Consider the following 72,089-nt stretch of genomic DNA (forward strand, 5'->3'; position numbering starts at 1 on the left):
GGATGTAACCCAAGTTATTGTATTGATTTCCCCTGAAATCATAAAACTGAAAACGCTCAGTTTTATGACCTTAGGCAAGTCAATTTGTTTCTTTTAGCCTCCGTTTTTTTTAAATCTGTAAAACTACGAACTTGATTTTTTCTAGCATTTTATAATTTGCAGCCATCTGTTGAACACTCTATTCTAGAATCTTTCTAGAAACAACATGGTTTCTAAATTTCACTTTTTCCTCTCCCTCCCTGTACCTTTCCTTTGAAATCAGAGGCTTTGATCTCTCCTCGGTCTTTCTCCTTGATTTCTTAAATGTCACTGGACTATGATTCTCTGATTACATTTGAAATGTTTTTTACTTTTCTTTACTTTTTTAAACTTTTTTTGGGTGTGGGGGGACACATGAGATATAATTCTTCTCGTTTACATTAATAATTAGTCTCTAATATCTGTCTTAAACTTAAAAGTGCCCTCTTAATGGTAACTGCTTTATCTTTTCCCATTTGAAAATTATTCTTTTTGGTGAATAAGGTGAATGCAAAACAGCACTAACCTAATTTAGTAACCAACCTTATTCACTGGATTATCCTTCAAAAGATTTTTGGCTACTTCAATCTCCTCATCATTTCCCTTAAACTCTTCCCACCCACCCCCAAACAAAAGAAGCCTTTAAAAGATAAAGATTCATCACTATTGAAGATATTCTAAAGAACTTGCCAAAGGCTCTGAAGGAAATGTCGAAAGTGTTCGCCATATGTGTTAAGCAATGGCAGCATCCTCAGGATAAATATATACTTGCCCAAAGTACCTACCTAGAACCCTTCTGGGTTGAAAGTTTTGTTATAATTGTTTAAAAACCAGCTGTAGTGCTTTCCATTGACCTCCCAGAGCATCTGGAACTACAGTCACTGACCGTTCTTTTATTTGTTCTGGAAAACAGCACTCAACTGTTATAATATTGATATCTAGGATCAGTTTAGTTTCCACTTTGTTTTTGATTAAATCAGTTCTGACCTCAACAGTTTGGATCTGAAGGTGGCGCTGAATAGATTGGGCCTAATTAGCTCTCTCGGTAACCTGTCCCTACCTGGCCTGCATGATTCTGGGTATCTTTGACAATCTCATTTGGTCTCAAAAGCTTTTGGTCTAAAAATCAGCTTTGAAATGTAAATATACAAAATCACAAGTTTTAGAAGTACTTGGACAACTATGTTATAAAGGTATAAATACAGTGGTTTGCCCCATCTGGTTGGGAGTCTGGTCCTAGGTCCTTCTGATGCTAAGTCCTGCTAAGGCCCTATAGGCACAATAAACTTGTGACAAAAACCTGCAGTGTACTTTTCCCTCTGCCAAGTTAGAATGTATTTACAGTCATGCACTGCATGACAACGTTTCAGTCAATGACAGACCACATATACGACAGTGGTCCCATAAGATTAGTACCATGTAGCCTAGGTGTGTGGTAGGCTATACCATCTAGGTTTGAGTAAGTACAATCTAGATTTGTGTAAGTACACTCTAGGATGTTTGCACAACGACAAATCACCTAATGATGCATTTCTCAGAACGTATCCCCGTCATTAAGTGATACATGACTGTATTTAGAGCTCTTTTAGGGTACTGTCCTCATGCAAGAAGGAGTAAACGAGGGGCCATTTTTAAAGCAACCCTGAAATGGAGTTCAGAGAAGGTATGCTCACTGACATCAGGAGAGATATTTAGCTCTAGGAGTGCTGGATATTAAGAATGATACATGACTTTCTTTTGCAAGATTTTGTTACATAACAAGCATGCAGCTGTGCATGACAACTTTGTTTCTGGAAAAAAAATATGTCCGTGTGTCAATGGACATTTTAGACACTTAACCACATTTTAAATCTTTTCTATAAAAAGGTAATTTATGATAAACCATATAATAGAACCAAATGCTATTTTTCCAATTTATATTACATCTGTATCTGGATGTATTTTTGTATGTTCACAGCTTTTTCCATGTAATTTGTGCATAAGACATATTATATCTTAGTTTATGAGAATAAAAGCCCCAAATTATAGCCAATTTCTAGACAAATGTCTTTTTTTCTATCAAACTATTTCATGATTTTCGTAGCTCTTCTCCTTTAAACTTCTGATGCCCTTTGCCTATGACTTCAGGAGCAGTATATGGGGCCTCTCTTACAATTATTGAGGCAACTCACTGTAGGCGGGTTGTGGGTGGCTGAGGGGAAATAGAGGATCTTTAAGTGGTGAACCTTAAGAGCCTCAAAGCCTTCGTTCACCACACTGAGGTTGGATTTTCTGACCACGTGGACTTCGGAATATCTGGTTCTGCTAAGGCTGATGTGGCAGCCTGGACTATCATGCTGTAAATCAGCTTGAGTTTTTCAAAGAGCTGCACATGTTTTACAGATAACTGGGACTCAATAAGAGCTTGCTGCTACTGCTGGTGAAATAAGCTTATTAATGAAAATTTAGAACCTGGGACATCCGATAATCGGGAGAGTACCATGTCAGTGAGGATGCTTTGGGCTCACAGAAAATGAACTGTAAGTCTCTTAAATAAGGAGGGATTTATTACCTCACATAATAAAAAGCCTAGAGATCGGGCAGTTTCAGGGTTGGATAATTCGGTGGCTCAACCATGGTATCAAGACCCCAGGTATCATATCCTCACTTCTTGTCTTTGAGATGAAGAAAACGACAGTTTCTCAATTTTTCTTTTATCCAAGAGGAAAACTTTTCCTAGAAGGTCCTAAGCAGACTTCCCCTCATGAATCATTGGCCAGAATTATGTTGGGTGCTCATTCCTAAACCGATTACTGATTTGGGAAATAGAATTACTATGGTTGGATTAGATTAAGACTCCCCCCCAGACATTTAAAGGGGGGTCTTCACTGAGCATATGCATACGGAGGGTGATCAAGATCAGGGTTCAATTAACAAAAAAGAACGGGGGTAAATGGTTGTAGGGCGGGCAACCAACACTGTCTATTACGAGTACTTTATGTTTGAACAGCACACCTCCTATCTCATTTAATGAAATGATTCTATGGCACTGGAAGAGAAAAGTAGTTTTATACCATACATCACAGGAAACAAGATAGAAGTACTCTGCATGAAAAATAGAAGTCATATTTCTGCTTCTCTGTAACAGCAAAAAGAAAACCTTAAGTTTTTCATCAAGATAGAAAATAAAACGAGGGAACACTGAAGACAGTATTCATTGACTCTCAGCTGCCATTTTCACCCTCTTTGCTCTTTCTTCCTCGCTAATGAAACTTGATTTCTTCTGGCAGCGTTGTACTGCCTGCTGGGGCTGAATCATGATTGTCCAAGCTTATCATAGTAGTCTCATTGCCAGATACACACATTTCCAGCTTTCTTTACTGTTGGTGGTAGTCATATGATACAGTTCTGGCCAGTTAGTAGAAATCCTCTGGGAGCAAGGCTTCTGGGAAAGCTTTTGTTTTCTCGAAAAAAGGGACAAATGTTAGAAGAGAACTCACTAGGACTTCCTCTTCCCTCTTCTTTCTGCCATGAATGTAAATATGATGTCAGGTGCTATAGCAGCCCTCTTGACAACACGGGATAGCAATCTTGGGGGAAAAACATTTATATTAGCAAATGGTAGAACAGAAAGATAAAAAGATCCTGAATCACAAGACCAAGCCTGAAACTACCTACTTTCAAATTTCTGGTTCTGTGAGATAACTTAATTGGCCTCGTGTTTAAATGACTGGAGTTGGGTATTCTTTTACTTGCAACTTACTACATACTAAGTGGTACAAAAGCAATGAACAATATCTCGTGTAGATGCCAGCTATCCTGTCACCTCTCTTCCCCCAATTTTTTAGTTATACTTTGACTCTGGGTTCAGAGAATCTGAATAACTTTCCCACAGCTATACAGCCCTTCAACTCCATCTTGCTCAGATTACTCCACTCTTATGCACCCTCAAAACGTTAGGATCTGCTCGATTTTCTACTTCTTTTCTTTACCTATTCATATTTTCTTTCTCAACTAGATTTGAAATTACTTCAGGACAGAGGCTGGGCCTCCTACTCTTCTAGTGTCCATTCCTGTACTCACTGTAGAAGGTTCTCAATGATGGGAAAGTGAATAATACTGTGTCATCTCTTCTTTATCTCAGCCAGCAGGAAGGGAAGTAAGCAAATGACTGATCTGAAGAAGGTACAAGCTTACCACCTTCTTGGTCTCTAAGTTGGAAAACAGAAGCTATGGAATATCCTACGGAGATTTCTTCGTGTTACCCCACTAATCAGAAGTGGACATTATTTGAATTTTGGTTACATGTCAATATTTCCATTCTTTATGAACAACTTAGATGCAGGATTGGGTGGCGTCCTGTAGTGTTTAGCTTGAAACAAAGCATTTTAGGGAAGCACCCTCGTGTATTTGAGTTATAGCAGGCAAATGTGGAATAAAGGAACTTCGCGGCTTAAGGAAGATCTCCAATGGACATTGTGCTTTTGGGGGCGGTTGGATTGCTACAACTAAAAAATTCCCTTGCATGAGTTTGTCAGTTTCGGGGGATTTTAGTTATGATTCAGCGAAGTGGAACTTCAGTTGAAATGAGAATCAGTTGAAATGAGAATCTCATGGCCTTTGCGCATCTTTGCTCATAGCCAGGATGGCACCTTGGGTGTCTTAATGTCCATCACTGGCTTTGCATATGTCCCTGCTTATGGCACATGCTCTTGCTGGGTCACCTCCTCATCCAAAGCCTCTGCTGCTATTTCTTTTTCTCCGAGCACAAGTGCCTTTTGTGGCCACAAGATGTAACTCCAATACAGTGCTTTATACTGACAATTGTGGGTTTTCCTAAGGTAACTGTGGGTGGCCCCTCCATTTATTTTCTTGCTTCCTTTTTGTTTCTGTAAATTCTGCCCTCCACTTTCCCCTGAAGCACATGCTGTTCGTGTAATCTGAATGGCCATTTAGAGGAAAGATCAGAAGTTTGTTGTTTCATTACCAACATAAATCAAAACTTTGTGTTCGCACTGCAATCCGAGTGAGTCCAGGAATAGCTTTGGGATTGCTAAGTGTCTGGAGAGCACTGACTACACAGACATGTTTTGAAGCCGGCTATAATAGTTTCTACAGCTGTTAACAGTTCGTAGAAGAATGGCAGCATTATATATCAGCGCTTAAAATGTGCATGACTTGCATTGCACAGAAGTCAGATTGGGATAGAATCAGATTTTTTTTCTGAAACTTGGCCAGAAAAGTCTTCAATAACTAGAGAAATTCTTTTCACTGCTGAAATCAACATGAAGGACATTGTGTTATTATAATTGCTTATAGCTCACCATGAAAGTTGTCTTTGTATGAGTGGATGTACGGGCTGTACTGTTTTGTTTTTATTTATTCTGCATTCTTTATTCTAATGTCCTTTCCTTTTTCCTGACCAGAAAGATTGTTATTGAGCCCTTCACAAAGCTGAAATAATGCAGTGTGTTAAAAAAAATGTGAACAATTCAAAGAAGTTATAAAAATTTATAAGTTGGCTGAATGCTTGGGAAATTTCTGCATATTTTAATATAAATAGGTAATGCAAATATTTGTTCTTTGCATTGAGAGGTGAGTCTCTGTTTTCCAAAAGGCCCTGCTATTTAAATTAGATTCACTTGATTGTGTTGAAACAAGGAAGTTTCCATTTTGAATGATGGCAAAGATTAAATGCCATGGTTGTTATCAAATACAAAAAGCTGAATAAATTAGATGTGTTACTGCATCATGGGGTTAAAAAATTTCCAGAAATTGGTAGGAATTGCTTCATGATTAGAATTCCCATGATGGTAACTTGGTTAATAATTTTTTTGAGGTTTCCAGTTTGAGATTGACATTTTGCATACGCGAAGAACTATCTGGACCACCTCTGTACCCTGTCAGTTTTACCGTCTCTTCAAAGAATTAATTGACAGACTTAATTCAAGGTAGGAGTGGGAGAGCTATCTAGGGGGAATATATGTAAATAAAGGAAAAGAAATTGAGTAAAAATAGGAAGAAAATCAAATTGGGGGAGGAGCTTCTTCTATTGAGCTATAGCATTAAGATACACACATTTTGAATGACCACAGGTCAAAGGTCTTTGCAGAAGGCTGAAGATCTAAGGTCTTAGATCTTTCTGAAGTAGTATGCCAAGGCTCAGCCAATAGGAAGCCGGAACTATCCAGGTGGCACTACACAGGGGAAAACCCACCTAGTGGAGTCGTTTTCCAGAGGCGAAGTGGAGATATTCCAGGAATTAAATCTCAGGCCTGGGATCCCCAGCATTCTGGACACTGTGGCAGTGGGCTGCTCCTTTACAAGGCATGGAGGCTATTGAGTCAGCTTGATGATCTGAGAAAACTTCAGCATAGACCTTGAGGTTCCCTTTGAAAGTGCTAATGAATTCTCAGACCTCACTTTTGTCAATTCCTCATTTACCAGCTAATGCTTCAGCAATTAGCTATCAGGGTGAGAGGGAGAGAGAGAGACAACAGGAAAGGACTTCCAGGGTGAAGGGGGTGTCCCCTACAAACTTTACACACCACCTCACAATTTTACTCAGACAGCTGTTGGCCACCATCCTCTTACTTATTCACACTCGTGGTGCAGGATCACAAGCTTCATCTCTGAGGCCAGTCTGCACCTTGCTGTTGGTCTACATCTCTTTTGAAAGGCGTAGACCAACAGCTTGTGAAAACTAAGGACACATCTGCAGGAATTTACCTTTCCTTGGGAAAAGTGACTTGCCTAGGAATTACATTGATGTTTTCCAGGGAGAACAGCCATGAAAAGATGAATTTTCACTTTCCTAAAGTAAGAGACCCTACTTGATTGAGAAATAAGGTCAACAGCTGACATTTTTGTTAGGTGCTTATGATGTGCTAAGCACTGTATTGTCTTGTTTAAAAACAGAGATACCAGTGGGTAGCATGACCAGCAGAGAGAAATGTAAAAATAGTTTGATGGAAGGTGGTACAGAGGCCAGGGGTGAACTAGAAAAGAAATAGAAAAACCAGGCTTAAATCCGGGTTTCTCCAGACACTGAGGATCCTTGGTAAATACTTTCACCTCATTAAAGCCTGGTTTTGTTATAAAATAAGAATAAATACCAGCCTGGAATATACAATTTAGATTTCTCAGTCAGGAAAATGGCCCTAGAGTGGTGGTTTTGTTTTGGTTTTTGTCTTCTCTGAGTCATGGAACTCTTAGAAACTGAGAAGTACTAAGGGCTCTCTCTTAAACACACATATATATGAATGCAAAATGTTGCACATGATTTCTGGGGTTGCCAGTTCCCTTGGAGCTTGTCTTTTTAGGTGGGTGGAATGTGGCATCAACAAAGTCTGGTAATAGGCAATACTTTTAGGTCCAGGCAGAAAGGATGGCTGGCAGGAAGTTCAGGGAGAGCCGAGCAGGGGTTTCCCAGCTCTAGGAAGGAGAGCAAGCAACAAATCATGTTTCATCGAGGTGGGAGCTGGTGCTGGGAATGACTAGCTATAGGTGTCAGAGCCTAGGCATGGGGACTGAGATTTAGAGGAATAATGCTGATTTGGAGACTCTTAGACCACTGGGAAAGGAACCAAGAGAAGGCATCTGGAATCATATAAGAAGACAGTAACTGGAACTGGGCTAGAAGGTATAGACAGGCTGGGTCACAAAGAAAGCCCAGTAACTAAAACTAGAGTTAGTGCTGACTTGGATGGGCTCAGGATTACTCAGCAAGATTTTCCTGTCTCTGAGACAGCTGGCTTCAGACCCTGGCAGGGGCTAAGCCCTTAGCTAGGGCAATGTGGGCCTGTCTCTGTGGATCTGGTGGGAAGGAGGGAGCTGGGAAAAGAATTTGACTAGTTATTACAACTCTGGTGCTATCCCTCTTCAAAGCTTTAGTAACTTGGTTAAGGGTGTGCGTGAATTACCATTTTTAAATCTTCTTAACACATTAACTTTGACCCCAGAGAATGTTTTTTCTTTTTGCACTTTTCTCATTTATGGATTTGTCTATTTATTTACAGTTACCTTTAACCTGCCACTTCTGTGCCATCAGCCAGTTCTGTGCCAGTCTTTGACTGGGAAACCCACTGAATCTTCGTGCCTTGGCCTTCCTCAGCAAAATAAAAAGTTGGCAGCATTTGTTAGTCCATCAAATATTTTTGGAATTTTACTTGTCTGTAAAATCTAAATACTGGAAACCATTGGATTACAGTGTCCTTGATTGGGTAGAGTAGGTACTCAAGAAATATTTATAGTTATAATGAATGAATGATTCAATGAGATGTGAATTGTATCACATAAAACTAAGGGCTGAAATATCCACCACTTGCTTACTTCACTTTGATATCTCTTGAAAGATTAATGCTGAGACAGTCCAAGGTCAACATACGCATGGTAAATTAGTAGATTGGGCCACTCTTGACTATTCAACAGAGTAGAAAGTCTGTCTACTTAAGTGGTGGCACTTTCTTTGGTGGCATTTAATATATTAAAATAGTGCTATTGTCTTTGGCAAAGTAGTGATTGTTGTCAGCTATTAGTCAGTTGCTGGAATTTTGAAAGAGAACACACATAAAGGAAGAGACCATTTAGCTGATGGGGTAAATAGGGACAGGAGAGACTCCCAGTTCTTCCCTACTCTGGTGGGTGCTGTATCATAGAGTGACTCCGTCACCTAAATCATGAACATTTAACAGCAATTAATTTAACTGCTTTAGGAGCTTAAGTAAGTACTAGCTGAAGTTTAAGATGTGAAATTTGAAAAGTCATGAGTACAATGAAGATTAGAGGAAATAGGTAATGGAATATGAAGGAGAGTCATAGTTCTAGCATGAAAGTCAGGCCAAATAGTGCAAGAGAGATTTTGTGCTTGAATTGATGAGAGTTTTCTTCCCCAGATTAGATTAAAATTATAAGGGGAGGCTTTTTTCCCCTTTGATGACTTATTTAGCAGGAGATTAGTTATTCAAATGTACCCTTTGGTCCAGTAGAAAGAAATATAATGTAACTTGAAGTCTAAATTAATGTGATTTAAAATATAATTACGTGTGTACAGGAGTGTCCATGGTGAGTTGGCAGAATGTGGTTCTGAAGAAGGAATAGGAATCCAAGGATTGAAGAAATTCTTTTCAAATAGGAGAGAATCAGTAAGTACATATATTTCCTCATTAAAAAATGGATCTCCACATTTCTGAGATAAACGATAATTTAAAAGTGACTGAAAAAAATATAGCACTCCTCATAGAGATTCATAATGCTTTTAAGTGGCTGAGTTGTGTGTGTGCGTGTGTCACAGAGCACAGAGTAGTCAGAAAAGAAGAAATCACGAGAGACAGAGGATGGAGATCATTTGGCTAGGAGCAATCATACCTAACTCATCTCTGCTTCCCCATTAGCCCCTTGACTCCTCACCACCTTTTGATGCCAACATTTTCTGCCCAGGTGAGAAGGCAGTTACTTCCGAAATGGGTGAAACACTTTAATCTTGCTTTCTTCTTAGCAGCAGTTAATGGTGGGGATCAGGACAGAGGGAAAGAATGAGGTGGAGTTTCAGTGTGGGCCTTGGGAAATGGCAAAGTTAACGTGAGGTGGAATGTAGTATAAATAAAGGCAAGGTAGATAGAAAGATCTCTGGAAGTTCCGAAGAAGAGATTATCTTCATGGGCAACCCAGAAACTCTTCAGGGAGGAGGTGACATTGAAACTTGGCGTGGAAGGATGGGTAGGATTTGGATAGGCATAGGTGGAAGAACATTCCAGGGAGAGGAAAATAGCCCAAACAAAGGTGGCATGGCAAAAAAATACAAGCCTATTCCAGGAATGGCATGTGATTCAGTGTAGCTAGAGATAAAATGGGTACAATAGGTATAGACTGGGTTATAAGAGGCCATGAATACCAGCTTAAGATTTTTGTTTGGTATACAAGTAAACTCCTCACACAACTCACCAAATATGAATGTCCATCTCCTAAAACTTCTGCTTGATGAGGATTGATTTTTCACCAACAAACACCTTCTAAAAGTAGGGGCACAACTGTACTTTGCAAAGCCATCTCTTATTGTCTTAAAGGCAGGGGCTTGGCCAGCTTAACCAAAGCCTAGACTGTCTGTGAGGTTCAGGAGATCACAGAGCACTTTGAGATTCTACAATGAGTGTGGTGGCTCCTTTTTGCTTTTTAAAAATTTAACCATCTAGGGGCCGGCCCGGTGGCGCAAGCGGTTAAGTGCGCGCGCTCCGCTGCGGCGTCCCGGGGTTCGCTGGTTCGGATCCCGGGCGCGCACCGACGCACTGCTTGGTAAGCCATGCTGTGGCGGCGTCCCATATAAAGTGGAGGAAGATGGGCACAGATGTTAGCCCAGGGCCGTCTTCCTCAGCAAAAAAGGAGGAGGATTGGCAGATGTTAGCTCAGGGCTGATCTCCTCACAAAAAAAAAAAAAAAAAAAAAATTTAACCATCTAGATTGGATCAAGAAAATGTGGTATATATACAATGGAATACTAGTCAGCCATAAAAAAGACAAAATTGTCCCATTTGCAACAACATGGATGGGCCTGGAGGGTATTATGTTAAGTGAAGTAAGCAAGAAGGAGAAAGACAAAAACTGTATGATCTCACTCATATGTGGAATATAAACCAACACATGGACAGAGAAAACTGTATTGTGGTTACCAGGGGCAATGGGGGTGGGGGGTGGGCACAAGGGGTGAAAGGAGTCATATATATGGTGATAGACAAATGAAAATGTACAACCCAAAATTTCACAATGTTAAAAACTATTAAAACATCAATAAAAAAAAATTAACCGTCTTTATCATGTGATCACTAATAGGGCAAATGTGGCACATTGTATTTTCCATAAATGACCAAATCAGGTTCTCCCATCCCACACAATCTTGTTACACAATGACCTTGACTTTCCTCTTGTCAAGAGGTGGGATCTATGTTCTCCTTACCCTGGCTTGTGATCATGGTAGAAGTGACACCACATGACTTCTCAGGCTCAGTCATAAAAGGCCATGCAGCTTCCCCCTAGTTCTCTTGGGACATTGACCTTTGGAGCCCTAAAACCCTCTGTAGGAAGTCAGGGGTCTCTATGCTGTGAGGAAGCCCAGGCCATTTGTAGGCTTTCTGGGTGACAGCCAGCGTCAACTACTAGAAATGTGAGTGAAAAATGCCTCCAGGTGATTCTTGGCCTCAGAAGTTGAATCACCCCAAGCCTTCTGGTCCTTCCTGCTGTGGTCCCAGGTGTCACAGAGCAGTGCTAATTGCCCCCACTGTGTCCCTTCTAAATTCCTGGCACACACAATCAGGGAGCATAATAAAATGGTTATTTGATGCAGCTAGGTTTGGGGTAATATGTTATGCTGCAGTAGTACCTAGAACAGTAAGCAGTGATGGCCTTTTCTAGCTCATCTCTCTCTGTTCAGCAAGATCAGTGTTGCGGAGAGGAGAGGGAGGGAATTATCATTGTTTAGAAGGCCCTGTTAGGTGATTTACGTATATTATCTTATTTGATCTTCCTAACAACATTATGAGATTAACATTATCAATTTATGGTACAGAGAACTAAGGCTCAGAGAGGTTAGATGACTTCCTGAAGGTCACGCAGCTAGCAAACAAACCCAATTTTTTTGGCTTTGTAGTTCAAAGAATTTCCCCTACTATGCGAGGCCTCTCTAGGTTGGGTGAGAGCCCCTGTAGTATCACATGAACAGTGAATTCTGCTACCTCGCTCCCCTCTCCATCAGATGGCACACTTGCTGAGCACTTGGGCCAGAAGCTGTGAGGGAGATGAAAAGAGAGGCACAGCGCCTGCCTTTGCAGCAATGATAAGCATTCTGGTGGCTAGGCAGCTGTAAGTCTCGAGGAAAGGTAAAAGAAACACAGGGCAGTATCTGTGGACTTGCCCAGAGGGGAGGGGTCACTTTGGACTCTTGGGCAAGTAGATGACTTCCTGGTCATCTCCTTCCTAACTGATGAAAGTAAGGGGGACCATATCTCCCAGTTCTCCCAGATAGTCTTGGTTTATGTGTGTTGTCCCAGGAAAATTATTACTAGCACCTCCTTTTAGTCTCACAAGTGTCCCATCTTGGACAATAAATTACATGGTTGCTCTTGGGTGGTACTTCCAAATTGAACTTTTTCAAGGGAATAAGGTAAAGCACTATTGAGTAACCATGTGAAATGGTATGAAGACAGTGACTAATGGCCCCAAACAAGTAGTAGAGTGTGTTAATTCAATGAAAGACTTGTCCATTCACTATGAGAAAAAAAGTCAAATAGTGATTTTGTTCAACATAAATGAATGTTTACTGGGCATCATTTGTGTGCCACAATTAAAAATATGAATTGGTAAAAACAAACAATTAAACCTCCCCAACAAACCAAACAAGCCACAATAGCATGGGTCATCTAAATTGACCTAATTGGTTTGTGTATGGCCAAAATGGCAAGCAGAATCTATATCTCTCTTGAGGGAAATGAAGGTAAATGCATCTAGCACAAGGGCCAGGCTGCATTTCTCAGAGTGTGGTCCACAAACAATGGGCATCAGACTTGCTTGCAGGAGAAGATTAAGAATGCTGATTCTGGGTCTCTACTCCAGACCCCAAAATCATTCTCAGAGGATGGGCCTAGGACGTGGCATATTTAGCAAGTTCTCCAGATGATTCTGCTGCATTCTAAAGTTTGAGGACATCTGGGATTGGATGCTTAGACTCAAAGAAACACTAAGGCCCTAGAGAAAGTTCATTATTTGGGGATTGTTGTTAGCTGGTTTGTTGATTTAAGATCACAAGTACGTTTAGAACTTGGTCCAGTGGACTGACCCCAGGGGCAGTGTTAACTTCAGGCAGCACTGTGGAAAGAAGATGAAGTGGGTCTTCTTTCCAAACCGCTTCCCCACCTTATAAGCCCACCCATGAGGATGAGGAAAGTGTTGCATCATTTTATTACAAGAAAAGGAGATATGTTTAAACATCAATCTTTTTCTCGTTATTACCTCTGTCATTGGGATTAATCTCATAGTGAATTTGCTAAGCACTCTCTAATAATATTTAGGAACTGCAGAAAAAGAGGAGCTGTGTTGATCAGAGTTGGGGCCATTCCTGCCAACTCTAACAAAGTTCGGCAAAGGGGAGAGCCGTACAAATGGTATCCTGCAAAATTCAAGGTGGTATAGATTGAATATCTCACTTTCCCTGGATATTTGTGCCTGTGCAAACAGAGTGAAAAAGCCCAGATATTAGAGCTGAAATAGATTTTTGACTTCATCAAACTCAACCTTCTTATTGTGAAGATGGATAAACTGCGGCTGAGAGACAAGAAATGGCTGGAATAAATCCTGGCTCTGCTGCTTCCTATCTGTGTATTCTTGGACAAGTCACTTACTTGTCACTTGTCATCTCTGAAATGTGGGATTGTAACAATGCCTACTTTTTTGTAGTTTTTGGGAGAAGTAAGTGAAACGAGAGCATGCACATGAAGTGCTGACACAGCACTTGGCACCAGTGTCATCGCTTCCTGTCAAGGTGCTGTTTACTATTATTATCAGCCAAAGTCACAGAGCTACTTAAAGACAGAGCCAGGCCCAGACCCAAACCTCCCAACTCCCTGCATTTTCTATGGTATCCGTGGAGTTCCAGACACCAGTCACATGAGATACCTGTGTGTCTCCACAGCACCAAATGCTATTTTAAGACCTTCTCTCACAAGGGACACGGGACAACGAGCTCTGGCTGGCTGCCTCCAGCCGCACAGTCTGTTCTCAGGGGCGTGTGGCCTCTGTGCTCTCGCTGGCCCTCTGTCTGGCCCCATAGGGCCCTGCGAAGCTGGCCCCCTCTGCTCCTAAACCACGTGGTCGTGTGAATGGGAGACTGAGGCTGAAGATGCCCAAGGCACTTTGTAGGGGAATGTTCCTCAGCAGTGAGGTAACCAGGAGGCGTGGAAGTGTAGGGGTGAAGTATGTGGATTCCGAAGGCACACTGCTTGGTTCTACCAATTACTGGCAGTGGGACTTGGATAAGTTACATACCCCTAAAAAAATCCTCGGTTTCCTCATCTGTAAAATCTGCAACAAGAACGCCTAGTTCACAGGGTTGTTGTGAGGGTCAGTGAGGAAATTCACACAAAGCGAAGAGCCTGGCCCACAGTCCATAGCTGGTGGCTTATTGTTAGCTTTTTTTTTTTTTTTTTTTAAATAACAGCCAGTGTTTCAGAAGCTCACGGTATACAAGGTGTCTGCTCAGGGCCTGGCAGACCTTATTTCATGTAATCCACACAACAGGGAAGGGACTTTTTTTTTTTTTAATTATTTATTTATTTATTTGTTTTTTTCCCCCAAAGCCCCAGTAGATAGTTGTATGTCATAGCTGCACATCCTTCTAGTTGCTGTATGTGGGACACGGCCTCAGCATGGCCGGAGAGGCGGTGCGTTGGTGCGCGCCCGGGATCCGCACCGGGCCGCCAGCAGCGGAGCTCGTGCACCTAACCACTAAGCCTACGGGGCCGACCCTTATTGTTAGCTTTTAATGATGCTTTATAAATTTACAGGGGAATTAGCATATAGAGAACTTCTCAATCGAAGGGACAAAAACCAGAACAGAGAATGGTAATTTGTAATGAGTAATGCAATAGTATTTTGAATATCATAGAAAAGTAAGGCTGAAATTGAGAATAAGTTGAAAATATTGTATGGCCACTGTTGGGGTAAGTCAAGCAACCGGCAACAGTTTTGCAAAGGAAAGATTGGAAGTGCCTTCCACACTTGCCTGCTTTACGAGGTCTTCCTCTTCCCCCACAGAGTTTGTTATGGCTGTTTAAGAAATTGGTGTAAAAATAAATATACCAGAAGCTTCTATCTATGTTTATAGGTCTACAATGTAGGAACTTTGAAAGAAGTTTTAATTAGCAATAAATTACATAAATGGAAGGTATTAGCATACTATTCAGTTAAATAATAGTAGCCTGCTGGCCATGGTATAGTAGGCAAGTGAAAGTATTTTGCTAGGTTTCAAAATGAAGAAAAAAACTACTAACTCTCTTTAAAAGAATTGCTGCTTTAAGTTAACTAATGTGGGTGATGACTGACACAAACCTCTGGCTTCATAATACTCTACCATGGTGGATATTTATTACATTAGTCAGGATAGGCCAGGTAATGCTGATGTAACCAACAACTCCAAAACTCTCAGCGGCTAAACAGCAAGATTTATTTCTTCGTTATGAGAGGTGCCCATTTCAGTTTGTCTGGGGCTCTGCTCCACGCTGGCCTCCCTTGACCCTGGCAGATGGAGTAGCCACCACAGCGCAAGTTGCCACTTATGGCCCAGGGAGACAGAGTAGTGGCTTGAGCCCAGACACTTAATGCTTCTGCCTGGAAGTGGCACACATCATTTCAGCTCAAATGTCATGGCAGAAGCATGGACTGAAGCACTCAACTATAAGGAGACAAAAAAAATACAGTCCTACTATGTATTTGGCTGGAGAACAGAAATGTTGGGTGAATAGTACTAACACTACCTCATTTACATACATGTCTTACCAGCCATAAACTTCTCAAAGGTAGAGAAAGTGACTCATCCTTTTTTGCCTTTCTCCCAATACCAACTTGCAGTAGAAGGGCGATAAATGTTAGGTGACTGGCTGCCTATAGAGCTTAGCATATGACTGGAACAAAATGGGAAAGAGGGGCGGGAAACTTGATCTTCTTTTCCCCCTCCCATTTGGCACATCTCTCCTTCCCTTGTGTCAGGATTCTGACTCTGGAATTGATTATCTGGGTGATCCTGGACCATCATTTAGCCACCCTGAACCTCAGTTCCTACAGCTGGAAAATGGGAATATTATTAGTCCCTTGTAAAGATTGAGTAAGATAGCAGGTGTGAAAACTACTGGCCGTTAAAGGATTGTGGCTCTGGCTGTTACCCAGTGCCCTCTTTGGGGGCCCTTGGGTATCCATCACTGTCTGCTGAGCTGCCCCATTGAGGCCTGCTTTCCTCAGGCAAGGCCTTATCATGCACTCAATCTCCTCTGATCTTTTTCCCACTTCTCTCCTTCCATTTCCATATCAAGATTTACCTGCCCTATATCTTGTTTCTTCAGAACTCAGCCTTCTACTAAATAGGATAAAAAAACCTCTATTAATTCATTAATAGATATTAATGGGTTAAAAAAATCCCCTCACCCCCAGCAATTGCTTGACCTAAGGGATAATTCATCCAAGGTAATCTACCAGTAGTCACAGATTCACAATATGTTCAAAATAATAGGTGCCTTAGAGATCATCTAGTCTGATGGTTTTCAAACTCTTTTTTTCCAACTGAAAGATAATTCAGAACCCTACTTATAAAACATAAAGGAGTCTGCACTGATTGTGAGGAAGTGGGCAATTCCTCCCTGCTCAGCTTTCCCCAACCCAAAAGCCCTAGAGCACATGCACAGACTTCCACTGATTCTAGACCAATGCTCTGGTCTTTACAGAAGAGAAACCGAGGCCCAGAGAGAGGAGAGGATCGAGGATCCCACAGATAGGAAGGACTGGGGTTAGAGACCCCATCACTTGAGTGCTGGTTCAGACCGTCTACTCTGACATACCTACCTGGGAGGAGAAGGTGGCCAGAGAAAAAGGTGTTATTTCTGATGACTCATGGAATTTGCTCATCTAAAGGTAATGCAACTGTGTGGTTTTTTTTTTTTTTTCCCTTCTAAAGCCCTGGGTGACTCTACCCAGAGATAATAAGATACAAAAACTTTTACCTCTAAGCTACTGGTTTGAATGTAGTACAGGCTGTTAGTTACTCGAGGTCGTTACTGTGTGATGGTTTATCAAAGGCCTATGTGAAACGTGTGGGATTTTTATGAAGTTGTTTTTATTATAGTAGAATGTTTGAAGGCCCCTTATGTACAAAGCGCTTTGAAAACTCTAATGGGGCCCCATGATCACCCACATAATTATGAAGGTCAAATTGTGCTGAACAAACTTAAGAGCTATTTTTGACCAAATTAGTGGATGAACAGAACAGAATATTAAAACACACACACAGACATACACAACATTTTTTTGGTCACCTCTTTCAGCTCTTCTGGGTACAACAAAATCTCTCTCGGAGCTGGAGAAAATTACTTCTCTGAGGCATTTTCCCACTTTGTGTAAACCCAAGGAAGTTTTCTTTCCCTGGGTGTAAGACACAGAATAGACAGACTCTATGCTAGGTTTCAGAGTAAAGAGTTGGTTGTAGTGAGTATTCAGATATATTTGCTGAGGAAACTTCTTCAGTTTGTTTTTGTTCCTGTCCCCCATTGCCCCACAGTCAACATATGTCCCCTCCAGAGCAGGCCGGCCTCACCGGACATCCTTCTATGGAGATGCCTGCTGCTTTCACTTGCCATCCTCAATTTTCCATCTTACACTAGGAAACTGCAAGGTTAGAAAAACAATGGACCGTTTCCTTCCTCTTTCTTTAAACTAAGAGGGTGAAAGGAGGGCTTCGTATTCATTACTCACCAGCCAGACTTGAGGATAAAGGTCATTATAGTTCAAACGTAACAAAAGTAAAAATCCACAGATCTCAGTGGGTTCCCAGCCCAGCTGGGGTCAAAATGGCACTCGTCCTCTCATTAGGGTCCTTGTCTTAACCTGAGCCTTGCCTCAAGCTTTGTAAGTATTTCTGGCTGACATTTGGAATCTGAGCTTGCTAAAAAGAGCTCAAGATTATGGGTGTGGGGAGGGGGAAGAGTTGACACAAAGCAGGCTCAAGTTGGGGAAAGTCTTTCCTTCTAGGGCCTTGGCCCCTAGGCGACCTAGAATTGTCATTGTTGTTATTGGTTGACACAGGAACATTTTTTAGAACCCCAGATTTAAGAATGCTCCCCACTAAGCAGTTAAGATGGTTTTTCTTGACATTTTTAATTTCCTCTCTGTAATATCCTTTTGCTGTGGACTGTTTTCTCGTGGCTAGACAGTATGTGGCCAGGAAACCCTCATCTGATGGGTGATGTAGATGCCCCAGTATAGCTGTGGTTCCTCATCATGCTGAAAGGGAGAAGGAAACCACCTTTCTAGCATCTCGCACCAGGGCTCCCAGTACGTGCTATTTATGCTAAAGAGCAGCTGTCATGCTTTTTACAAGCCAGACCTCTCTGTCACACTTGACATCCACAGGGGAGAGACAGAAGTCACAAAGCAGCAGCAGTGTGACCGTGGGGCTACAAGGGAGGTACAGTGAGAAATTGCATCAGTAACACAGGAGAGTGACAGCAAACACTCCCAGCCAACAGGCAGGGCCACAGTAGGAGTTTCAGGGGGCCTGAGACATTTTTGCCGTTGTGGGCCCCTTCCTCCATAAAAATAAGACCAATAAATAAATAATTACATTTCATGACTATGTTGGTATAAAGACAAATGTATTAATGTTATATATCACAACATTTCCTTTGGCCTGAAAGTTCATTTTCTTTCTTCTTATTTTAAAGGAAGTTACAAGATTTTAACTTTTAAAGTTAAAAGTTAAAAGTTTTGTGGGGTGTAGGCACTGTGCCCGCTATACCTAATGGATAAATTGGCCATGCCAACAGGAGGCAAATTCTTCCTTGGCACAATTTGGAGAAACTGAATATTTATGAATTAGGGCAATTTCATTACTTAATTGAGAATGCAAATTATAAATGGGTTTGGTTCATAAAATGAAAGAGATTAGTTAAATGTGTATACAAATCCACAAATCAAGATCTCACCATTGGCAATAGGCTTGTATACAAGGCCTTTGACGTTCCAAAGTAAATTTTGAAACTTTGGTTTGGGGGCAAAAGCCAGAGGTGTTATTTTAAATATTGAGGTGATGTGGCCTTGGGTCAGATCCTGGTTCCACTACCCACAAACTTGGGCAAGCCACTTCACTCCTTGAGCAAGTTACTTTATTCTTCTGTGCCTTGGCTTCCATCTCTATAAATGGGAGATAATGATAGTTACCTCATTAGGTTACTGGGAAGATGAAACGAAGTCATGTTTGTAAAGCACTTAGTATGTCTGGGATATTGTAAATTTCCAGTAAGTGTTAGTTATTATAATTACAATTGTTATCATTACCACAAAGAGTTCTTATCCTGTTCATCAGATGGAAAAACTCAGGCTTCTCCATTATGTTGCTGGACTATCATTTTGCTAAACTCTGACAGGTAATAAGTAGTTAAAAAGAAGGATTTATTCGAGATTAGAATTAATCAACCAATAACATGTGAAGAAAAGAGTGGGAAGTGACATGGAAGATTCAAAGATAATTAAAATACAGATCTGGCCTCAAAAAGAGTACTTCGTAGTTAGGGAGACAAGACATATCCAGAAAGGGTCAGAGACAGTCAAAAGGGCAGTGGGCAATCTCGCTGAGTAGTTGAGAAGACAAAGGCCACCGGGGCGGTGAGAAAGTTATTCCAGATAATTAAAACCTTGTTCAGCAGATGAGGATTCCTCCTGGACATTTTCAGGAGGAGAAATTGCTTCAGACTTTTTATTCAACAGCACCCACCACATTCTATCTAGAATTGCCAAATTTCAGTTTGGAAAAATGTCATATTTCAACCGAATCGGGAGCAAAAGTGGTTTGGTGCTGCCCCCACCACACTGGCAGAATAGAATTAGATGAGCATAGAACTCTTATGCATTTGACTGGAAATACGATAGACAAAGCAGCAAAAACAAAAACACAAAGGGTATTTGGCTATTCTAACAGTACCAGCAATTATATTAATATTACTTTATATAGTGCTTTTAATTTTTAAAGATTTTTACATTTTTATTTCTCATTATTAAAATTATGTACTCTACAAGAATTGCAACTAGTATTTTCATTTAAGGATGAGGAAACCGAACTTAATTGATTTGTCTAATATCACACAGCTAACTTTGGGGCCTTCAAGAGTGGAAGTTAAATCTATAAATGCTCTGTCTTTGTTGAATTACCGCAAAATCTTCATGTTGATCATGACAATAATTAGAGTATTTATTAAGCCCTTACTATTTCTTTGGCACATATACTGTCTCTCACAGCTATCTGGTAAGGTGAGGCTTCTCAATTCCATTTAAGGTAGAGGAAACTCAGGCTCGTTCAGGTCAAGTAACTTATTCCAGGTCCTATTTCTAATAAGTTGAGATCTTGCTCTGGGTTAGTCTGACTTCAAGGGTCAGGCTCTTTTCTCCATGCTGCTTCATCATTAGTTATTGGGATTTGAGTGGATATGATTTCACTTTAATCTTTAATGAATATTGGCCCATGTGATAAACAAGTAAAAATTATTCCAAAATAGCGTCCAGTTATTTCAGAAAGATGCCTTTGAAAATAATCCTTAGTGTTGTTTACACAAACGAGCTGAAGTGCAGAATTTTTCAGAAGTTAGGCTGAAGTGTAGGAAAAACAGTATTAATGCCATGCTTATACTTCGATCACAATAAGATTATGTATGTATTCTGGAGGACTTAGGCTGAAGGTCTGTGCTAGACAGTGTCAGCCTTTGTTATCACCTTGCTGAGTGAGGTGAGATGAGCCTTCAGGCTGAGCCCAAGGAGGGGAGCCATCTCTGCTCATAAGTTGCCTACCCAGAACATTTTCACATTTCTCCATGGGGTCATCTGAAACACCAAGCTCTCTGCCATACATCTTATGCAGCTCTCAATATGGATAGTGTTGAATATGACACTCTCCACCCTTCAGAGCAGGAGCAAATCGTAAATGGTGGGAGACCAGTGGTCTTTTATGCCTGGACCTCAACCTTGTCCCCATTTAAAGGATTCATTATTCACAATGGCTTGCCTATACATTAAAATAGCCCCAACTTCCTGCGTCAGTGATTTTTCATATTGCCTTTGTGATCCTAAATTTCTTTGAAGATCATGGGTTTGATAAATAAATGATAATAATAATTTTGAGAAATAAAATTTTTTATGAATGTCCCAAGTCAAGTTCAAAGTTTTAAAAGAACTCTGCAATAAGTCTCTTTAAGTATATGGAAGCATTATGTTAAGAATGCAGCTGGCTATTTACTACTGTTTTGTATTAACTAATTGGAAAACACCTAAATCGTAACTGGTCACCCCCGCAGTTCAGGGTTGATTAAACAGCCCATGACACTTTTTCCTTCATAGGCTGTCTTAGGAGTAATTATAATGTCTTGCCTGTTGGATTGAATTAATTACTCCTCATTCATTCTAGGTTTCCTCTCTGCAAATGTCCTAAAAATATCCTACCATCTTGCACCATTTTTTTCTTATATTTCACAATGGACACATATAATTACGAAAGTTTAAGCAATTGTTTGGTTTAGTTTGGTTCTTTCAAATCTTCATGCTACAACATGAGAGAGGAAATGACAGTTTTTATCTTTTATTCAGGTAGCCTATATTTACATGAGACCACAAAAAGTTCCTGACAGGATGTTATTGATTGCATTTACCCAATTGGGGCTTGAGATGAGTCTTCCTGCCACATCACAGGGCACGCTCTTCTTTTCATTCCTGTCTGAGAATAAAATCCCAGATCTTTTGGACTCTCCCGTGAAACGGTGAACTTTTAGAAGAGAGATTTCAGGCCCCTTGACAGATTTCCCATTAATTTTTCTTCTAATTCCGCTCCGTCTCTGTGCCAATCAGTAAAATACCCCATCTTGTTGGATGCCTTGAACAATAGCTCGAAGGAACTAAGTGAAGATAAAATATTCATTGTAGTGACTAGGGTTTACTGAGTACCAGGCCCTCTTATAAGTGATTTTTGTGCATTAGTTCATTTAATCCTCACAACAACTTTATGAGGGAGGGACTATTTTTATCCTCATTTTTTAAGTGAGGAAACTGAGACACACTGTTTGTGATTTATCTAGGGCAAAGGCCTTCCCCCTTCCTTCCTTCCTTCTTTTACCTCTCCTCTCTGCCCTCCCCACCCCCAGTTCTTTCCTCTTCCTACATCTTTCTTTCCCTTCTCTTCTTTCCTTCCTTCCCTCCCCATTATTCTCACCCCCTCTCCCCTTTCCACCTCTCTCTTTCCTTCCATCCATTCATCCAAGTCAAAAATGTTAATTGAGCACTTAGTGTGTGCTGAACAGTATTATGGGCACTGGAGGTGGCAGTGAACACAGCAGACAAAGTCCATGCCCTCATGTAGCTTAACCACTATCCTATACTGCTCCAAATTACTCATCTCCCCAAAGGAGCTTTCCCAAATTAATTCCACCAAACTTCTAACCCACCTAGAAAATCTCAACCCACCTTCCATTTCTATCCACTTACTTGAATAAAAAATTCAAAGGGTCATATTTTAGCTAATGTGACTGCTTCAAAACCTGAGCCGATAGGCAACGTCTATCTTCATTATGTACCTTAGGCACCTCGGGGCACAGTCCTGCCTCCTGTGAGTCATCACAAAATTCAGTATAACTGCTAGACTGTCTATGTTTTAATAAGACAGAGACACCTGGGATGTGATTGGACCCACTTCAAAAAGAGATTTTATTTTATTTTACCTGATGAAAGCATTAAAAAAAGTTTAGTTTTCAATAAATGTGAGCTGAACTTCATTTAGTTCATCAACACATGAAGCTGATGTGAGATTTCCAGAATGACATTTGCAATTTGCGAGTGGAGCATTTAACTCCAAAAGCCATGGATCCTGCTAGCTTTGGACATCAGTTTGAGCTTTATTAAAACATTCACCCCTAGGGAAAGTTTCTAGATATTTTAATTGCAATCAGTTAAGCCTACTCTTCCCTCTCCAACTTCCCCACTTCTCCTCATGTTACACTTCTCCTCATGTCAGGTGGTATAGGGGAAGCCTTAGTTTTTATATTTTTAAAATCTGACTTAGAGAAAGTACAATTGGGGACACTCTTAGTATGGATTTAGTGGGACATATTTATGTGGTTTTCGGTCACTTCCATGTTGTGGCTAGTTATTCTGGTATACACATGTCTTCCAGGAAAATTTCTATTGCCTATTGTGCCAACTCATCTGACATCATGACACAGAGATTCAGGCAAGAGGTTCTGTCCTGAATATTAAAATGTCTGATGGTCCCCAGCACTGCAAGCATGTGGATTGAAGAGGAGAAACAAGGTTTGAAACATACAGAATTGAAAGCCAGTCTGTACATAATTTTTCTAAACCTTGCAAAAAAGAAACTGTTTTTCTTTGCATCTGGGCAGCCAATGGGATAAAAAAAAGAACATGGCGGATTGTGAGAGTAATCACAGAGACCAGGCCTGAAAGTCGTATGCATCATTTTTGCCCAGATTCCATTTGCCATAACTCAGTCATACTGCTTCACCTAAGAGGCTGAGAAATTTCTAATATGTCTCCTCTTCTAAAAGAAGAGAAACACGCATATAGGTGAGTAGTAGTGTTCTCTGCCATAGGCTTCAATAGATATGTAAAAAAAGACAATTTTTTGTAGATGGGAATAGTCTCACAGGGGAATTGTCACAACTCCCAAGTCTATCTGCATTTAATTGGGGATGCCATTGTGCTTTGGTGAAAAGAGCATGGAATTTGCAATCAGAATACTTGGATTTGCATTTGTCCCAGCTCATCACTTATTAGCTCTGTGACCTTGCATGAGACACAATCTTCCTGAGCATCAGTTTCATTAACTGAAACACAGATGATATTATTGGCCACACCTACTGCATAGGTTGTTTTCAGGGTCAAACGAGATCACAGGAAGAGTTTGTTGTACTCTGTGTGGTGCTTTACAAATATAAGCGCCCCCTCCTTCCCTCCTTCTCCTCCCCTTTGGTCCAGTTTCCACTCTTACTGCCGAAATGACATGTTGCATCTACCTGGATGTCGCTAGGAGACTAAACATTGTTTTCAATCTTCCCTCAGAGACTTGATATTTATTTTATATATAAAGTATATGTATATTAGTTCCTGGATTTGGAGGGGGGAAAAACCCCAGATGGAAAGTGTTCCTTTTAAACCAGTGTTAAAAAGAAGGAAGCAAATTGTCAGCATCCCTAGGTGTTGACTTATGCCATCAGCCCTTAAAATTCAGGGTGAAGAATCTTAACTGTCTTTAAAAGTCACCTCCTTCCTTCTTCAGAGGGAAGGCTTTTAGAACAGGTTGACACATATGTGAGGAGTGTGACTTCTTGAAATATTTTCTTTGGGAAAAAAGAAAAGTAGAGGATAAATGTATTATCTTGAATTTCCCTTGAGCTAAGGTCATTGAACAAGTAGTATATTAAATGGAGTAAAATTTTCTTAATGAAGATATTTTATATTTTAAATATATTCATCACATCTTATTTATTAACTCTTGATATGTACATCTTAATTATAACAAACCAAAAAGGATTGATTGGTTTTTATCAGTGTAAATTATTTTATTGGCCTCTGGGACTCTGTCTTGGATATTGAAAGAACCTCTCCCAAAATGTGTGCAAAGGATACAGTTTGGAGATAATGAGGGGTTTTTGTGTGTGTGTGTGCTTTCTTTTTCATAATTTTCTTACATCTTTGCAAGCCTCTATCCATTGTATCAGCAGAATTTATTACTTTAGGAGAAGACTAAAATAGCTGATTCCAAGAAGTCAATTGAGTTTATGAACTTATTTTTTAAAGTCCTCAGGGAGACAATATTCTTGAAAGCTGAGATGTTTCCTGCAAGAACCTGAGCTCTAAAAGCTTGAGTCTGGATGTTTCAATGCATAGAGTTTATGCCACACCACAGAGTGGGAAGGAATGGCTCATGGGTGTTTTCCTGCCCAAGGGAGACCAAGTTTGAGCAGCAGGCACCCAGGAAGAGAAATAGAGGTTAGAGGCTGGTGAAGAGCTGCAGCAAGTGCTTAGTGCCCTGCTCCCACTCCTACTGAGACTTTGGGAAACCTAAGGATAGGAGAGTATGGATTCGAGGCCTGGCCCTTTGCTTCGTGATAAAGCTTAAGAGAAAAAAAGCAATTCTTGCAGGTAAGTCTCCCTTTCCACCATGGCTCTACAGTAGCAAAGTATAAAAGGCGGTAGGAAGGTCCAGGCAGAGAAAGTCTAAAGCAGCACTCTAAAATGCCTCCAGCCCCAGGAGATGCCAGAGAGTCAAAAATTTCCCATCCGCCTGAGATGAGTGTATAAGAGTAGCCTTTTGCATTAACCGTTTTTTAACATGTAAAATTCATAACTGCTACAAATGTGAATCATTGCATTCTAATTTTCCTTTCTCATGTCTAGAGGTCAAATGACCCAAAAGTCTCTAGAGTATGATGGGTCCTTGGAGGACCCATCAGCCTGAGAACAGTGCAGGATGCAGGCGTTTCAGCCACGGATGCCATAGTGGTAGGTCCCAAGGATCAAAGAACAAGCTCCATTGGAAGCCAGCATGGATGGATGCTGACAGGCAGGCTTGACATCAGCTGGTACTCACCAGCAAGGCCCTATCATTTGTGTCAGTGGTGTCTGTTCTGATTGGTTGGTGACTGTACCCATATACCCTATTGCTTGTTAACTATTTTGAGTATTACAGCTACTGATGACCTTGGCCTGATGCTGGAAAGTTTCAAAAGCCCCCTCCCCCAACTTGAATCACCCCGTGAAGATAAGGAAAAAAGAAAGGGAAGGGAGCATCCTGAAATGACTGATGACTCCCTCCCAAGGAGACTAGAATAAACCAGGGACTAAGTTTACCTTGATTGTCAAGCTTAGTTTTTCTCTTTCAATTTAGGAACTAGTTTAAGTTCATTTACAGTGAATAAAAGAGAGCTCCATTTTTTTTAACATGTAAAATTCATAACTGCTACAAATGTGAATCACTGCATTCTAGCTTTCGCTTCTCATATCTAGATGTCAAATGTGCCCCAAAGCCTCTAAAGCAATCAGTTATTAGCTTGGGGAGATCTAAGGTAAATATGTTCTTCTGCAATTTTAGGGAGTGGGAGGAAGGGCTCAATGGTGCTGTGTTACCAACTGGATTTGGGCTTACAAGCTGGCAGAGTGGAACTTTACCTTCTACTTTGTAGGGACTGACAAAATCTGTTGAGCAAACCCCACAAGAGATAAGAGGCTGAATAATATGTTTCTTTCACATGGGTTAAAATCAGGAGGTCTCAATTTCAAATAGGAAAAACAGCAAATGGAAGAAGAGTAAAAACCAAAACAAAAATACTAGAAAGGAAACAGACTGATGTTGGTAGCTTACCGCAGAGTTCATCAAAGGGGCTTAAATATTCTTCTAGAAAAGAGATTTATCAAATGTCTGGGAATGAATTTTTACAAGTTTTAAGAAATAAATATTTTGCATCTATGTATGAAAGCAGAAGATAAATTCAGAAGGATTTAAGGTGTGGTCTTTTTTGAAAAGTTACTTGTCCCTTAAAAAATGTTTTATATGCCTGCATAGATTGGTTGGGGTCATCGGTTGGGACCCCAGAGACATAGACGATCAATCCAGAGAGATGTTCCTCAAGCTATGGAGGAGTGCCTCATACAGAAGCAGTGTGAACATTGTGAGACATTGGAATGGGTGATTGGGCAGAGTAATGAAGTCTCTTCTCAGGAGGTTATGAAAACCAGGAAACATTTTCATTGGTCCATTTGGGTTTTAGACTACTTCAAAGTAAGAAGAAGAAAAGAAGAAGGTGAAGCAGCTGGGTTTGATGTAGTGAGCATCTTGGCTCAGTGCTGTACTAGGCTGTATTAAAATATGAATTACCTAGATTTAAAATTTAAAACAATTATAGAATTTTCACTTTAAATGGAGCATAGCAAAAATAGATAAGAATGGAGAACATGAGAATATGATTGATGTGGGGCAAGGGAAATGGACTCCTTGATCTCTTAAGATTCATTTTGATTTTAAAAGTCAATGTATTTTTCAAAAATTCCATTGGAAGACATTCCATTGGATTGCTACAAAGTATCATCAAGTAAATCTAATAATGATATGCATCACAATCTGGGAAGTGGTCAGAGCATTTGCTACAGTAAAAAAGGGTTTGTGAAAGTTATTGTTCATTCAGTATCTCTAGGTATCAGGGTAATTTCTTAAAACTCACATAGGATCAGGGCCACCTCTAGGCTGTACAGGGCCCTGGGAAAATATTTTTTGCAGGGCTTCTGTCTATGTAAACAATTTGATTAAAAAACAAAATTAATGGACCCATGTAAGGTACAGTCATTTATCAATGAAGATTTAGAATAACAGGTAAAGAAGTGATACTTACATATTTATTTATTGTCTAGTCAATGCATGAGAAGATTCTTCATGATGTCTAGGCACCATTTTTTGCTGTTTTGGTTCAGGAACCACCTCTCTGTTTTCTTTTTTGTCAAATGCAGCATTCCTGGCTAACTTCATATATCCCACCATGGGAAAAAGGTGAGAAATATATTATTATTCACAATGCCATAGCTCTTTGGAGCCCATTTGTATTGAAACAATATGGGTAGATCTTCTTATCTCTTCAGGTCTCTAATAACCGTTTACTTAGTGCTGGTCATATCATTACTCATGGCACTTCATCCTCGATTGTGCTGCCTGTGAACATTGACCTCCAATGACTCTTAAGGATCGTTACTGTGCTTCTTTGCTGATGACCACAAATGCAAGTTTTACCTAGAGTATGCAGAAAAATGGGAACAATAATTTTTTCTCATGTCAAATTTACTGTTTGCAATTTTATAATATAAATGTAGACTAACACATTTTTCAACCACATCTTCTCTTGAATACTTCAGGCTGTAATTAGTGCATTCCTAGTGATCTCTTTCAATGTTGATGATAGGAGAGGGTCCTGTGGGTCCAGCAAAAAGAGTGGTCCCATTCCCACAAAAAGACCAACCTGAGAAAATGTGATGTCACCACATCACCTCTGCATCACCATGCAGAGATGAGGGGACATCTATTGCAAAGGTCTGTGGCCCTTTGCATTGTGGAGCAACAGTCTCAAAAAACCCTGGAGGAGATGAGTGAGGTTACTCCTGAGGACTATCTGACATGTGGGAAGGTGCATGTGAGAGTGGGGTGACTACCCTTGGGCCAGCAATGAGGGTGGGGGTCACAAAAGATGGAGGATGCCTGCTGCCATCCCACCATTCTTAGGTTCTGCAGACAGGAAGCAGCACTGCAGTGGGAACACTGACAGGCCCATAAATGCCACGTTCAAGCTCAAAAGTAGACAGTGAACCCACAGCCCTGAATAATCCTATGTCCAATATGAGTGAGTCACCCAAAATCAGTAGGTCAGCACCACTCTGGTGACCCAATCTTATGTGAAGCAACATCATGATGGCTAGTAGGGATGACCTGTTTGGCAGGCCAACCTCCTGGAACAGGGTCTGACCACAGGCCCCAGACAACCAAGAGGTGTGAAGTCAGGGGTTCCTTGGGTCATCTGGTCTTCCCCACCTTGGGGAAGGGGTTTGGAGAGTGCCCTGATTAGGAGAAATAGGGGCCAGGGCCCATGCAAGTCCTGGTCTGGGATAGGAGTGTCTGACCTGGATGGCATTACTAGCCCTGGTAGATCCTGGGCACCCGAAGAAGACTTAGAAAAACTTTCATAAGACCTCCAAAGCACAGGTGCCCTGAGATGTGGTTGGGGGTGGGCTGCTTGCCTGGGTCTAAGAGTCGTACTGTGCAGGGTGTTGTATTGTAGATTTGGAAGCATTGGAGGGATCATATGTAGATGACCATACTGTTGACTTAGAGCTGGAGATACTTCAGCCCTTCACTTTGCAATGGTATGTCAGAGTGAAGTGGTGCAATTTCCCAAAAGACAACAGCTATGTATAATTTGTTAGGGAAGTGTGCGTGTGTGTGTGAATTCCCCTAATGCACATGTGTACGCATATACACATTTACATATAAATGCATTTAAAATAATATGAGCACATCATTTATTTTATATATTTTTATAAACGTGTATATAAATAAATATACTTATATCTTTCACACATGTATCTCTTCCATTTGGTAGAAGAATTTGGCTTCATTCATTCATTTTACTCATTTTTTATTCCATTCATGTAACCTATTTATTGCGAAGCAACCATTTTCAAGTCTTTGATCCAATAAATCATTTTAATATGTGAAATGATGACACTAATCTTTATTTGTTCACTTCTTAAGGGAGCTGGATAGTTTATTTACAGTTAATACTGGGTTCTCTTTACAACCATATTTTCTTTATGGCTGAGACTTTTGTGTAATTTGGAAGATTTCTTATTAATTTGACCCTGCTTGTCTAGTCTGACTTTTTCCTTTCAGTATATAGTACTTCTTATTATATTTTCAAGAGAATACTTTATAAAGAAAAATTATTCAGAAAATAAAGGAAACGAAAGCCCCAATGGATATTGTGTAAGAATAGAATTGTATCATTACCAATGAAATATTTTTTCCTATAAACAAAATGAGGAACCAGACTAGGAAGCATTAAGTATGCTTAAATATGCTTAGGTCTTGGAAATTTTAGCTATAAGAAGAACACGCATCACTGTGTGTGTTTACAGGTTATAACTTGCTCATTCTCTACATTCACTAGAATTTTGAGAAGTGGTACCAAGTATATGTTTTGAGCTTTGTGACCTTTGAACTCAGTGGCAATGCAAAAGGCACCCGGGAGTGTCTTGTAGGTATGGTGGCCATATCTCAAGTATAAAGAGGGAGAGAATATAGGGTCAGAGTGGGCTTCATGGTGAGGCAGTGGTGAATGTGGGCCTTGAGGGCTGGACAATGATTTGGAAACTGGAGTAGTGGATGTGGTGGGGTGCTGCCCAGATGCCCCTTTAGGAGCAGAGGCACATTGCCCAGCTTCAGGGAGGGTTGGCTGCTGCTGAATCTCAGTTGAGCCCTTTTCTGAGAACTGCTTTTTGCCAAAGGTTACGCCCCCTCCCTGGGTGAAGCCCACCTTCAGTGACTGGTCAATGTGGGGTAGAGCACACAGCCTCTGGACACAATGTATGACCTACCTGAAGGGCCATCCCAACTCCAGAGCTTCACGTGGGATTGGCTGAGACCTCAGTTGTGGACACATTGTGGTTCAACTTCTCCCTTTGCCCAATCCTGCTTCCCTCGCTCCCTCATAGGTCTTCCTGAGAGTACTCCCCAATGTGCCTCCTGCACACGAATCTCGGCATTTCAGTGTCTGTTTCCAGGACACCTGATTTAGGACAGTGTCAGGCTTTCCAGGCAGAGAGTGACTATGGGAAATAGTGACATGTCCAGTTTGGCTGGGATGTTGTGATGAATGTAGGGGCAAGGTGAGGCAGAAGTTTGGACAGGATTCACTACGGTAGACAAAGGGGCAAGGCTGGGGGATGGGGAGGATGGACAGTTTTGAGCATGGGGCAGCCTTATGGCCAGTTTAGGTCAAATTATCAAAATTTTTTTTTGATGTGTCTCAGGGACTATATTATGATAAGAAATAAGAACTGAGAGAAATTGGTTTATAATATGCTATCATTTTTAGATGCAAATCCCATCATCAGTGGGCCATGCCTTTTGGATTTTTTTCTCAAGAGGTAGGGATAGATCTGAGCAGATTGTCCACATAAGCAATCTCCACATGCATTTGCAAAATAGCTGGTAAGAGTTGAAGCTATCACCTCTTTCCTTTACAGAACTTGTTCATATTTGTGAAAAACCTACAGTGTACTGGAGATTATGTATGTTATCTCTGAGTGTCACAACTCGGCAGGGTAGTATTAATGTCCCAATTTTAGGGAGGGGAAACTGAGTCTTGGATAGGATAAGAGACTTGCCTAGTGAGTAAAGGGTAGAGATCAGATTCAATCCCAGATTTCTTTAACTTAGAAGATCCTGCCATCCAAGTCAGATGAGCTAGTCCCATGGAGCCCATGATCTGGGCCTCGTGCTCTTTTGCTCTGACTCACCAGGCCTAAGTGGTGACTGAGACATGTGCTTATTAACCCTTACAAGTCATCCTCAACTAACTGAAGCAGCTGTTCAATAGCTTAGCAGTTGACCTGAATGACTGTTTCTTGTTCAATAATAATAACAATCATAAAAAGCACTTCTGTTTTTGTAATATGAAAGCCCTTTTCATGTGTCATGTTGTTTGAGCTTCACAACAGAGCTGTGTGGTAAGTAAAACAGAGCATTATCCCCATTCTACAGATGAACTGAGGCTCAAAGAAGTTCGTGTGCTCACATTCACTTGGCTCGAAAAGGGCAAGACCAGACCTTGAATTCTGGTTCTCTTTTGTTCTTTACGTGGCTTCTCCTAAGCCGCTTGCTTAAGTATCTGAGAGGGAATGAAGCTCTAAGAAGAAAGCGCCTCTTACTTTCTTTGACCTTGGTTGAACCAAAACGCACTGTAAATACACTGAGATTTTTTGCGAAAGATTCATCAGCCAAGAAATAAAAATGGCACGTTCAAAGTGATTAAAAATGAGGTTCGACTCTACTGTAACTTGCTGGGTAAACCAGTATTCTGGCCCCGTTGTACTTGACTATAATTATCTCTAATTATCATTTCATTCTGGTGGATGATTTCTACTTCTATCAAAACCTGATCTTTTCCCCCTCATGTCACCTGGAGGGCCCTTTTTCTAAACTCCCTAGGATTGTCATTTAAAGTTGATCGCCGTGTCTCACCAGCAAAAAATTCCTGGGTTGTTGAAACAAGTACCTTCTTCTCTATACTTGGGTTTTCTGTATCATTGTTTACCTGGCACTTTGTACTTTCGTAAATTTTAAGGATTTTCTTTAATTTTTTTTTCTATCTTTCTGATATCATCTCATCAAAACAATAATGATTTCTAAGCACTGTAGATTGTGTTAGGTTCCTGGCTTTGCAATATACCTGGCATTTGTTAGCACCATAATTCGGCAGGAGAAAAGAATTGAGATAGGGACTATCTGTAACTTGGAAAAATGGGATATACTGAGAGTAACTGAGATGGCGGTGGGGAGAAGCGCCGGAAGAGAGAGGAGGGGCTGGGAAGGGACAGAAATGGCCTTCGTGAGAAAATGCTCTCTTTGGGCTCTTTCGGGCATTGGGGCTTCTCTGTTGAGAGAAACTTCCCCCTTTTTTTACAAACTCCCTGAAAGTGAATTGTGTGTGAAGGAAAAATGACCTCACACATTACTTTGCTTTCCATGAAGTAAAAAAATCGTGGTGGAAAATTTACAAGGAAAACAATTTGATTTCTCTCTTTCTCTTGCTGTATGATTTTCAATATTACTCAACGCTTGGATTGTCCCTGCGAAGTGTCTGTCTGTATTTACCACATATGTATTTCCCAACCACTTTATTTAGCAGCTTGCTAAATATAATGCCCCTCACCCTGGGTCTTTTTTTAAACAGATGAAGGATGAGACAGGAAGTAGTGACGTAATTTCCCTGGATTCACACTGCAATTTAACAGCAGAGGCCAGGACTGGATAAGAACTCAGATCAGCTCTTTTCATAACTCTGCGCTAGGGCACGAACAGTAGGAGATGGACCACTCTTCCAGGGTGAAGAGTTTCTCAGAAGTTAACAATTTTGCCATATAGAAGAGGGGTGGGCAAACCACAGTGGAGAGTCAAATCTGGCCTCCTGCCTGTCTTTTTATGGCCCTCGAGCTAAGAATGGCTATTTGCATTTTATAAGATTTTTTTAAAAAGTCATAAGAAGAATAATATTTCATGACATGTGAAAATTATATTAAATTCTATCTTTGTGTCCATAAATGCAGTGGCATTGGAACACAGCCACGCTCGTTTGTTTACATATTGTCTTTGGCTGCTTTCACGCTACAATGGAAGAGTTGAGTGGTTGCAACAGAAACTTGAAAAGCCTAAAATAGTTTATAATTTGTAAATTAGGTGGCCTGTAAAGCCTAAAATATTTACTGTAGGGCCCTTTACAGAAAAAGCTTGCTGATGCCTAATATAGAAGATTCTAAGGGATGAGGCATGGAGTAAGTATTAATTTTTTGGCTCATGCCTAGAGGCCAGTGTCTGTCAGCGATGGGAGGCAACAAAAGGTGGGGCAGTGGATGAAGCTAAAGGAAGATTCTAATTTTTCTCAGATGGTGTCCTGTATGAATCCCTAGGCACATAAAAGGACTCCTCCCTCTCCTTTTTTTTTTTGTTTTTTAATCGGTTCTGAGTTTTTCAGTTATGGGAAAGGAAATGACACTTAGAGAAGTTTAGTGATTTTCTGAAAGCCACACAGCTGGTCAGTGGTCTGCCTTTGACTTAAGCACAGATCTTGTCTTTCAAATCCAGAGTGCTTTCAAGCACACCATGCTTCTGCAAGCTGGGGTAGCCAGAGAGAAGCCATGTTTACTGGCAGGAGCCCTCTGTACCGAAAAAAAGGGAGGGCTTATTCTGGGCCTGTGCCACCAGGGCCTCCCCTAGTACTCCCTGACTGCACCGCTCTTGTGTTCTTAGCATACTCTGCCTGGCAGTGTCTACGGCCCATGTGGTTACATCTTCTTTCATTGACTGGAGTATGAGTCCTTTGGATAGCATTTTCAGATTTAACAATTAAGAGACAGGATGCCCACTTAAGTTTGAATTTCAGATAAACAAATAATTTTTTAGTGTACGTATATCCCATACACATTTGACTCTATTTGCATGAGAGATGTTTAAAAAGTTATATTAAAATTATTTGTTGCTTATCTGAAATTCAAGTTTAAGTGAGCATCCTATATTTTATCTGATTACCCTTCTTTTGAGAGCAGGGATCAGGGACTTTATTTACTCTTTATTTATCTACCTCTTTCCTCCCACTTCCCCGTCACTCCCACACCCAGTCCCACAGAGCCTAACACAGTGCTTTTCAAAGATACTTATGTACTAAAATTTAATGAAAACCAACCTCTTCCAGGCTGAGCACTAGCTCCCACCAAGCTGAGGAGACAGACATGTAAGTAGATTTATTTCCCTATATTCTGATACCCGCTGTAACAGCAGGATGAACCAAGAGCTGCAGGGATCTCAGGGAGAGAGCCCCTCAGCCTTTAGGATAGAAATTGGAAAGACTTCCCAGAGGATGTGATCCCCAAGGTGGGTTTTGAAGTAAAGGTAGGAGTTTACCAGACCAGGGCAGAGAGGAGCAATCAGGGAGAAGGAGCAGCATATGCCAAGTCATAACTAAAGAAAAGGAATGATGAGAAGAGGTGGGTGATTGGTGCACTGGTATCTGGGATGTAGTAGGCGCTTGATAAATAGTGATTCAAAGATTAGACCCAAAAACTAAATTCAGCAGCTCCATAAAAGTGGCCCTGGAATTAAGACAACTCATGATCCTCATTCTCAAAACTGTGACTCTACCTGCCAAGTCTTGGGCCACTAACCTAATAGCCTTTACAATCAAGCAGACGTTCTTGGTAAGTGCCTGTTTGCTTCAGGTTAGCCCCATGATATAGCTGCCATGTCCTTCTCCATGGTGTGAAAGAAATCCCATAGTGAAGTACAATATTCAGTTACTGTACTTGAACTGATGATGGGAGGAGACCCATGGCCTGCCTGGGCCTGAGGTGGGGCATTTCTTCTACCTTGAGGTTCTAACTGGCCAGAAGTGACTCTCTGTGATGTAAAGAAGTCTGTTGTTATTTATCCTTATCCCCATTGAAGTTAACCTCATGCATCGCTGTCCTTCATCTTTTTCCAAACAACACTAACAGATAATATGCACGGTACTTTCCATGTGTCTCCCTTCTCCACTCTTCTCCATCTTGTTGGAGGCTGCACTATATGGATTGTCTCAGTGGACAACCTTGCCCTCACCTTGGAGAGTAGTTGGTGAGTGAGGTGGCTCTCTCCCTGCTGAGTCACTCTAAGTTCACTATGTCCCTCTACAAAAGGCCACAGCTTCCATCAGGCACCTTCTCCATACAACTGCCCTCTCTGGTTCCAGTAAGTGCTCCCTTCCCTTGCTCCTCCCCTATCGCAGACTTTAGGTGGTAATGACTCCCCACTCTTGCTTGCCATGGGATATGCACTTCTTCTTGTTGGTTTTCCTAAACACTGTTCACACCTTTATAAATAGTCATTACTTTAACTCGCCTCAATTACTCAGTTTGAGTGTGCTGTTTGTTTCTTGAAGGGACCCTGACTGATATAGATGGAAAAAGTATTACAACAATCATTTAGTTGCTTATTAATTCACATTCACAATACTAAAGATGGAGAAAAGGTTAATTCAAGGACGTCTCATACTTCACTTTATCATAAATTATAAACAACAGATAAAAATCTATTATGTAAGGAAATATGCTGGTTTTGAAAATAAATTGTATTTCAACTTAATATCTCTTGGGATTCTCAGGTGTTAAACACAAAATGAAGTGAATTATTCAATAGCATTGCTATTTATTTTGTAGGTGTAGATATAATGGTAAAGAGCATGAGCTTTGATGTCAGAAAGATCTAGTTTTGAATCTGAGCTCTTTTAATTACTATGTTGAGGTTATGGAATGAGTTGCTTTACCTCTCTTGGCCTTATCTATAATATGAGAATGATAATTCCTCCGTCATAGGGTGGTTGTGAAGATATTGGGTAAAGTACCTGAATAGATATTTTTCCAAAGAAGACATAGAAGGCTAACAAGTACATGAAAAAGTGCTTAACATCACTAATGATCAGGGAAATGTAACCAACCGTGATGAGATATCACCTCACGCTTGTTAGGATGACTATCATCAAAAAGACAAGAGATAACAAATGTGGGTGAGGATGTGGAGAAAAGGGAACCCTTGTGCACTGTTGGTGGGAATATAAGTGGTGCAGCCACTATGGAAAACAGAATGGAGGTTCCTCAATAAATTAAAATTACAATTATCACATGATCCAGCAATCCCACTCCTGGGTATATATCTGAAGGAAACGAAATCAGGATCTCGAAGAGACATATCTGCACTCCCATGTTCATTGCAGCATTATTCACAATAGCCAAGATATGGAAACAGCCTATGTGTCCACCAACAGATGAACAGATAAAGAAGATATGATATATATATATGGAATGTATATGGAATAATTATTCAGCCATAAAAAAGAAGGAAATTCTTCCATTTGCTACAACATGCATGAATTTGGAGGGCATTATATTAAGTGAAATAAGCCATACAGAGAAAGACAAATATTGTATGGTATCAGTTACTTACATGTGGAATCTGAAAAAACAAGAAAAAGCCAATCTTGTAGGAACAGAGAGTGGAATGGTAGTTGCCAGGGGCTAGGGGAGGGGGAAATAGGGAGATATAGGTCAAAGGGTATAAACTTGCAGTTATAAGATGAATAATTTCTGAGGTTCTAAGGTGACTATAGTTAACAATTTTATACTTGATATTTCCTGAGAGTAGATGTTAAGTGTTCTCACCACAAAAAGAAAAATAAAAGGTTAAATGAGATAATGTTTATAAAGCACTTAGCTTGTTGCCTAATAAGATCATTGAAATGCTTAAGTGATGCTCACAGACACATAATTTTCATTGGGTCCAACCATTAGCCTTGGGATCTAGAGCAGCACCTTCCGACAGAACTTTTTGCAATGATGGAGCTGTTCTATATTTGTGCTGTCCAATATGTGTCTATTGAATACTTGAAATGTGGCTAGTGTGACTGAGGAGCTGAATTTTTTATTTTGTTTAATTCAGGTTAAATTTAAATGGCCACATATGGCTCATGGCTACCATATCAGATTATGTAGGTTTAGAGAGTAAACATAAAAATAACAATCATTTTGTAAGATCACCAATACCATTTGGACATGTGAACATGAAAGCTATCAGTAGGATAAAATCAGGAGTATCAACTGTTCATGGTCCCAGAAACTGACATGATATATAGCATAGGCAATACTCATAAAACATGTTTTTTGTACTGGAGAAAGATAGATTGAAGTTATACACAAACACATAAACATACACACACTGAAAGGGAATATTTTGGATAAATTTATTTTAAACCAGATTATCTGGATAATTATCTCAATTCCTCCTTTGGTTTGGCTCGTTAGATATTAATATGATGACTTCTCTGTCCCTTGCCCTTCCGGAGTCCATGGCGGGCATTATTCATCAACACAGTATTTATTCCTGCCAAGCCCAGTGAGGCCTCCCAATCCTCAGTGCAACAGCGTAGGCAAGTATGACCTTGATTGGAAATAACGTGTAAGATAAAGCCCATTTCCCACCCTGGATTTAGACACATTCTTTTAAGGGAGTACTTGGGTAATCTGGAAAGAAAAGTACCAAGATATATATATTTAGGGTTATAGAATTTTAGAGCTAGAGAAGGCTGAAAGAGATGTCTTATTTTTCTTGGACTTGAGTTACTTGACTGTCCACAAATGTACCATGTCTGCTGTGTGTCTTCTGATTACCCACTCTAGATCCAGTGTCTACCCTTCTCCATCCAGCTCTGTGCCCTAAGAGGCTGACCTGTGGACTGATCACTGGACTTCCTTGCCCTAGGCTTTCTGTTAGAATTGGCCAGTTGGAGGCACCAGCAGGAGATCTGGCAATCAGATAAGAGTGAAATTGAGGTATTTATTTCCCTGACTCCCTTCCTGTGGGGACAATGTGGACTGTCTGTGTCCCAATACTGTGAGTCATAGCTCCAGCCTCCTTTTAGGGACCCTCTCTTCACAATTCTCTCTCTTTCCTTCCCATTGCCTCGTCAGGCCTAGGGACTGTCGGGGGAGTACTGCTGTTGCTAGTTCCAGATGCCACACTCTTTCTTGTTTCCCCATACCCCAGCCACTTCTCTGAAAAGAGTCTCCTTATCATAAACTCTCCTCATATTACACAATTTGAGCGTGCCATTATTTTCTGCTGGGACTTTGTCTGATATATCTATGAAATAGTATCTGGATGACCTCTCTCTGGGCCTTTCTTCCTAGAGGCAATGGCTTTGGGGATAAATGAGGACATTTCTTTATAAAGCGGTCGTTTAATCTCACTGCCTTACCAGACACCAACTCAGACCCCTCTGGAGTGAGTCATTCTATTTGTGTGGGTGGGGTTAGTTAAACTCCTCAAAGTGTAAGAAAGATTGTCTTGATAATGGTGACAGAGAATTTTCTCAAAAGTCCAAGTGCATAGCCCCAAATAAAATAAACAACCAAAAAAAAAAAAAAAGCCTTGTGCATTTAAGTGACCCACAGCTCAGCCCCTCCTTTCTGGGCAGGATGTGGTCAGAGTACTATACATGGTTAAGAAATTTCCCTTCTGAGCCTCTTCATCCTGTAGTTTGGTTTGGATGAAATCAATTCCAAGTAATACCTGGAAGTTGAGGTAGAAGGTGTGCAGAATTAGTAGAAGAGTTTTGGAAGAATCAGGGTAGCACATGGATTTTCTTCTGCCCCAAAGATTGTTAAAAATGGCTCTTGGCAGTACTCTCTTCCTTTATTTTGGGCATAAGCAGAAAATTACTGGCTTTTTATGGCACGCAGTGATAGGGGACGACCCACCTGGACTCTTGCTTATCCAGTGTAATGGTTGCAAAAGTGCTAAGGGCCCCTCCTCCTCCAGACCCTGAAATACCTTTTTCCCCTGAAGTTCTGTCACAGTTCTGGAAATACCTATTATTAGCATGATATCTTAAGCATATTACAGAGGGATCCATTTTACTGGCTTAGGGCATCATTTTGTGGGAAAAGGGCATTTTATATCAGCTGGTTGACATCTTGGCAGGATTAAGTGTATATAGTTTAACCTATTACCACCTAGTATTATATACATGGAAAATGGGAGTCGTGGTTGGGAAGGAGGTAAGCAAAGGTGTGGGGCCTACAGAGTCACTCAGAAACAGCAGACCTGTAAGGGACAGCACAGTGGTGTAGTTAGGCCAGGTTAGGCTTCTGTAGTCAAGGGCACTGGATGCCTGAGTGTGCCTGGATGTGATCAACACTGTCATCAAAGATAAACTCTGCAAAAACATGACAGTATAGTCTATGTAAAGTGTTCAGGTCAAAGCTTAATAAACATATTTCCTTTCCTGCTCCATTTATCGTGTAGCTGAAAGCTGTCCCAGATAGGAGATTGTCAAAGGATATCTAAGGATGTGTCTGATCTTGAAGTACTAAATTTTTATGATAAATCAGGAGCCAGAAAGGCACTCATCTGTCAGCTGACTTTGATTAATTAGTAGTGACTATGTGAAGTGTCGTGTTGATAAAGAGTGTGAGGTGGCATCCAGTCTCAGTGAATAAGAATGACATTGTCGATTAGCAATGGACTTGTAGGCTTGGACTTGGAGGTGGGGGGAGGTGATGCATGTGCTACACATTTTCTGGGCCCAGCAAGGGCATTTTTGTGCTTTAATGCATGATCAAAATATAATTTCTGGGTGTTCAGAGACCCTAGACTGGCTTCAGAAATCCTAGTACTGCCCTCCTGGGAGTTTCCTGTCACTGGATCAGTTTACAAGGGTATATGCATGAACCTTTTCATTTCTTCCTATGATTAAGTCTATAAGTTGGGTTAGATGCCAGTTGATGGTTTGGGGATTTAGGCTGAGGTCTAATGGACCAAGAGGCTTGGTCTCCAAAAGGAGTGGCTGACGAGGAGCGCTTCTTCAAATGCTTGATTTCTCATTTCATACCCCTAAACTAGGTCAGGACTGAGAGAAGCCCTCAGAGTCATCCTTCACTCCTCTCTTTCTTTCACATGCTCCATCTAACCTATCAGTAAGACCTGACAGAATATGTGCTGATATGATCACTTCTCTTCACTCCTGCTGCCACCACTCCTGCCCACCCTCTGCCATCTCTTATCTTGTTTGCTGTCATAGATTCCTATCTGGCTCCCTGCCCTCACTCTTGCTCCCTGCAATCTGTCCTCCACATAGGTTTTTTGTTTTTTTGTGAGGAAGATCAGCCCTGAGCTAACATCCATGCTAATCCTCCTCTTTTTTTTTTGCTAAGGAAGACCGGTTCTGAGCTAACATCTATTGCCAATCCTCCTCCTTTTTTTCCGTAAAGCCCCAGTAGATAGTTGTATGTCATAGTTGCACATCCTTCTAGTTGCCGTATGTGGGACACGGCCTCAGCATGGCTGGAGAAGCGGTGTGTTGTTGCGCGCCTGGGATCCGAACCCGGTCCACCAGTAGCAGAGCGCGAGCACTTAACCGCTAAGCCACAGGGCCGGCCCCGTCCACATAGGTTTTAAAAACATAAATCAGGTCGTATCATTCCCCTGCTTAAAACCCTCCAGTGGCTTTCCACACACTTGGAGTAAGATCAGAATGCCTCCCGTGGCCCCAACTATTCACACAATCTGTGACCTGGCCCCTGCCTGTCTCTTTGGCTTCGTCTCCTCCACTCTCTTCCTCTCTCCTTCTCTTCCAGACACCTGGCCTACTTTCTGTTCCTCCGTCTTGCCAAGCTCATCTCCACCTTGTTCCCTTTGCCAGGTATGTTCTCCCCATGGATCTTCAGTGTCTTTCTCCCATAGTCATCCAGGTCTCCTTCAAATGTTACCTTCTTCCTTGGCCTTTTTATCTGAAGTGACGTCCCCTCCCCATGTTACTTCCTATTCTCTAACCTACTTTATTTTTCTTCCTGGTGCTGCTCATTGCTACTAGATATTATGTTCTTTGTTTGTGTGTCGATTTTCTCTCCTCCACCCTGGAATGTAATTCTTTGAGGGCAGGAACTTTTACCTGTTTAATGTTGTATCCCAATGCTAGAAGAATGCCTACAACATAGTAGGTATTCAGGAAATACTTGTCGAGCAGATGAATTGATTGTTGAAAGTAAGGGGTCTTTTCTAGGCCACAAGATTTCATGTCAAGTCATTTGGAGGCTCAAGACAGTGGTGCTCATGGAGACAGGGTGGGAATCCATGGCAAGGAGGGTGGCGCTTGAGGTCAGGACCAGCCAGCTGGTGGTAAAGGCTGATCCGGGAGCCACAAGGCAGGGGAGCAGTCAGAAAGCACAGAGCTTCCAGGGAATTGTGAGTCAGTGTTAGAATCCAAGTGAATGATCATGACAGCAGCTGTGAGTTTCTAGCTAGAAGTTGACATTGAGGCACTTTCTATCTCAGATGGAAAGCTTCCTAGATGCTTATGGCTGGAACAGGGGCCACAATGCAGGGCCTAGTAGGGTCTGAAGTTGAGCTCAATTCACAGATGGTAAACTGGTTAATCCAAGGAGGTTGGAGAGAGAAGCCTACCTGCTATGACACCATCATCGATTAATCCATTTAATTCTGCAGAGTCTAGAGAGAGACCCACGCCTTCCGAAACCAACTCTAGACACACTATAACCCCCCTTGCAGATGCCCCCTCCAAAAAAACAATTCTTCAAGGGAGATGTCATGGTGCTGACCATTCCCCAGAGACCAATGAGTTCCATGGCCCACTCACTTCTCATGTCGGGGAACTCCACTCAGCAGCAGGGGCCTCCGCTCTGGCTGGGAATCCCCACTGCAGCAGCAGTCTTTATGGGGCTGAGCGCAAACTGTTTTTCAGATTTAGCACCCAGCCTCATGAGGAGGCAACGTTGTGTTGCCTCTGATGAGAAACAAAGCCAGTGTTGCTGAAGTATCCGGGAAATGGGAAGATTATTTGTACAGATTGGAAGCAAATATTCAAGCTGGAAGTGTGGCAGGCACTGACCTTTGTGTACCCCTACCCCCAACTCTATTCGTCCATTCCTAGGATCTGTGTAGAAAGAAGTACATTGCGGTGTGTTTGCAACTCAGTTCATCATTTGAGGGTAAATAGAAAAGAAGCTTGGCTTGGCTTTCAGAGGAAGTAAGGCAAAGATTCTTCTCCCCTAACCTACTAAGTAAACCACTTGGGCATTTCATGACTCAGAAACCACAGACCCCACAGCCAATATGCATCTATTCATTCTTGTCTACAAATATTGATTGAAAGCCTATTGTGTGACTAACACAGTGCTTGGGTTGAGGACGTAATGGTAAAATAAGATTCACTCTCTCCCCTCAAAAGTAGATGGTCCCATTCTGGGGTGGTACATTCTACAACATGGAGGGCAGTGTAATCTGGTAGCAAAGATTGTAAGTTGAGTTTTGCCACTAACTAGCTGTGTGACCTTGGACAAGTCACTTCCCTTCTCTGGGTTTCAATTTTCTCATCTATATTTTGAGGAAATTACCCATGTTATAGGATTTAATGAAGTAATGCATATCAAGTGTTTAGCCCCTGGGTCAATAAATGTAAACTATGACTCTGGTTATGATTTTGTGATGAGGGTTAGTAGAGAATGCTGTGGGGACACATTTATATATTGAAATGTCACATTTTGGGGCAAATGTATTTATGTTCAGGGCCAAGCCTAGGAAAAATTTGAGTAATTGAAGATATCATTTTTTTGCTTCTTGCCTGAGAGTCCCTTTATCCAATTCTATCTTCTTCTCCCTTTCCTGGAAGCCCTGTGTGCTCTGGATCTCCTTCCGATTTTCTCTGTCAAAGCTTCTCTCAGTGGATTGACAGATTGAAAGGAATCCAAGCAAGATACGCAAGGTACATTGTCATTGATTTAGAGCATTACCCTTCCTGGAGGTATTCACATCTCACCCAAAGAATGATGTCACTTCAGGTATCAGTAAAGACTGCCTTTTCTGAAAGTAATGAAAGGGTTTGGTATTTGTGCAGGGGGAGACAGATAGACTGAAGGAATAGTCCCAGAAACAGACTCGTGAATACACGGGATCTTGGTTCATAACAGAGACTTGGTTCATAACAGAGACTTGGTTCATAACAAATATGCAGAGAAAGAAAAAACTATCCAAGCGCTGGGATAATTCGCTGTGGAAAAAAAAATCCCTACCTCACACTATATATACAAGTAAATTCCAGATGGAATTAAGACCTACATATGAAAAGGAAAGTTTAAAACTTTGAAGAGAAAACGTAGGGAACTTTCAAACATAGGAAACTATGACTCAAAAGGCATACACCAAAAGGAAGAGGTTTTAAAATATGATTATATTGAAATATTATACTTCTGTACCAACAAAGACACAATAAACAAAGTTAAAATTCAAGCTGCAGACTGAAAGAGGATACTTATAATGCCTATAACCAACAAAGAATTCTTAATGCAAATTTATTTTTTAGTTCACAAATCAATAAGAAAACATAATCCACAAAAAATGGGCAAATAATATGAATGGACAGTCACAGAAAAAGAAACTCAATCTCATTAATAACAAGGAACATTCAAATTAAAACCACAGTGTGATACCACTTTACACCCCTGAGGCTGGCCAAAATGGTAATATCTGATGAAACCGGTTTTGGCAAGGATATGGGGAAACAAGCATTCTCACACATTTCTGATGAGAGTGTAAATTGGTAAGAATACTCTAGGGAGCACATTGACAATATCTCTCAAAGTTGAAGATGTATACATCCTAAGACCCAGCTATTCTACTTCTAGGTATACTAGAAAATCTCTTGTGCATGGATACAAAGTGACAGGCACAAGAATGTTCATTGCATCATTGTTTGTAAAGGCAAAAAACTGGAAACAGTTTAAATGCCTGTCAATAAAAGGATAGACAAATAAGTTGTGAATTAATCATATAATGCAATCCTATACAGCAGTTAAAATGAATGACATAGAGCTACATGTGCTAATATAGATCCATATCTGAAAGATAATATCCAAATAGAAACAGCAAACTATAGAAGGATCTGAATTATATACTATTTAGATGAAAATTTAAAAACATACTAAAATTTGTATCATTAACTTTATATATTTATTGTATGTTACATTATACATTTATGTTTATATATATGTTGCTTATATTATATATTTATTATATATGTACATCTAAATCATGCCTTTTTTTAAAAACACATATGTTGTTTACATAAAAATACATAGTGAACTTTCAGAAACAAGCATGGGCAGGACAAATATCAACTGGAGGACAGTGGAGATGGAGGAAAGAGAAGGGAGTGGCAGTGGTTTCGTGTGGGAGGGCCTAAAAAAGATTTGAACCAATATGATAAAATGTTATTGTTAAATCTAGGTGGTTGTTAGTATATACTAAGATGTTTATACTTTTCCTTATGTTTGGTGTTTAAAATTTAAAAAACAAATGGAAAAGAACTGATTCCCTTGTATGATACTGAGACCGGCCTGCCTTATGACTTTTCCAATTAGCTTCCAATTAGATAATAAGTGTAGAGGTCTATTTACTCCTACAGTACCTTGTGAATTTGTAGTGCATAGTTTGGCTCTGTGTGGTGTTCTTTTCTTTGCTGGAGACCGGGCTCATCTAGGGCAGCAGTGCTATGTGTGGATGTACAATCCCTTCACTTCACAAAGGTGCTGGCTGAGGGGTGGAGGGGCCTGAAATGCAGTCCATGCTCTGCTCCTCAAGCTATGCCCCCGGCACAGGGCTGCATCCCTTACCTGGCTGCCTCCAACCAGAGTGGGCACATTTTGCTGATTCAGGTGCCTGGGGAGGAGCTGGTTTCTAACCTGAGCATCAGTAGGCGGTGCCTTTTTCTATTTGCACAAAGACAGTCTAGACTAAAAGCACACTTGACCTAGGAGCCAGGACCTAGGAGACCCAGGGTTTTCCAGCCCATTGGGGTAGGTATTAACCAAATCGTTGAATTCTAGGCGTGCTTACCCTGCCTGGGACAGCCAGGCAGAGGGAGGAGGAGGATCCAACTTGTTGGCTAGTCTCTGCTTCAGTCCTTACGAGTTCTCTCAACATCCCCTAAGTCTGTGGAACACGGGAGCGAACCAGGTCCCACTGACCTGCCTCTTCCTAACCAAGAAGCACCCACGCGAAGGCCACGTGGTGAATTCTTTTATACATGTGTGGACGTTTTCTGATGACCTTGAAAGCATGATTGATGTATGATGAATTGGTCCTTAGCTGGGAAGGCAAACTTAGGTGCCAGACAGTAGCTATTTGGGGTAAATTGTCCTGAATTAATTATTTCACCTGGTGTGTACCTAGTGTCTGCTTTGGATTAGGTGCTATGTAGGCCAGAGCATAAAAGAATCCTCAGGAAGCTAATAAATTGATGGTCCTCAGGAACATAGCAGAAAGACAGTGATAACCTTCACTCTTCATATACATCTCTGGAGCAGCAGGAGACAGCAGATGAAAAATGAGCTACTGAGTGCAAAATAAACAGGTATTTATATTCTGTGCCCCCAAAGCTGCAACAAATCCTTTAAGAAATTTGTATTGATACTGCCTTAAAGATGATACTTATTGGATCAATACATTATAATTGATTCCTTCTCTCTATATAAAGATATAGCTATAACTTAAAGTCAGGATAGTCCAGGTTATATAAAGTATCAGAATCACTCACTGGTCCATTTTTCCTTCCAACCAATCATCCAAGAAACATCTATTGAGTGCCCACTATGTGCAAGGTGCTAAGGACAGAAGATTGCAAAATAAATTGTTTCTTTTCTCAAAGAAGTCAGACACTCAGATAATTACATTCCAATGTTTTAAGGTCACTAAGAGAAGGGAACCCAGGAGACTGTGGGATGCCTAATTCAGCAGCTGGTGAAGGTGTATGTTTGGCTCAGTAAGGCTTCCTGGAGGAGGCGATGTCTGAGCCAGATTTGAAAGGCTGAGTATGGTCTGCAGTGGGGAAGGACATTCCAGGTGGAGGAGGCAGCCTGATCAAAGGTACTGTAAATGGCATCTATTGTTTTTTTGTCTACCCAGATGCTATTTTTTCTTTTCCTGGATAACCCCTTCCTGGATAAACCTCTACTGGGAGCAGTCTGGATGGAGCTGTCAATCAAGGTGCCCTGAGATCCAAGCCTGAGGCAGCTGTGCCAACCTAGCCCTATGGAACTCTCTTGCCCAGGAATTTGGCTCGTCAGCCCAGTTCTTGCAAAAAAGGAAAATGGTCATTGCAGAGCCCTGAAAAGTGTGTTCCCACACTTGTTCTGGTTCTCTGCTTTTCCATGCTGAAAAAATTTTTCAATTCTTTAGTTTTTTCTTCAATTCTGTGAGCTATCTATCTCATATCTTTCCAATAAAGTCTTCTTTGCTTGTTATCCAAAATCAGTATCTATCACTTGCAAGTAAAAAACCCTAACAACACAAGAAAAAAAGTGAATGGTGGAAACTTTAAGTAGAAGTCTAGGAAATCTACTTGTTATGTGCCAGAACTGCTTAAGGAAAATTTCCAAAACTTTCAGAGGAAAGAAAGGGAGAAAGAGAGGGAAAGAGACAGAGAGACGGAGGGAAGGAAGGAAGGGAGGGAGGGAGGGAGGGAGGAAGAAAAAAAAGAAATTTCTCCATCAAGTGGTGACCAGGCATCTTCCCAGATAGAAGTGTGATGGGAGGTACAGGTACATTCCTGGGCATGGCTGGGTTTGCAGGGTGGATCCCATTGGCATCGTTTAAACCTCTGCCACTGGCTGTCCTCTGGCTCTCCTTCTGCAGAATAGCTGTTACATGCAGCATGCTGGAGAAAAGAAACGGTTTGATGCTGCTTCACACAGAACCCAGCAGAATCCGCCAGAGACCACTCTGCATCCAGAGACAATTTACCTGGTTGGCCCTCAGGGCAGAAATGTGGATGACAAACAGCCAAGAATGTCAGATTTTGAGCTTGCTGCTGGCTGAGTTTCTTAGCTTCTAGCCCACAAGCCCCAAGTCTGTTATTGAAGTGGAAACAATTAAAAGCTCTGGGTTTTTTTTTATTGTCCTGTAATTACAGCAACATTTCTGGTAGAAATTATGGCTCATTTACTCTTCAAGGCAATTAGCATCTGGACTGCCACCAAAGAAACCCTTTTTAGGTTGCAAAGTGGTTATCACTGGGTGCCCTCAGAAAGCTGGAGACTCTAGTTCCTGAAGGAAGAGGCTTTACTCAATGCAGGAATGGGGAGAGAGTTCCCTTCTTCATAGGTGTGGCATCTCATTGAAAATATTTGAGCTCTGACACCTGGAATGCCACTAGTAGTTACAAGACTTTATTGTTATTTTCGTTATTGTGTATATTGCTATTATAAGAATTTCCCTGCAAAATGACCATGATAATTTAACCTCCAGGGAAGCACCTCATGCATTTATGTGAATTTTTTTCACTTAAATTAAATTTCTGCTCTCTTTGCCATTCTCTGTTGGAGGCAGCCAATGGAGGATTTCCTTTGGAAGATATATAGACTGTAGCGTCTGAAAGAAAGCAATCAATCGTAATTTCTGTAGCAGCTCGGGGAGAATCAGAATTTCATCTCTTCTGGTGAGTACTGGCTCAAATACTCTCAAGTAGCCTCTAGTATCAGTCACAACTCTTGCCAATGACAAAAATCTAGGCTTGAACTGGCTTGAGTATAATGGAGAATTTACTGTCTCTGGTCACTGAAAACTCAAGATGCTGGTTTGGCTTTGACTTGATTTGGAGTTTGAGTTTTTCTCCTCTTGACTCTACTCTCTCATGTCAGATTTATTTCCAGATTCCACACCATATCCCCAGAAGCTCCAGGTTTATCCCATCACAAAGCCAGACCCATCAGAGGAGAGCAAACGTTTTAACCCAGAATTTCTGCCAAATCCCCGAAATTCACCATATTGGACCAATTTAGGTCACACGCCTACCACTGAATGAATCACTATGACCAAGGAAGAGCCATGATCCCATTGGCTTAAGCACAAGATAAGGGCAGAATCTTACACTCTGTGGTGCTGAGAGTCAGGGATCACCACAAACAAACCAGCAAACAAACAATCCCAAGAAATCAGTGCCTTTGCAGGAGGAAAGGGGAATAGTTGCTGGAGAGCAAAATATCAAATGCCCATTACACCTCTTTACAGTCTGCGGCACCTCTAAGTATAGTCTGAAGATCCCAAGGCTGGCAGAGGGAGTGGGGCCTCTGCCCTGAGGTTTTGCCTCCATTTCTTCCTCTAACCCCAAAGATTCTTCAATTCTTTTAAACCCAGACATCTGTGGAGAGGCAGCCACAGCCATAACCCTGTTGTGAGGGTGTGAAGATGAATGAACGAACGCATGATCAGCAGGTTTGTCCTGATAGACGACATCTTCCAATTACTTGCAAATTACTTGCAGAGCATATGAAACAGAGTTTAAATACCTATTTTCTCTGAAGTAATTTTGGGAGATAGAATTATGCAATCTAATGATTATTAAATAGGGTCCCAAAAACAACCAACAAGAACTCCCATTGACCAAAGACCTACTCTATGCCAGGTTTGGTACTAGATGCTTGGTTAATTATTTCCCGCAACAGCCCAGCCCACTAGGGGAGATACTATCATCTCCTTTACAATCCAGATGAAGAAACAGAGAGGTTAAGTAAGTTTCTGGGCTCCAAAGCAGGTCAGGGAGGTTAAGTAAGTTTCTGGGCTCAGCAAGGATTCAAGCCCCACCCTGTTCAACCTCAGAGCTTCAGGCATTGACCACCATGCTCCATCCTCTGTGAGATTTCACATGACAGAAAATCCATCTTCCTTCCGTAAGAGGGCAAAAAGGATGAGAAAATTTCCCTTCTATGGTGTTAAGATGCATTTATATACCTTTTGTAGTAGGAAAGGGAGAACAGTACTAAATATTTCTAGAGCATCAGCTGGATTTGGGCCACTGGGAGTAGAGAGAAAAATGCACTGTAGCCTATTTGAAGATGAGTTTGGAGTGGAGGAGAATAGGATTTCTCAGGCCTCTTATTAGATCTAGTTTGTGCACCGAGTTGTGCATAAACAGCAATCATTACCAGTGAGAGTGCTGGAGGTTGGCATTAGCAGACACCACAGGGCTCTCCACCTGCCTGGCAGTGACTCCCAAGCACTTATGAAATGATGCATCAAAAAGCTGCCCTGACTCACTCCTGGAGTCTGTCCACACAAGCCTCTGCCACCCCCGCTCCATAGAGACCACACTTACTAAGATCACTGAAGGTCCTCTCACTCTAAACCCACGCGGAAATTCTTCTCTGTGCCTCTTTCTGGTCTCCGTGGTGCAGGATCCTTCTTGATGCTCAGTATCCTCACCGAGAAGCAATGGCGTCGCAGCTGGGCTTTCTTCTCTTCCAGGACATTTCTAAGGTATTTCCCATAATTGGTAGGAGTTCCTAAGTATTCCATCTGGGGTTGCTGACTGTGTTAATGACAAATCAGGACCCTGAGCAGTTCCACTTGTTCAAATGCATTCACTATGCAGGAATTCCATCAGATAGGCTCAACAGGAAATCTCGAGAATTTTATAAATGGCCTAACTTCTGCATAAAGGTTGTTCAATAAGAGCGCTTGACACACAGATCTGTCTATTACCCTCTGCCCCATTGTAAACCATGTTTATAACATATTTTGAACTTTGATGTACAGATGTTTTGCCATCAATTTAAGGCACAGTACATCTTCCCTCACTTTCACTCGAAAAACCTACCATCATTACAGCTTTTTGGTTGTGATGGAAGCATCATGTTTATCTTGGTTGTACCTTGTTGTTACCTTGGTACCCTGCTACCTCACTTCTTTCGTCTTGACTTAAATCTTAGTTTGCTCCATTCTCCTGTCTCCTACATGACAGTGTCAGCGTCCAGTCAGGAAAACAGAAATTATACCAATCCTTTAAATAGAATTTAAGAAGGAATTATTTAAACAGGTATTGGCGAACTGAAGATACACAAAAGGGAATACTGAAGTATCACAGAAGTCTTGGCTATAGGAATTTGCTAAAGGAGCAGTGGGGAGAGGTTGCGGTGATTAGAGACTTAGAAAGTTGGAGAAGAGGAGCTAAGACCAAGGCCACTGAGGAGGAGTCATGGCCAGCTGATGCGGGTACCTCTGAAGGTAGTTCCTGGAGTGTAGAAAAAAATTCTTGAAACTGGAACCAATAGCTACTGCTAGGATAAAGGCCATAGACTAGAAACAATAGAAACAAAAAGCAAAACAGAAAAGAACAAGTCCCTTCTCCCTTCCCTTCCAGTCTCCTTCTTCTGCCCCTGTGAACAGCACCTTAAAGGATCCAGCTGGCAAAGGTGAAATATGGTTTGCTGGACCCGAGCCCCAGCATAACGAAGCAGAGCATTGAAGAGTGGATTGCAGCTGAGAGACAGGAGCTTAATAAACACACACCTCTGATAGAGCCCCTCTCACTATTGTCTTTGAACCTTCTTTAAGAAGCATAATTTGCCTGGAATTTCCATGCCCCAGGACTGCCAAGTAGTTATTCCTAATCATAAAAAATCCTGAATATCCATTTCCTTCATGAGATCTTCCTGGATTGTGCAGAGAAAAAAGGAGGATTGTCCTTGCCCATCGTGTTGCATACACGGCTCTCCAGTCTTCCCTGCCCCGATATTTACAGTGATGAAAATTCTTACTTTCCAGCTATGTTTCCTTTGTGATTTAAGGGTGCCCTGCATATTTGGTGTACTGGGAGTGATTGAATAGTCACCTCTCAGCTATGTGCAAATAATACTTAATTTTCTTTACGAAAGCACTTATGTTTCTTTGACAAGTTCTCTTTCCTTCTTGGAAGACGGGATACTAAATTTCATCCAAACGGTGAAATTAGGTCTGATCCTGAACATTTTAAGTCACTTATGGTTTAGAATAGTCCCATTTCAAATAAATATTCAATCCAAATCAGGTGTTGTTATAATTAGCCACTGTCCAGTTTAAAACATCAATTCCGTTGTTTCTGTCCATTTCTCAAGGATTTTCCTTTCTCCACTCTGGGACCTTGGGCTTGGCTGTGCACCTCCATTGCAGGCAGGGGACAGGACGAAGTGCTCCCACAGGTGAGGGTCCATGAGTGGAAAGGAAATTGCTCAGCTGGGGTGGAGTCAAAGTTTTCAGCAGGGCCCAGCCACTGGCTTCTTGATGATCTGCTCTCAGGTGCAGCTGTGCTGACAAGTAGCTCTCTTAGCCTCGATGATATCTGCTGGTACTTTCTCATGGGGCATATTGGATGGCCATCAGTTGCTTAACTGGTGCACTCTAGCCTGAAGGTGTCAGGGTGCTATCAGTTAGTACTGCTTCTTTTCCCTCATCTTTGGAGAGCAGTCTCCAGGGATCCCACCATGCTCCTCCTTCCAACGATGGGAGTCTCTGGGGCATAGCTATCTAGCCTTTGCTGTTCTGCCATCCTGTGCCAGTCTCAGGCATTTTACTTTGGGCTCATTTCTCATCTTTTCCCTGCTACCCTCTGTTGTCACAAGGGGCTGATCCTACAGGCTGTGTTTCCCAGGCTCCCACATCAGCTGAATTTTGTCCAGATTCAGCAAATGGAAAGGTTGGCAAGAGATTGGAGGTTGCAGGTGGCATTACTCACAGCCCTGGGGTATCCTCTGTGGCTCCAGCTCTCGCTGGAAGGGTGCTCCATGGTCCCCAGACCCTGTACCCCAAGAATACCACCTCTATCCTTTGTCTCTCTATCCTGCAGCTAGTATTCATTCCTATTTTGCTAATTTCTGGGTTGTTTCATCATCTCCTGTTTGCCTCTTGGCTCCTTCATCACATGTATAACCAATTCCCTGCTCTAAATTCCTTCTGTAATAAATACTTCAGTGTTTTCTGTTTTCCTGTTTCCATAGGCCCAGCCTGGCCGAGGTCAATGGGAACCTTAGGAACTCCCTCCATACCCACCTTGGCTCTATGGAAAATGCAGGGGTGATCATTGCCAACTCTCACTCATTATGCTGCTGTGCCAAGGAGGGTTGGCAGATTCTGCTGCCCAGGAAACCCTAGATGAGTAACTGGCTAGTCCCTATACTTAGAAAATCACCTAAATTCAGGGGGGGAAATGTCCAGGAATTGCAACTTCCCATCCCACTGCAAGGTGTGCCGGGGGGAAGGACAAAGAGTTGGAAGCTCCACAAATGTCCTTAAATTCTCTCTCCCTTCCCAGGTGCTTTTATTTTCCAGATGGAAGAGCTGCCAAACCCGTTCTGCCTTGTTTACACACTATGGGGTGCAGGTGGATCTGACTCTGGCACCTCTGTCTTCAGTAACTCTGATAACTTCTGCTTGACCAGTAGGTGAGGGGCTAACAGGCTAGTCAGGGAACCTAGGAGGAAACCTCAAAGAGGAGCCTCAAAGAATATTTCACACCTTATGTCATATATGTACCTGTGTAAGACCTGCCCAGAGACTAAAATTTTAAAGATATTCCTAGAAAACTGTAGGATCTGAGGTAAATCCTATCATTCTAATGTGTTGGATCAAAATAAATGAATATCAAAGGAAATCTTATAGGGGCAGAAGACATCACAAAAGAGAAACTTGCATCCCTGCAGAAATATGGGCTTGCAGAGAGAAAAGATGAAAGGTCTTTCCCTTAATGATATTGTATTCCTAGATATTCCTAATACCATCTGGTAGAAGTTATCTCTTTTCCCAGTGACCTACAGCCCCACCACACTAACATATGCTTCCCTGAGAGTAAACTAGACTCTATGGAGATTCGTTCATTTTTCTTTTTGTTTCTCACCACCTTACCCCTTAATCACAAGAAGGTACATTGAAAAACAAGGTAGCTCCATGGAGCCTTCAAATGGAAGTGATTCAGGTAAAACAAAAACAAAAACCTCACTAAACTAAAACAAACAAACAAACCCCATTGTTCTAATTCTGTATGTTATGCTCGACACAGTGGATTAAAACTGTGACACTCACACTTATCAAGTCCAGACCTTTGCCACAACCCCTTTAGTTTTATTTTTATTGCCTGAAATTCTCCAACGATTCAATGTCACTTTTTCTCTTTGGGATCGTTAATTTTCAGGGTTAGATAGAGATCAATAGTCATAGTTTGAAATTGGCATCTTTGGAGGAGAAATATGTTGTGCCACTGTACATAGATTGGATGGTGCCCCGGTTAAGAAAATGGTGTGTGCTCTTTCATAATTGTGTTCATCGACAGTACCCCAAGCATTATTTTATTCTGTTGCGAAGATTCTGACAGTCTCTTATAGTATCTTATCTATCATAGAGTTTTCTTTCGTCTCCTTTCATATTTGGCCTCTGGAGTGGAACTTTATTTAAAAGGCCCTGACATGAGAAAGAACGACCATGGCCAGGACATTCTCCTTGGGCACTAAGGAAAGTGGTCAAACGGTCAAACACCTAAGTCAAGGATTCAGTCTAGTGCCTGCCCCAGGGTGTGCTTTCAAAGTAGTCAGTCTCATTTGGGGGACTATATGACAATGGATATTTTGATCTTACAAAGCCTTGGGCAAAGTTGGCAGTCACTTCCCTGAGCAGGGTCACGGCCTGACACCTAACTCAGAAGAAAGCAGCCCTCAGAGTCACCCAACTGGGAGGGAGGAATTCACTCTATTCATTTGTCCTCTCAATAAATATTTGCTAAGTACCAATAATGTGCCAGGTGCTATAAACACAGCAATAAACAAAATTGATAAAAATCTCTGCCCTCATGGAAATTACATTTGTGTGCGTGTGTGCGTGTGTGTGTGTGTGTGTAGACAGACAGTGAAAAAATTAACCAGGACATTATCTATCTATCTATCTGTCTATCTATTATCTTTTTCTTTTAATTTTTTAATTTTTTAAAATTTATTTCCTTATAGCATCTAGACACTTGGATGTGGCTGATTTCTTTCTTTGTTTTTTTTTTTTTGAGGAAGATTGGCCCTGCACTAATATCTGTTGCCAATCTTCCTCTTTTTCTTTTTTCTCCCCAGAGCCCCAGTACACAGTTGTGTATCATAGTTGTAGAGTGGTAGCTCTCCTATATGGGACACTGCCTCAGCATGGCTTGATGAGCGGTGAGTGGGCCCGCGCCCAGGATCCGAATTGGTGAACCCCCAGCCACCGAAGCAGAATGCGTGAACTTAACTGCTACGCCACCAGGCCGGCCCCTCTATCTATCTTTTAGATGGTGATAAATATTACGGAGAAACGTAAAGCAGGAAAGGTCATGCCAGGGTATGTGTGTGGGAGGAGAGTTGCCATTTTAAACAGAGTGGGCAGGGAAGGCATCGCCGGCAAGGTGACATTTGATCAGAGACCTGAAGGAGAAGCAGGAATAACCCATGCAGGTATCTAGGGGAGTAGGAAATGCCAAGGGCAGAAGCATGGTTGGCGGACCAGCAAAGAGGCCAGGGTGTCCTGAGCCAGATGACTGGAGGAGAGAGTGGTCGGAGCTGAGGTCAGAGAGGTAGTGGGGACCAGATTGTCCAGAGCAAAATCTCTTGCTTGGAATCTGCTAGATATTGTTATCTAATGCAATAAAGGAGCTCATGCATTAATATATCACAAATTTGGACTTATTTAATTTTTGTTCACTGTATTTCAATATAGTTTTTTAAAAATTTCATGTATTTTATTTTATGCATTTAAAAAGATGTTAGCACCCAATGGATTGAAGGTTCTGGTGCAGTGGAACAATTTTCAGAGTCATGGCTCTAAAGGGAGAGAGCTGGAAAGATAGGAGGTGGGGAACAAGGAGTAGGCTGGTTAAAACAGAGATTATGGAAGGGCTATGGCTATGGGTAAGGACTAAGTTCAAGCGTGGCCATGAGAAAAAGGAGCTGAGTTAGGGTGGAGAGTAAGATCATCAGAGGGAAGGAAGTCAAGGAACCAAGAGGCCAGCCTCTCGGAAGGATCATCTAATCACTAAGAATTAGATTACGAATAATGTCAACAATAATAGTAATTAATTACTATTGGAGATCAATTCTTCAAGAAATAGGAGTGGTGGTGACTATGGGTCTTTAGGTGTCTGCAACAAGTAGAAGAGTGTGAGGTATAGTCAAGAGTATAAGATTTAAAACGGGGGGCTGGGATAATGGTCTTCTATCTGCCAGGGTCAAGGTAATGACAATGGTCTTTTTAACACAAACTCTGTCTCTGGGAGCTTTCTTCATCAAGTAGATAGACGGAGGAAGCATATGATTACCCTTGTCTTTTTAAAATTTCAGGCAGATTTTATAGTTTTTGCCTTAATTTTGGTGGTTCATCTACTTTTTCGTGGTTCACTAGGGCGACAGACGCTCTTGTGAGTGATGGAGAGGGTTAACCTAACTTTCATCCATAACTCCCTTCTGCCTAGTCACCTTCTCGCTAGTGGTGGCTGTGTGATACCATTCTGGCCAATGAAATATAAGCAGAAGTAACTGAGCGAGGTTTCTGAGAAAGTTTTTCCTTTCCTGTGAAAAAGAGACAGAGTCAGTAGTCATTTCCCTTTTACCCTTTGCCCTTCCTACTTTTCTTTTCTGCAAAGCAAATAGGCAGCCTCAAGGTGCAGCAGTCATCTTGTAACCACGAGTGACAAGTATGAAGCACCAAGTATACCTACAGGCTAAGGGTGGCAGAACAGAAGGACAGTAGGAGTCTGGTCCCTGATGGCAGTGCTGAACAGTGGCTTCAGCTCTCAACTTCTACCTCTGGAATCCTCGTCATATGAGACAAATAAATCCCACTTCCTTGAAGCCAGAACATTGGTTTGGTTTTCTGTTATTTATAGCTTATTTCTTCCCTAACTCACAAAGCTACTTTCTTATGAAGATAGAAATGCTAGTCAGTTGGATTTAAGAGGGAATTGCACAGACTTATTTGAGTTACCTTATTTTCATACACCTGTCTACCAAAAATGTTTGCTTGACTCTATCTCTTCTTCGAGTTACTGTCTTATCCTCATTCCTCACTTGCTGTCAGATTTGGTGTGTGAGTAGCCCACCTGTACTTTCTCCACTCCTTCATCTGCCACCATGTATCAGGCCACTAGAGTTGATCTCTAGATAACATCCACAGAAACTGTCATAACTCAGATTACTGATAACCCTGGGGCGTCTTTTTTGGTCCTTATCCTGCTTGAAACATTTGTAGGGTGACTCAATTGGCCATGTCCTCCTCCTCTTCCTCCACGGGCTTCTGCAATACCACTCTTTCCCAGGAGAAGTTCTCAAGGTCTGAATTGTTTTCTTGATCCTTTTTATAGCTCTTTGTCATCTGCCTAACTCTCACTGTTTCTTCTCCAGTGTTCTCCCCTCAGTCCCCCTCCATCTCTCCCTCCCGGCCCCCTGCCCCCATCTTCTTTTCTTGCACTCTCTAGGTTTTCCCAGGATAATTTCATACACTACTAGATCTCTACCTGCTTCCAACAGGTCAGTAATTTATAATTTCACTCCAGACCTCTCACTAGAACTTTAGATTCCCATTTCTTACTGCTTCCAGAGCACCTTACTTCAAATATTACTTTACCAAAACTGGATTTAATCATCTTTTTTCAGAAATCCTCCCTATTCTTTCTTATTTTGTTTCTTCTACCATCACCATTCATCCAAGTGCCCAAGCAAGGAACTTGGAAGGAAACTTCAACTCTACTTTCTCTTTTCCTCATTTTTCACATCCAATTGGTGAACAGCCCTATTAATTATGCTTTGGAAATATTTCTCAAACATCTCCTCTCTTCTCTTTTCCATCCTCATCACCCCTGCCTCTGTTCAGGACCTTCCCTACCTGTATACTCTTCTTTGGCTCACTTCCAAAGGAGAAAATAGTCTTTAGGTTCCCCTCATCCTTATGAAGAGCCATCCTCAACTTTTATGAGAGACACCAGTCCTTTCTCCAACTTGGTCATCTACTAAGACAAAAAGACCTGTGATTGGGGCTGGCCCGGTGGTGTAGCGGTTAAGTTTGCATGTTCCACTTCAGCGGCCCGGGGTTCACAGGTTCGGATCCCAGGTGCAGACCCACTCACCGCACATCAAGCCATGCTGAGGCGGCGTCCCATATAGAAAAGCTACAACTCTACAACTATGATACACCACTATGTGCTGGGGCTTTGTATAAAAAAAATAAAGAGGAAGATTGGTAACAGATGTTAGCGCAGGGCCAATCTTCCTCAAAAAAAAAAAGCATGTTAAAAAAATTAAAAAGACCTGTGATCAATGGCAGCACACAGTAGCTTGAGGCTCTTGTTAGTTGGGGCCCTTCCTGGCTTTGAACCATCCAGTTTTTATCAAGAGCTCAGCCCGGAAAAGCAATATGAAGGGAGGATGCTTGAAGGGCTTCTCCAGATCAAATCTAACCCTGTATCAAACCAGATCTGCAGAGAGCTAGCTGAAAGGAGATTATCAGGGGTGTTATTCATGACTTCACAGAGCCCTCCTTTCACTCAGGAGACACTCTCGTCTCATGTCACTAGCAAGAAGAGTGAATTGTACTGCTCTTGGGCAATCAGTAACAAATACATACAGCATTCATTTTTAACTCTTGATTTGTGGCTCCATCTCAAATGGAGGCTTTTGACCCTTGTTTTTCATTCTTCTTTGGTTCCACATTTATTTTATACCATTTTATATCTCCTTGGATGCTACCTTCAATTTTCTCTGGAATGAGGTGGAAAACAAACAAATATATAAATAGTTCGGGTCCTCATTACCTCTTCCCCTGGCTGTTGTAATATTGGCTTTCCTTGCCCACCTCATATTTCTCCTTCCATATATCCTGTACTTACTAATCACGTCATTCTCCTGCTTAAAAGCATTTAGTAGTTCTCTTCCTCACTCTTTAGCAAGATATAAAAGGCCCTTCACAATCCTGCAACTAATTTTTCCTAACCTTGGCTCTCGGGCCTCCCCCATGCCTTCCTTTCCAGCCATGCCAAGCCACTCACTTGGAAATGTTGTGTGTTTTTATACTTCTAAACTTCATTTTGTTCAAAATGGTAAATATAATTGTTTATGTATGTATACAGTGCCTGCTACTTATACTCATGACTCCTATTCGTTCTTCAAGACCCATATCAAAAGTTACCTTCTCTGTGGTGCCTATCCTGATTCCTTCTAAAAGAATTTTTCTTTCTTATAAGTGCTTCTGTAATATTTTCCTGATTCTTTTGCTGATAATAATTATCACACTGCATTTTATTGATTTTTTCCTTTGTATATTTCTTAACCATTTGTTTTCATTCATCTTTGTACACTTTGGTCTTCACATAGTGTAAGCGCTCAATAAGTTTGTTTTGATTGTGCAACTGAACATTACAGTGTTTTTTGGTGGACATTCGTGGCTGACATTTCACCACCTCATGTGATACCACGGCCACATGACTTTTTGGATTTGTGGGTTTTGCTAAGTTACAACAGTAAATCCCTTTTTTAAAAAAAGTTTTAGTTCCAATAATAGACTTATTGAGTCATAACAGTCATCTTTAGGTAAAAAAAATTAGAAGACAGGATACTGATGGCTCATAGTATCTTTTGGGGTCCCACCATTCTATCTTTTAAAAAATCATTCAGTCAATCTATAGCAGAATTGACTAGGAGGTTAATGAGAAATTAGCAATGACTAGGCTTCTTGAATTAAAATTGGAAACAGGGGCTATAATTAGGGATGCTGAGTTTATGGTATGATGAGCCATTATGACCTGAAGGGCTTTTGAAAAATAGATTTAGTGCATTTTATTAACCAGTCCTCAGACATATATCTTAGCACCTGTTTGCCAGCAATTTACTAGTCATTTTATGTCTATAGCTTATTTCCTCAAGTAGATTGAAGGCACTCTAACATCAGGGATCACATGTTATCTACGACAGGCCATGAGCTGAGTATACTGATGGCAAAATACCACCTGCCATAGCCCTTCCAAACATATGCACAACACAGGAGGGTTTCCTTCTAGATTGTGGAAACATAATCTAGTATAAGTTGCTCTGAAAGTGGAACATCCCTCTTCTTCCTCCTGCCATAGGGCTCAGTGAGTTGTGTTTTGTTTTCTCCATATCCGGCTCTGTGGAAAGTCATCTGACCTTGGGACCTAGGCAGGGACTAATGGGCACATGAGATCTTGAGGATTCTAGTCCAAAATACAATGGAAAAAACAACCAACGGATAGACTTTTGTGAAAGCAGGACAACCAGCCAGCTCTGAAAATACACCCAAGAAACAATACATTCCCAAAAGCCTCACAACAAGGATTTTCCTGACTCTGGCCCAAAGTAGTGACTACATTCATGCAAAAGGATCTCCTGGAGACAAAAACCAGGAAACATTAAACATACATTTTCTGTTAGGAGTTAGCACACACTTTTAGGGAGAAGAGCTGACCTAGATAATGAGGGTGTGCTTTTAGGAGAGCTTTCCCTGGAGGCCTTTCATTGCTATTTAGCTCTTGCGTTGCAATGCATGTCAGAGATGAAGCACACTCCCTGTTCTATGACATCAAGAAAAATGGAATAAAACTACATAAACACACAAAATCAGTCTGCTAGCACAGCAGGAAAACATAAATTAAACCAAGACAACAGAGTTGGCTTCTTTGTGCATTAAAAAACAACAACAATAACAAAACCCCCACAACTTGAATGTTATTGTGCCAGTTTGAATCCCAAAAGGATCAAATGGTAGTTGAGTGGGCCTAGTTATGAAAAGACGAGTATTTAGCAAATATATTTTCTTCATTGATACTTGGCTGCAGGCATCCATGGGAGCCAGATCGCTTATAGTCTGATTTGTTTTGCTTTTTTTAGCATCAGTAGAGTAGGGGTGGGCAGGATGAAAATAGTCTCACACTAATTTTAGATAATTTGCATAGCATTCTTAGAATGTGGTCTCTCTTTGACCTTCATGACATGAACAACTGGGCCACAGAGAACAGGACACAAATGAAGCATTTTTGTGGGGGTCTTTCCGTCTTTGCTGGCATAACACCTGTATGAGGCATACTTGACAAAGTCACTTGGAGGGCCCTTATCGTATATGTCAAGTGAGTTGCTTCTCTACTTAATAATCTTTTAGATGAGACTAGGTTGTTAGAAAAGAAGCTTTCAATGCTTCTCTGTAATGTGTTGGTAACATTTTGAATATGTAGGGCAGAACTCAAATGACAGGAAGATTCCATCACTATGAGCACTTACAGTTCCTAATAATGGTAAGGGACAGGACTGCGACTTGCAGTTCCCCAGTGTGGTGTAGGCATGTGGAAGGAGAGTGGCAAAAGGAATTGAATGGGTTGATTGAATATTTTGAGTTCTCTGATCTTTTTTTCTATATTGTTGAATGAAGTACAAGTACCACCACACCTCTTAAAAAGTGCATAGAGGTAAGTGTGCTGCCTATATTCAGAAGTAAGCCAGTATTCTTTGCTTAAAGTAGCAAGAATCTTATAGAAAGGTTAAATATTACAAAATTAAGTTTTCAAAGGAAAACACTTTTGTGTTTTCAAACAATACAATTGTTCTATTAATTTAAAACGAAACTTAACCAAATGCCTCACTTTAAAAAAATGACTTGAAATATCTTTTACTCTTCTTAAAGCGTTTACCCTCTTTAGCCAGCTGGTACAGAACAATATCGAAATTAGCTAAATTCACCCAAACACAGAACCTTTTAAACGCCTTAACAATGCCTAAGAAAACTCACAACCCGCTATGTGATTCACGGATCAAGTACTCTAGTAGTTGTGTACAAAATGCCGACAGGCCGAGAGTTACTGCTCTGTAGCATGCCACAGTGCGAGTCTGGCCATCCTCACATGTCTATCTACATATTTAGATAAACTTTTCTCTAACTCAAATCCCTCAATGCCAATCTGTTTCTAATTTTATTAAAATTTTGTCAGAACTCTTCCTGGACTGGAAACTTGCCTGCTGAGTTTTAGCCGAAGGCAGATTTTAATGGCCAAGTTCTACAGGCATCAAAGGGAGAAGGAGTTAGCAGGGGGTGCTGTCTCTTCCCAAATGTGACAGCCTGCTCTCCTGTGAAAACTCCATAGACGTATCACAAGTTAGAGAGACTGCAACATCTCTGACAGGCAGGCTGGAGTTTAATCACTTCTCTGCCTTCGTGATGCCACCTCAGCGCAGGCATTTCATGCCCTTGGAAGTTTTCGAATGCTCAAACTGATCACAATATTTGGAAGTCAGAGCTAATTTCACCTCCACATGTTCCTGCATTACAAGATGCGCCTTTCATGTATTAATTTACTTCTTCTTAACTTGGATTTAGCTTTGACTATTCACTCATCATTCATTTTCCCATTCTCTTCTACCTGAAAGAGACCCATGAAGACAAAGGAAAGGGAATTGAGATGTCTGAATAGCCTCAATGAATTCTGAATTATTGTGAAGGCATTTGAGCTTGTCACTAAATGTTTTTAATGAGAAAACAATGCACAGACAGGCCATGGCCCAAGTTTCATCTCTCCATTGTCCTTATCTTGCAATGGACATAAATTTTAATTAATGCAAGTTAAAGAGAGAAGAGCGGAGGACATGATTACTTTATTACATTTTCTGGTAGTGGATGCTCAGGGGTGCAACTGGACCAATTATGCTAAAGGGCACCTCTTTACTGATGGGGTGGTTCAGAAGTAAGTAATTCCCAACCAGAAAGGGGTTTACTAAAATCCACACATTGGTGGTTGGTTCAGGGACAGCCATGTAAGGCACAAATTGAAGGTTGATTGACAGCTTTGCTCTGCTTAACCTCCCTGAGCTCAAGGAAGCCAAAGAAAGGAGACTCACTAGAAGTTGAGGCTACCCAAGTTCTATGTGACAATTTTTGGCTCCTGTGTATGTGTGTGTTGGGGTAGGGAGAGAAAGAGACTAGAGGAAACATATCCCCAGTGCGGTCCTGACCCAGGCAACAGGCTCGTCAATTCGGAGAAAGGTCAAACATTGTAAAACCCATCACAGACACACCAGCCTCCTTCCCGTCCAACCACCCACACTAACCAGGTATAGGTTCATGTATTTTGGGGCATCTGCAGGAAAAAATGACAATACAAGTTGAGGATAAATATTCCCTTCCTCTGTGGCATTGACTCCTGACATCTTCACTGCCTTTCTTTTCAGCAAGAGTGGGCTCTATGGCTTATCCCTGGATCCTCACTGGGAGTCCTATTACTTGGTACAGAATGTCTTGCAAAAAAACAGGAAGTCAGCTGCTACCATCTTAGATTAACTCCCTCCCAGACCAAGTGAATCAGAATGTCTGGAAAAGGGACCTGCACAGCTATTGTTAATAGCACCCCGGGTGATTCTAACTTACAACCAGGGTTGAGAACTAAAGAACCACAGCCTTACACAATTTTATACACCCTGCGGACGCAGAATGAATGCAGGGTCGCTGTATAAAAGCAAAGCTAGCATTGCTTTCCTCCATCTATTCAGACAGCTATCTATCCAGACATTTACTAAGGGCCAATCATGTCTAGGTCCTGGGTTAGGCGGTAAAATTTTCACATTTTAATGTGCATGAGAATTACCTGCGACCTTGTTAAAATACAGAGTCTGGTTCACTAAGTGTGGGATGGGGCTGAGGTTCTGTATTTCCTACAAGCTCCCAGGTGATACTGGGATTGCTGGTTCGTGGACCACACTTTGGGTAGTGAGATTCAGAAGGCTCTTTTCCTCTTTCCTGCAGCAATTTCTTGTGCTTCCTTCAGGGCTACCACAAAGCCCATTTGGACAGAGAGGTCTGTTTCCCCATCTGGGTCCCGCTCCCTTCCTGCTGCCCCACCTCTCTTTTGCCTTCTCATGTTCTGTCCCCTTTCTTCCCGTCAAAATCTAGTCTCTAAAGAGAATTAACACGTAAGTTGTTGTATGAGGACACTGACAGCAGCTTTGCTTAACTATTTAGCTCTGCTCCCTCCTTCTCCGCTCCCCCCTCCTTTTTGACTAGTTTATTAAAACTTAAGCTAAGGTTTTAACGAAAATATTTCAGGCATCCATGAGGCTGCCTAAGAGACAGATTTTAGGGGATGAGGGAAGGGCAGGAGGGTCAACACCTTACAGAGCCTCTAAGATCACACCATATAGCAAGAATTGATGACATCTGTATCATTGTCTAACAGCTGCCCTGTGTACCTGCACCTTATCTTTCTCATTGTAACAAAATTGTGACTGCGGTGAAGCCACGTTTCTTCCCTGGCACATCCTATCGTAACAACTAATATTTATAGAGTGTTTTTACAAAGCATTTTTATTATAATTTGAACATATCCTAAAAGTGGAGCCATGTGTGCCCATCACTCAGCCACAACAAACATCCACCCATGGCTGGTCCTGCTCCATTCACATCTCTTCTACTTCCCCTGAATCCTAGACATCACATTATTACCAAATGCTGCGTGTGAGCCAGGCATTAGTTGAGCGATTTACATATATTAGCTCATTTAATCTTCACCACGCCCCTATTAGGGAGGCTCCATTATTATCACCATTTTACAGATGAGGAAACAGAAGCACAGAAAGATTAAGTGACATGCCTCAAAGTCACACAGTGAGGAAATGGTGAAGTTGGTACTTGGACCTGGGCAGTCTGTCTCCGTAGGGAATGCTCTGAACCATTGGACTGTACTGCCCAGTTGATCAAGATTTGGGCACTTGAGTCTTCTTCTCCTTGTGCTAGGGCCTCTGCTCCCTATGAAAGGGCTGGAACCAGCGATATGTCAGCTCCGGGTTTATGCCCCATGTTAGCAGCCCATCTCCAGCGTTGTTCCTTGGGGAAAATGAGGCAACTTTCCTAGTTCCATTTTTTTTTTTTCCAGGGCCATTCACAGTGAGCTTTGGGTCTCAGGATGATCAAGCTTCTTGGCTTGGTGCTCCTCAGGGTTGTTTGAAAAATTGACTATAACATTTATGGCATGCTATGTGGAAAAGGCAAAACAGTACAGTATGATCCTATTTTTGTGAAGAAAAATAGTATGTAACAGTGTTTATACCCGGACACACACCAGATATACACACACACACCATGTTTACATGGAGACATACACACATAGACACACAAATAAGTTTGGTATTATCCTTCTATATAATTTTCTATACTTTTACAAACATATAAAATTAGTAAGTGCTCTTTGTTCCATTTTTCCTTCTATTGGTTTAAAGTTATATACTCTATTTCTATTCTTTTATTGGTTGTTTTTTTTACATTTCAGTTTTTATTACATATACATGAACATATGTTTTTGTAATAAAGATAAGAGTTAATCAGTCTATGTCCTTCTCTAGACCAAGACAAGAACCTTTATTTCTCTTTGCGCTTCCTCCACTTTCAACGTTCATATAATCCAGAATGTTACTTGTAAATTTCTATGACAAACAGTCCTTTTAAATAAAAATGTATTTAGAATTAATCTGTTTATTGTATTCTTTGCTTACAAGTGTTTCTTACATCCTACTTCTTTCTTCTGTGTTCATTTGTCCCTTTGTTGGAGTACATTCTGTAATATTTCTTTAGAAGATTATCTGTGAGTGCTAAACCTTCTGAGGCTTGAATGTCTGAAGATTTTTTTTATTTTCTCTCTTAAAAAGTACTTTTTCCTTTAGTATTTTTTATGTGTTCTTGAGGTTCTGAAATTTCACTATGATGTCTATAGATTGAGTTTTAAAAATATCCTGTTGGGTACTTGGGCATTTAGTGGTTGTGGTGGTGGCGCTCATTCAATCTGAGGATGTTTATCTTTCTTTGGTTCTGGAAGATTCTTGGTGATAATTTCATCAAACATTGACTTCCTTACATTCTCTCTATTCTCTTCTTAGAACAGTAAACTTCCAATTACCACCCTTTAACCCTATGTGTTCTTGTTGTCATTTATTTTACTTCTACCTGTTCTATACAATGCATGGTTATTATTTTTACTTTAAATGACTAAAAGTATTTTAAAGAAATTTAAAATATATGCACCTATACGAAAAATTTTTTAAATAATTTTTGATATACTGACATTTTCCCTGTCCGGAGTTCTTCATTTCTTTCTGGAGAATCAGTTTTCATTTGATACAGTTTCTCCTCACTTACAGAACTTCTCTTTGCATTTTCCATAGTACAGGTCTGCTGGAGACAAGTTCTTTCAGCTTTCGTCTGTCTAAAAATGTCTTTATTTCACTTTCACTTTTGAAGGACATTTTCACTGGATACAGAATTTGGAGTTGGCAGGGGTTTCTTTCCTTCAGCACTTAAAAAAGTCATACCAGTGTCTTCTGGCTACTATTTCTGACGAGAAGCTAGTTGCCATTCTTATTATTGTTTTCTGGTATGAAATATGTCCTCCCTCTCACCCCTTCAAGCCCAGATTTGCTTTTGATTTTTTCTGTCTTTGTTTGTTTCCAGCAGTTTGACTATAATGTGCCTAAGTGTGGATTTCTTTAGTTTTTTGATGGTTTGGAGTCTGCTGATCTTGTATCTGTGTGTTGATATCTTTTAACAGCTTTGGAAAAGTTTCAGCCATTATCTCTTCAAATATTTCTTCTGTCACTCTCTCTCTTCTCCTTCTGGAATCCCAATTATATACATATGTCTGTTACATGTGTTGTGAATATCTCCCTCCAGACCATATTGTTTGTCTTTCAATCTTATCTATGGTGTCTTTTTCCATTCTGGGCACAAATGTGAGTATCTTATATAGATGTCACTGAGTAAGAATATTTAACTCTGTCCTGGTCTTTTCTGAGATTCAGGATTATGTATGTCCAATGTGTAAAATTAGGTAGCATACATATGCCATTGTCAACTTTAAAATAGTTTAATAGTCAGTTGAGATATGAACACATAACATGCCACATTGTGATGACATATTGAAGGTAGTTTTATTTCTGGGTGTTTTTTACATTTTGGGTAACGTTGAAAATGCTTATTCATTTCTATATTGGAGTTCAGTGTAAGATTCTGTTTCAAAAAATTTTTCTTACTAAAATTGTTGAAAAACCACTGGTCTAGATGACACTTTGGGGGTTAGGTTTTGACTGGTCATATTTATGTGAAAGTCTGTTTTGATTGTTGTTTGGACTTTTGTTTTGTTTTAATTGAAGGAGCACTCTTCCGCTGCTACCTATCTATGATGGGAACCTAGTTCAGCGTCCCCAGTGCCTCACTAGGGACAGATCTACTCTGAATCCTAGACCATTTTTCTTCCCTGAGAAGCTGATGTGGACTTCTGAGGGAGGTTTTCTTAACTGACCTGACTCAGTGGAGAACTTAGGTATGGCAGAGGGCTGTTGAGATTAACTTTTTTTAAAATTATAAAACTTTAAAAAATTGAATTAATTATTAAAAATATTTAATATTTTTATTATTATAAAAATATTATAGGATTTCTTAGGGAACCTGAACAGAAAAAAAGTGGCTGTATTTCTGCATAAAGCAGAAAACTTCCCAAATTTTAATAAACATATTAATGAACATTTATTTAATGCCCTTGCTAAATTGAAATAAAGTGGTTCTTTTAGTAGTGTTGGGAACCTAAGTTACTTTCTGGACTATTTGATTTGGAATCATGTTATTTAGATACATTTACTTGTGAAAATATCACCTGGCTCCAAGTCTATACAATTCTTCCCTGCCCCAAAGATCAGAGCCAGATTTAGGGTGGCACTAATGAAACTGAAGCTCCAGTGTCCTTCACTTGCATGAGCCCTGAAGAAAGCTAAGAGTTGCTGGGGGTTGTAGAGTGGTCTGGTGGGGAGGGGAGCCAGGTTGCAATCAGAAAGCACTTCCAAATAAGCATTTCTGATAAAATACCTAGAAAGAAAGGATCTAATCTCTAAATTTCCAGGAATTTTTTGTGATTTATTGTCTCATTCTAAATTGAAATTCACATCTGTCACTAATCTCATAATTAAAAGTTTGTATTCTTTTCACAAAGAGGGCTCCCTAAACTTGCAAGCTTCAGGCTTTACATAGACTCTTATCCATCCATGTTATAGATGGTTATTATTGTTTTATATTGTGGGTTTGTTTCTGACTATAAAAATATAACAGGGCACCAGTATCCTGCCTGGTACCATTGTATGAATTTACAAAAGCATCCTCTCTGAACAGATGTAGTGCAGGGACACATGACTTGGAGTGCTCCATGGGCCTGTTCCTTTCTGCAGGATACAACCCACACAATTGCATGGCAACCCTGAGGTCCACGTAAGAATTTAGAAAATGCAGAGAGGTTTATAAATGGAAATGAAGATTACTTATAAACCCACCTAAAAATAACCAGAGTTCACGTTTTGATGTACAATATTTTCAAACTTAGGTATATATACGCACAATCAGTATCACATTGCATATCCAATTATGTATCACTTTTTTGCATTGCGTTATATATTAAGTATGTTCCCATGTAGTGAAATACTCTTTGAAATATTGGCTTTGAAACATTTATAACTGGCTGCATAATAGTCCATTATAAGGTTATTCCTTAATTTATTTTATGTTCTTTTAATATTGGTCATTTAGATTGGTAGCTACTTTTTCTATTGTAAATAACGTTGTAAGGAACATTTCTATGCATACATTTTGATTCCAGCTTCTGAATATTTCCTTATGGCAGATTCCTGGGAGGGGAGTTATGGGTCAAATGCTGTGAACTTTTATTTTAAAGCATTTAAAGCATGTTCCTAAATCATTTCCCTGAAATGTAATTCAAACACATGGACTACCTTGAACTCATTCTACCCCATGCCTCCATCACATAGTTTTAATAAAGGCAGTCACAGTTATTTAGGCTGCCCCTTTAGTTTTGGTAATCTTCTACAGTGCTGATTTGGTTATATGGCTCTAGACTAGAATAATAGCTCACCTGAGATAATTTAATGTCTGACCTAAATTTTGCAAGACCATCTCATTTCTCCACCCTGGAATGAAGCAGACACTCATGTCTGACAGTGTTATAAGTAACTCAGATCAAAGTATTGATCAGGAGTGGGTATGTTGTTTTCCAGTGGGAGGATAAGGATGGAGAAGCCGATCTATTATTGCCTCTATCAGCTATCTCACTGAAAAGCAATTGGGCTAATGATACCAACTTGTAATTGTCGATTTATTTTAGCTAGAAAGTAAACAATAACTCATTGTATTGTCATGGTATCTGTTAAGAGGATACTACTGAGGATGGCAGGTTCCAAATTCGATGCTCTTCTCTTTCATGTGCTTTTTTAAAAGAGAGAAACAAATACCAATCTTTTCTTAACTGGAAAGCATAGATGGCTCTTTATCTTCTCTTTCCGCTCTCCAAGAACACATATTTTGCCATTTGATTAGAATTCTGTTCTGACTACCTGATCTTTGCTACTGTCAGAACTCTATCTCCTCAACTAGATTCTATTCTCCTCTATTCTCCTCTAACTAGATTCTATTCTCCTCTAACTAGAATTTATCAGAGGCTAATCAGTACCTTTGCTTCCATAACGTGGAATCATAAAACCTTAGAGAAACTGAACAGACCCTTGAAATCCTATAGTTCAGAGTTGTAAACCTGTAGCCTCTAGGCTGAATCTGACCTATAGATATATTTAGTTTGGTTTACAGTGTTTTTATATCTTAGGGATAATAATAACTAATATTTATTGAGCACTTATTATATGCATTATCCTAGGCCCTTTACATGTGTTGTGTCATTTAATCCTGAGAATAATATTATGAGGTGGGTATTATTATTGCCTTTATTTCACGGGTGAGAAAACTAAGGCCTAGAGATGTTAAAGAGCCTGCCCACTGTTGAAGTTAATGAGAAGTTGACTTGGGATTCAAACTCAGGCAGCCTAGCTCCAGAACCCACCTTCCTAACTGCAGCAAAGAGTGAGTTGCCAACATTAATTTCACATAATTGTGGGATTTATGTCTTCTCTTGAATCATTGTAACCTGTGGTGAGGTTATGCTGGAGATGGAGAGTGTCCTCCCCTTTTGATAGGATATATGGTCTTGAATTTGCCTTTCTTTGCTCTGGTCTACTTCTCTCACTTATATAAAAGCTTGACTCTTGTCGGCATTTATGACTCCTGATCTAATTCAGTGGTTCTCAGCTGGGGTGATTTTGTCCCCCCAGGGGAAGTTTGGCATTGTCTAGAGATATATTTGATGGTCACAACTGGAGTGGGGGTAGGGGTGCTACCAGCTTCTAGTGGGTGAATACCAGGGATGCTGCTAAACATCTAAAGAGTTATCTGATCCAAAATGCCTGGGGCCGGCCTAGTGGCGGAGCAGTTAAGTTCTTGTGTTCTGTTCTGCTTCAGCTAAGTTCTTGTGTTCTGTTCTGCTTCAGCAGCCTGGGGTTCACAGGTTTAGATCCTGGGCATGGACCTACTCACCTCTCATCAAGCCATGCTCAGGCGGCATCCCATATAGAAGAGCTACAACTCTACAACTATGATATACAATTATATACTGGGGCTTTGGGGATAAAAAAAGAAAAAGAGGAAGATTGGCAACAGATGTTAGTGCAGGGCCAATCCTCCTCAAAAAACAAACAAACAAACAAAAAAACAAAAAAAGAAAGGCAGCATTAAACAAAAGTAGATTGGTTTGGTTTAGTTTAAAAAAAAAAAAAATTGCCACTAGTAGTGCTGAGGTTGAGAAACCCTGATCCAATTCAACCTCCCTATTTCATAGATGGGAAAATTGAGACCAGAAAGGACGTGACTTGCTCTAGATCCCAAAGCGAGTCAGAGTCAAGGGTGGGATGAGAGTCCACATATCTCAATTCTCCCTGACCATCTCCTGGTTATAAGCTTTATAGGTCTTGAACAGAGATTTTTATAAATGATATCTTTCTAGTTTGTTTTGTTAAAATGAGAAAAAGAGAACTGAATATTACAGTGGTTGTGAAAAATCTTCATTGTCTAATCTATTGGATGGAAGATTTGCTAATTAAGAATCCTCTAATTAGCCTTAAGTGAAAAATTGTATACTTCAAAGCAGCTGCCAGGAACCAACTATAAATCACACCCTTTCCAAGGAATCTATAATGTGTATTTATTTGATAACATGCACATGTTGGCTGGGAATGTTATTGCTTTTTCTTCCTAAAGTGTACAGTTTATAGGGAGAGGAGAGATACTACTTTCAGTTTTGATTCAATTAATAAAGAAGGGCAGCAAATTCACTACAAATCTCTAAACTATGTCCTTTAGTGTAGGTTTTTATGATTTTTGTAGTTAGGTGAGATAAGATGGTAGTTTTAACTCAAATCTCTGAAGTTCTTAGCTTTGTATAGATTCCATTCTGACTGTTGCCATGGTTCAACCAACACATTTTGAGGTTGAACATTTCTGAGAATTCTTAAAGACCTGAAATGGGTTGCAAAGACCAATTGCCTTCATTATTAGCCTTTTTACTCAAGGGGCAGGGGAGAAGACACAGAGCTGGGAGCTTTACACACATATGATGAATGTAATAACAGCTAAAGTTTCCTATATGGCAGGCACTGCCGAAAGTGGTTAGTGTGGATTATCTTATTTAATTTCATTTAACCAGTGTTTCCTGCACTGAACTCTGTTGACACATAAGGAAAATATCTTACGTAATCAAAAGTCTAACGTAGGACAGCTCTAGGGTTGGTTAATTTGGTGACTTAACAGTGCCTTCAAGGACTCAACTTCTTTCCATCATTCCAGGCTGCCCTTCTCAGGATGGTGGAATTAGTCCTCAGGGGAGATAGCCTGCTGCAGTCCCAGCCTTCACAGCCTGTCATGACAATTTCCAGTGGAAGAAAAAGAAGATCACTGCTTTCTCTGTCTTTTTATTTTTTTTTTTTAATCCAGTTCAGAAACCTTTCCAGAGCCCCCCTGCATGCTTCGCCTCACAGCTGATTGGCCTGAATTATGTCACTTGTCCATTCCTTAGTCTCTCACTGGTAGGGGAAATGAGGTTACCATCAGGGGTGAAGTGAAACATCAGACTGTGGGAAGAAGGGTTAGCTGAACAAAATGAGGCTTCTAGTGACAAAAAGAAGGGGGAATGACTGACAGGTAGTTAGGAAACCAACAGGGTCTCTTACAACCATTTGGAGTTGGGTCGAGTTTCTGTTGTTGCTGCTTTACCACTGGGCATGACAGAAGCCCTTCCCTAAGCTGGTGGGTCAAGTTCCATGCAGCAGGATTACCCAGTTGAATTTCTAGAGGTTCAGGACAAGCTAGAGCCTCCTTCAAGCTGAGACAGGGCTGAAAGGGCCGATTACCCCACCCTACTGGCAGACTCAGGAGCTGGAGCCCTACATGCTGGTTGTTGACAGGCAGTCCCCTAGTGCTTCTTGCTGTGCCCAATGGCAGTGCCTGCTGGGAGGCAAGCAGTGCCTCCACAAGCTGATGCTGAGAAAGAACTGAACTCATACCCACCATTAGGTGATAAGCATCCCCTCTCAAAACTAAGGAAAGGCCTGGGTCTGCCTCATCCACTTTGGTGACATGTTTTCTCCTTTGAGACTTGCTGTGAGGTTCATTTTCAACTGATTTCATCCAGATTCACATTAGTGAGTAACCCAATGACAAATGCCGCACTCCTACACTCCACGGTTGGTTCCTTCTACTGCGATAGTCTAGACTTCTGGACAGCAAATCAGTGTTTATATTGGCTATATATAGACAGTGGAGTCTGTGTCTGAATCCTAACTCCAGCAACCACTAGTAGGGGAACTTGTGGGTTACTTAATTTCTCTAAACCCCAGTCTCACCAGCTATAAAATGTAGGTATGATAATAGTAATATCTGTCTCTCAAGGTGGTATTACCTGTGCAGATTAAATGAAAATCTGTATGGAAAGTGTTTAGAACAGGGCCTGACACATAGTAGGTCTCAATGAATAATAACTGTTAACATTATTATTTAGGAAATATGCAAAAGTTCTAGAGTGTTCTATAGCTGACCAATTAATACATTGCATTAGTTGGTGTCAAGATCTAGAATCAGACAAATAGGTTTCTTCTAATTTTGGCTGATCCTCTAAGTTTCAGTTTTGTCTCCTGAAAAATGTCCTGTAAGTGTAAAATGAAATTGTCATGAGAATTCAATAAAATAGTACACCCAACGCTTAATTAAATATAACTACTATGACTAATATTCCAATTTTCAGTGACAATGTGCCTTTGCTCAGTCAAGACTAAGTGTATCCATATTCCTGAGCTCTAGATTTTGGGATTTTTCCTCTCCCTCCGCCCTCAGTGTCACAGGAGCCCTCTCCAGTCCTCCAGAGATTGTGAAAGTTTATTTAAACTTCTGATTTACAAACTGGCTGTCAGTGCCCTCCTCCTCCACTCTTCAAAGCTCTGGGCCTAATTGGGATGCAAATGTCTCCCCTGGTAGCTGAGCATTACTTCTGTTACCAGGGGAAGGCCCTTGGCCATCCAGGGCGGGAAGGTTGGCAAAAAGGAGCCCTCCCTGGGGCTCTCCATCTTTGTGGGGAGAAAATGATGATGATGTATGAGACAGCAATGCCTTTGGAGTCTGAGGAAGACATGATAGATGGGATAATATGGGAGGAAAATACTGT

The sequence above is a fragment of the Diceros bicornis genome, chromosome 6 (genome assembly GCF_020826845.1).
Source record: "Diceros bicornis minor isolate mBicDic1 chromosome 6, mDicBic1.mat.cur, whole genome shotgun sequence".
Lineage (NCBI taxonomy): Eukaryota > Metazoa > Chordata > Mammalia > Perissodactyla > Rhinocerotidae > Diceros > Diceros bicornis.